This window comes from Haemaphysalis longicornis, unplaced genomic scaffold, assembly GCF_048455015.1.
Source record: "Haemaphysalis longicornis isolate Haplotype H1 unplaced genomic scaffold, Haemaphysalis longicornis Haplotype H1 scaffold_11, whole genome shotgun sequence".
NCBI lineage: Eukaryota > Metazoa > Arthropoda > Arachnida > Ixodida > Ixodidae > Haemaphysalis > Haemaphysalis longicornis.
Window position 1 is genome coordinate 112,059,397 of NW_027526214.1, and position 72,089 is coordinate 112,131,485.

The following is a 72,089-nucleotide window of genomic DNA, read 5'->3' on the forward strand; positions in this document are numbered from 1 at the left end:
TAATCGAGTGAGCGAACGCAGCAAAAAGAACGAAATTAAACGGAGAGGAACGTCTACCGAATGGACAAGTGGAGTACGACTTGGGCGGCTACGGCGTCATCTCTCTCATTGGCTTTTCCTAAAACGTGTCTCATGCGTCGCAACCAAGGAGCGCCCTCCCCCTGACCCTTTTCCCAGAAGCTGTTCCATTTTCCGCTAATCCAAACCCCGTGATCTTTGTGCTGTAGGTACAAACACGATATGCAACACCATGGTCGCTGCTCTCCTGTGCGGGGATAATCCGAGCCACGTGTCTTTTGCGCAAGTGGTGCACACACAATATGTAACAGGCTGGCCTTTGGCGCCGGCACACTACAATGTAGCAGCAGAGTAATGCATGCCACCGTGCGTTCGTTGATAAGGCGAACACTGCCTTCGACGCAGCCGACATGCGCCTTGGCCGAGATGTATACCGCTCACGCCGCCCCGTCGCCTCCTATATTATAGTAAATTCAGGAGGCGATGGCGGCACAAAAAAAAATATATTTGAGATTGTAGCAATCGTCAGTGCATTTTTACGTTGATCCCTGCTTGTTTTTCTTAATCGCAATCATCTGGTAACTGCGCAATCACCGTTAGCTGCCGACTGCGCAACTTGCCATTGGGGCGCCGGTGAAGGCGAGGAGAAAATCGCCATGAAAGATGTGTCAGCGGTGGTGAGGAGGGGCGCCTGAGCGGCGCCGAGTAAATCGATGACACTGGAATGAAAATTAGGGGGGAGGGGTGGGGGTTAGACATACGGCTTTTCAGTAAAAACAACCTGTCGGTACAATAAGTGCCTCTTTAGAATCAGTCTGTTCAACCAACACTCTCTATCATTTGAAATGTATCGCTGTTTGCAAAAAATTGCTGGCGAAGGCGTATATGCTACAGCAGTATATGATTTAACCCGCCGCGGTGGCTCAGTGGCTAAGGCGTTGCGCTGCTGAGCACGAGGTCGCGGGTTCGATTCCCGGCCGCGGCGGCGGCTTTTCTGATGGAGGCGAAAAGCAAAAACGCCCGTGTGTACGAGATTTCGGCGCACGGTAAAGATCCCCAGGTGGTCAAAATTAATCCGGAGCCCTCCACTACGGCGCGCCTCATCGCCTGCGTTGCGTCGGCGCTTTAAACCCCCACAATCAAATCAAAAAGTATATGATTTACGTCTTGTGCTTCATGTCGTCATTGTCTCCTCCTATAAAAAACAACGTACAGGGTCTGATCACACGATGGTTAAATATCTTCTTGTGAGTGATTGCGCTATAAGAGACCGCGAAAAGTACGCAGCTATCTTTTCCGCGGCAGTGCGAAACAAAAAACAGTGCAATGAACGCACAGTGTTTCGGGAGATTTGTTTTCTGCTCATAAAAATGAGAAGGGCCGTGTAGAATGACTTCTGCAGTAATTCATTACCGGATGGCGGTTGGTACCTCAGTGGTTATCTCTAAGTGGGGACTACAGGTCGCGTATGAACACAACGTGGCAATGATAACGGCATCAGGCGGAGTGCATCCGTGAGAGATTGAACGAGGACACAACATTCTATTTACAGCCAGTGCGCAATCAAGGACAAGAAACGACGCTATCTGAGTTTTGAAGATTTCGCTTTCTGCGCAATAATATTAAGCTGGTTATAGGGCATCGACCCACCTAGTAGTACATTACCTGCTGCTGGATGATGATTTTGTGGTTACCTCCCACAGAAAACAAAGCGTAAAAACACATAATGGAGATCATATTGCCCAGAGAGCGTGCGGTTGATGAAAACAATGTTCGCTGCCGCTGCACAATGAAGGACACTCCAAACAATGCCCTTTAACTTTACAAAATTCTGTTTGGGCAATAAATTACAGGCATGGGAACCGAGGAAGTCATGGAACTGGGCAAATGGCCCGGGAATGACACACAGCCGGCCCATCGCACCGGAGCCGGCAAATTGCGTATGAACCCGTGATAGCATGTATTTTTTGTCGCGTCGATTGCACCATCAAAAACTGCGAAAATGAAGGAAGGCTGCCTTTTTTGCTAGTCCAGAATTAGGGACAGTGGAAAAAATAATTGAGCGCTCCCCGCAAGATCCTTGAACACCGAAGTTTTCAAACATAGCAAACTTCGTGAATCTAATTCATTTTTGTGCAGCACGACATGGTGTTCTGAAGACATTTTAATGCGAGACGCACAGAATTCTATTCACTCACAAACTTTGTAGTATACTTGAAAGTAATTATTTAGCCGATTGTATCATTGTAGATTTTGCGAAAGCATTGGATGCAGTTTAACGCCAATTGCTAAACTTAAGAAATTTGGCTCGTGATACTACTACGAAAAATGAATTGAAACTTTTCTTACTAACCGCCTTCATATGTAAATGCCAACGAGACATGCACGTCATTTTAGCCTGCATTATCCGTCTCCCCTAAGGCCCAGTACTTGGACCAGTACATCTTCTCATCTATAATAATGATGCTCCTGCCTGCATTTCGGGCAACTACCACCTATTTGATCTTTCACCCGAAGCGAAAGAAATGACCTCACAGTTTGGTAGAAGACGCCGGTGAGGAACAATGGCGGCGATCGGACGTGTTCAGTGTGTAGTCTAATTTACATACAGATCTTTTCCCTTTACAAAACGCGTTGTATTCGCCCCAAACATCATGAGTAATGCGCTTGTGCTACATTATGACATTACCGTTTTTTATTCCTCGTGTTGTAAGTGGCAAGCAGCCCTAAACGTTGACAATGGTCAATTCATGCGAATCTATCTTGAAACCTAAACAGTAGCCATCAGCGATTTCATTCATCTTGCAAGTTTTTAATCCTACATACTACATCAGACCCATCATGCAAGATGCACATCCAAATCATCACAGGAAAGAAGCCTAAGCACTTGCTTGGATATTAAAAATGGAATTGCATCCCGGCTCATCTTCAATCAAACACCATCTTTACAAAAGCATCATACGGTTGCAAATTTGATAGGCGTCATATATATATAGGATCATTCTAGGGAAACGCCTAATCATACGCTTGAAATCGCTCATTATAAGCTGGCACGGCTTATTCAGTAAAACTGCCACAAAGCAGCGATTGTAACCAGCACAAGAGAATAAATTTCGGCCTCCCACTATTGTTTCGGCCTACCACTATTAGGACAAAAATATCGCCAGTATTTGCTTATTTAAACGTTTTTTCCACACCATTCAACAAGATTGTTTATGAACTTCGAACGTAATGAATTATCGCGTATGGATTTCTCGCGAGTCGGCGTAAACTGTAATTCTACTAAGAGTTTTTAAAACATTTTTTCACCCGCATACGGCCAATAACTGGAACCACCTTCCACTAGCGGTTGTTAAAATTGACGAAATCAATTCGTTCTAATGTGCAGTGTGTAACATTGGATAATTTGTGTCTTGTGCAGACATAATTTGGTAACCCTGATATGCATCTACATTTGTGTGATTACTCCCGAAATATATGGAGGTGTACAAATTTTTTAATTTGTCGAAATGAGTCAAGTTTTTCTTCTAGAGTGGTTGAGCCAGTTTTGTATCTTTTGCAAAGACTGGCATGTTTTCATCCGTGTTCATCCTACACTCACTCCCTTGTGTGCTTGTTTTGTTTTATGTCTTTATTTTTGTATATTGTGGGCAGGATACACGCACATCATACGGTACATTTCAATTTTCATCTTCTGTCGAGGTCAGCGGGGCAACTAACGTTGGGATGCCTGACGAGGCCGCGTAGGTGAAGTTGCACAATGGCAGCAGCCCCAGCTTACCAAAGCACATTTACATCGGAAGAATGCAAATTATGACACTCATAACACACTGCGACGGACGCGAGATAGTATAAACATATTTACAGGCCGAGTTTACACAATAAAGCACGAGATAACATAGTGTGTTAACGCGAAAGTATAGTAATAAAAACAATTGTTTAGCAAACTGAAAAATTAGGAACGAAACAAAGAATACCCGGACTAAAAGGAGTTATTGAGACGGGGAATGGTATTTATAGCAGGTATGTGACTTATACCCAATGAGAATACAATACACAATGACATCGTATTCAAAACCAAGTAGATGGCACAAAATATGTCATGCAAGGTGGTCAGGTTCGATAAATATTTTTCTCAGAAAAAAAAACGTTTCATTTCTTTTTTTAATAAGCCGATCGAACAAGAACTTTGCAAAACTTTGGTCATTCCAGTGTAGTTGTTTTAAAAGTGGGGAATTTGAAAGCATAACATTTGTTTACTATAGGATGATTCATGCCTGAGGTCATAACTACATTTTTTTGTTTCAATTTTTTGAGATACACGACCGCATCGGGTTTTTCATCCTGGAATATTTTGAAAGCTAAACGATGGAGATAAATATTTTTTCTTGCAAGGAGCCTATTTTTGTAAAAATACGGAAGAATATTTTCGTCCCACTGAAGATTTTCTATGAATCGAATACAATTTTTTGTAAGATACAAATACGGTCTAAGTTGCCTTTCGTAGAAGTGACCCATACGAAAATGCAGTAACAGAGATGATAATACCATAAAGAATAATAAAGTGTCACTGAAACCACATAGCAACTTGTCTTCTTAATCTGTTTAACATACCAAGAGTCCTAGATCAGCTTACACATAAATTATGATGTTTTGTGTCGATTGTAAACCTTGAATAAAAGTGACACCCACGAATTTAACTGATGTCACCCTTTGAATCTTCTTGGCAGATATTGAAATACAACATTGGGAAAAAGTCACTTGTTCCAGCATCCAAATACAATCTATACTGTTGTATCCGTAATTAGGGCGATATCGTTTACCGAAACCCAATAATGAAGTTCAAAATCCCGCCTTCGAGATTCTGGCTTTCCGAGCCAGAATCTCGAAATTAAATCTGATTGAAGAGCACATTCGTATCGTCAGCGTCTAAGACAATAATTGGAGTTTAAGGTACGAGGAAAATATAATTATTGTACACAGGGAACCATAGGGCGCCTAAAATTGAAGACCTTTGCGCACACATTTATTATTTACAACCTACATTTGATGTTATTTATTGTTGCAAATTGACCAAGATTTTGCGAATAACTATTTAGATCTAGCACAATACCCCGAATTCCTTGCAACTCCCGTACCAAGTTTGTTAAAAAGAATATCATGCTTAACAAGGTCAAATACATTTTGAAGCCTAAAAAACACCTAAGATATATGATTAAACTTCAATATTTGTAATTATTTTATGTTATATATAAGAGTAAAATTTCTACAATTTTTTTTCTGGAACCCCTGCTGCTCCCTTGCCATCATTTTATTAACTGTAAAACGAACTACTAAACCTGTTATTGACAACGTGTTCTATTATCTTAGACGACACAAAGTATATAAATCATGCGACAGTTCCCCAGTAAATTCAAAGCTCCGCCTTTATGAACAGCTTGTACTGGGGCAATTTTCATGCTTTGAGAAAATACCCGAAGAGAAGATAGCGTTTCAGATTTGGGTAAGGGGGGTGCTTCTTACAGTGGCCGTTTCGTTTACCGGGCCAACATTCATATCATCGCAGCCGCTCGCACATGTGTTTTTATCTTTTTAAATATTGATTCTACTTCGCACGTCGAATTCTGCGCTACAGAATGGAAGCAGGAACTTTATCTGTTATATATGTCGTAAAGAAGCTTCGTGGAAGGAGCGATTCACCAGACATAAAGAAGTAACCTAAATTTATCGGCCAAGGCATCCCCAAGTACTAACCACCGTCAACAATGATTTCGTTTGGAACGGACTCTGTTAAGAGATATGAGCGACTTTAGTGCGTCCAAGCTTGTCGTTTACCGTAAGTGGCTATTCATATAATACCTAGATCGGGCTTTCGTCATTTGGGTTCTTAGAATATTTTTTTGTATTCCATCAACCTGCCGATATCCTTAGATTTTATTAACTCGTGAAACAAACGGTCACTGAATTTATTTTTATGTTGGAGTTCTCTATTAACACATGGTTTACTAGCTTCCCGGAATTTCTTTGTTGTAATAGCGGAAAAACAAAATTGTATGCTTCGCTAAATATCTGTACAAACAAGCTGTTAGCCTCATTAGAATTTGCAGTATTTTACACGTTTTCCCTGGTTAGTGTTGAAAGCATTTGCCGAAACATACCACGAAGTATTTTGTTAATGACCCTGCAAAGCACCTTTTCTAACAGGCCCTGGAGTGTGTTCTCTCCAGATAAAAAACAAAACACTTCCATGTGGTCACTAATTACTGCAGATAAAGAGCAGCATACATACACCTGTCCAGACAACGCGCAATGCCAAGAGCGATTAAAGAATGACGTGTATTGGTGGCGTTTGTAAGACCAATGATACCGTTTGCAATACCAACTGAATACATCAATTCCAACAGTTTCGTGCTGGCAGCATCATCTAAAGGCCTGGTAATGCAAAATCCCCTACTAGTGATACTTGAAGGGTCAAGGGAATTACGTAGTCACATATTGTTCAAGGAAGTGAATGTATTTCTCCCTTCATGACTTTTCCCCCTCAATATACACAACTATAAATATATTAATACTCTTCTTGTACAAATAAATAAATAAAATAAAATTTATCACTTGAACTTGTTTCTCAGGTTTGCTTTTTTTCTCATAATGAATTAGCAGGCGAGTACACAGTCATTTCCGTAGTAGTGAAATATTCGCAAGTGGTTCATACCTTGGTTGTCTCGAGTTCCGAAATCTACAAGTTTTGTATAAACAAATGATGGCAAGGTTGGTTTCTCCAGGATGAATGTAGCCTTGCATGCCGCATAAAATACAGCAATATGAACAGAATGCTCTGCAGGGTGCTAGTGCACAACCATTGACAGTTTAAACAACGCTCGCTTTGTTGTTAAAGTTCGCTTTCCTTCTCACAAGAAGAAAATGAAGGCCCTATTATGTGATTGTGAAGAACTCGGGGTTCGGTGGTGGGAACCACGAGACGTGCACGCAAGATCAATGACGACAGAGGCCACAACACCAAGGTGAAGCGTAGATGCAATATATTGCAGAGAGCGGGAGCACGGGGATATTCTGAACGGGATGGAAAAAAAGAACAAAATTGAGAAATAAAAGAATGAAACTCAAAAGGAGAGGCAAGTGTGAATAAGTCCTTCCCTTTTGCAGTTTATATTTGTATTTGCTAGAAGTGTATCTGACGTTACCCGCCAGTTACCCGCTCATGACAGGCTGTAGACGTTCGAGTCACGCAACGGGGGTAGGTCCCCTTCTCCCCGTGTAGTCAGAGTGGCGCTGGCTACTACCCTCAAGCGTCAGATACACTTCTAGTAAATATAAATAGCACAGAAAGTGAAGGAGAACACAGTCGCCCAGATAGCCGATTTGGTAAGGCATTCGACATGTAATCGAAAGGCGTGGGTTGGGTCCCCACTCTGGGCGCGTGTTTTTCTTTCTTTCTTTCTTCTGTATATTTAAAAAAAATGTTTACATCATTACCGTAGTGAAAAAGAAAAGAGCCTAACCACACCCCTATGCCTCCTTTGGCGTTGTAGACTGCTGACCTATCTTTCTGTATTTTCTCAACGAGCCCCTCATTTCCTTACTATATTATTCTGCGAAAGCCTAGCGAGGGTCTCGGTTCTGGCAGCCTTGATGCCTAGGTAGCATAAGAGTGCTTCCTGCCAGTTACCCGCTCATGACAGGCTGTAGACGTTCGAGTCATGCCCCGGGGGTTGAAAAGAAGTTCTCCCTATCCCCGTGTAGTCCGAGTGGCGCTGGCTACCACCCTCAAACGTCCGATACACTTCTAGTAAATATAAATAGCCCAGAAAGGGAAGGAGAACACAGTCGCCCAGATAGCCGAATTGGTAAGGCATTCGACATGTAATCGAAAGGCGTGGGTTTGGTCCCCACTCTGGGCGCGTGTTTTTCTTTCTTTCTTTCTTCTGTTTATTTAAAAAATGTTTCCTTCATTAACCGTAGTGAAAAAGAAAAGAGCCTAACCACACCCCTATGCCTCCTTTGGCGTTGTACACTGCTGACCTATCTTTCTGTAATTCGTCAACGAGCCCCTCATTTCCTTACTATATTATTCTGCGAAAGCCTAGCGAGGGTCTCGGTTCTGGCTCCCTTGATGCCTAGATAGCATAAGAGGGCTTCCTGCCAGTTACCCGCTCATGACAGGCTGTAGACGTTCGAGTCACGCCCGGGGGTTGAAAAGAAGGTCCCCTTCTCCCCTTGTAGTCAGAGTGGCGCTGGCCACCACCCTCAAACGTCAGATACACTTCTAGTAAATATAAATAGCCCAGAAAGTGAAGGAGAACACCGTCGCCCACATAGCCGAATTGGTAAGGCATTCGACATGTAATCGAAAGGCGTGGGTTTGGTCCCCACTCTGGGCGCGTGTTTTTCTTTCTTTCTTTCTTCTGTTTATTTAAAAAATGTTTACTTCATTAACCGTAGTGAAAAAGAAAAGAGCCTAACCACACCCCTATGCCTCCTTTGGCGTTGTACACTGCTGACCTATCTTTCTGTAATTCGTCAACGAGCCCCTCATTTCCTTACTATATTATTCTGCGAAAGCCTAGCGAGGGTCTCGGTTCTGGCTCCCTTGATGCCTAGATAGCATAAGAGGGCTTCCTGCCAGTTACCCGCTCATGACAGGCTGTAGACGTTCGAGTCACGCCCGGGGGTTGAAAAGAAGGTCCCCTTCTCCCCGTGTAGTCAGAGTGGCGCTGGCCACCACCCTCAAACGTCAGATACACTTCTAGTAAATATAAATAGCCCAGAAAGTGAAGGAGAACACAGTCGCCCAGATAGCCGATTTGGTAAGGCATTCGACATGTAATCGAAAGGCGTGGGTTCGGTCCCCACTCTGAGCGCGTGTTTTTCTTTCTTTCTTTCTGTTGTATATTTAAAAAAATGTTAAGTTCAATAACCGTGGTGAAAAAGAAAAGAGCCTAACCACACCCCTATGCCTCCTTTGGCGTTGTAGACTGCTGACCTATCTTTCTGTATATATATATATATATATATATATATAAATTTATATATTATAAGAAGTAAAGTAGAAGAATTCAGGATCACACTGCAGAACCGATATTCGGCCCTTAACGAGGAAGCCGAGCTTACGACACAAGAAGCCAGCGACAACCTTACACGCATAATCACGGAGTGTGCAGTAGAAGTCGGGGGCACTATGACTAGACAGGTAACTGGTAAACTTTCACAGGAGACGAAAGATCTAATCAGGAAACGGCAAACCATGAGAATCTCCACCGCAGCTGACAGAATAGAACTAGCCGAGCTGTCGAAGTTAATCAATAAGCGTAAGACAGCTGACATACGGAAGCACAATATGGAGAGGATCGAATACGCTGTAAAGAACGGAGGTAGCCTGAAAGCAGTGAAGAGACGTCTTGGCGTGGCGAAAAATCAGATGTATGCACTCAACGATAAGCAAGGCTATGTCATCACAACAAGGGATAAAATAGTCACAGTGGCCGAAGAAGTTCTATAGGGATCTGTACCGTAGCAGGGACATACAGGATAATGCCGAACGAGACAGTAGTTCAGAGGAGATAGACATCCCACCAGTAACGACCGAAGACGTAGGAAAGGCTTTGAAAGAAATCAAAGGAGGCAAAGCACCTGGTGAGGATCAGATAACACTAGAACTCTTGAAGGGTGACGGAGAAATTGTACTTGAGAAACTGGCAAACCTGTATACGCAATAATTAATGACCGCAATGGTACCGGAATCTTGGAAGAACGCGAGCATCATCCTAATTCATAAGAAAGGCGACATGAAGGACTTGAAAAATTATAGGCCGATCAGCTTACTGTCAGTCGTCTACAAGGTATTTAATAAGGTAATCGCTAACCGAATATCTGCAACCTTAGATTTCAGTCAACCTAAAGAACAAGCAGGGTTCCGTAAAGGTTATTAAACAATGGACCATATTCACACGATCAATCAGGTGATAGAAAAGTGCGCTGAGTATACTGAACCCCTATATATAGCCTTCATAGATTCTGAGAAAGCATTTGATTCGGTCGAAACCCTAGCAGTCATTCAGGCCTTACGGAACCCGGGGGTAGATGAGCATTATCTACGAATACTAGAGGATATCTACAACGGGTCTACAGCTACCATCATTCTCCATAGGGAGAGAAGCAAAATACCTATAAGGAAGGGTGTCAGACAAGGAGACACAATCTTTCCAATGTTATTCGCAGCATGCTTACAAGAAATATTCAGAACGTTGGATTGGGAACAGGTAGGAGTAAGGGTTAATGGAGAATACCTCAGTAACCTCAGATTTGCTGATGACGTTGCCTTGTTAAGTTACTCGGGGGACGAATTGCAAAGCATGCTTTGCGCACTGGGCGAACAGAGTAGAACCTTGGGCCTGAAATATAATATGCAGAAAACTAAAGTTATGATCAATAACATCGGGACGGCACAGCAGTTTGAGATAGGTGGCGAGGCAGTGGAAGTGGTAAGCGAATATATCTACTTAGGCCAAGTTGTGACCCCAGATCCCAACCATGAGGCAGAGATAATTAGAAGGATCAGAATGGGGTGGGGTGCATATGGCAGACATTCTCAAATAATAAATAGCAGCCTACCATTGTCGCTGAAGAAGAAAGTGTATGACAGCTGCATCTTACCGGTACTCACCTACGGGGCAGAAACTTAGAGGCTCACTAAGAGGGTTCAACTTAAATTGAGAACGACTCAGCGGGCAATGGAGCGGAAAATGATAGGTGTAACAGTAAGGGACAAGAAGAGAGCGGAGTGGGTCAGGGAGTAAACTGGTGTTACAGACATATTAGTAGAAATTAAGAAGAAGAAATGGACGTGGGCATGGCATGTAATGCGAAGGCAAGATAACCGCTGGTCATTAAGGGTAACAGAGGGGATCCCTAGAGAAGGCAAGCGTTGCAGGGGCGGCAGAAAGTTAGATGGGCAGATGAGATCAAGAAGTTTGCGTGGATAAATTGGTCACAGTTGGCACAGGACCGAGATAATTGGAAAATAATGGGAGAGGCCTTTGCTTTGCAGTGGGTGTAGATAGGCTGGTGATGATGATGATGATGATATATTATAAGAGGGTTTTCAGGCTTTATTCTTCAGCCGCACCACCAGCAGCAGTAGCACCGAAGCACCAAGTCGCGCTGTCCAACCAGTCAAGACGGAGAGTCAACGAGACGAGACTTCTTCTTCGTCCCAGCGATGGAGATGTGACATCCACGAGTTGGTGCATCTTCCCTGTGTGGCTTCTGTGTCACATACCCACACATTGCGAATGACCAGTGCTGTCCACGCTCCTACATTATTTACACGAGTATGGTGTTGGCGACGGTCTTCCTTACAATTGCCCCCGGGAACGAAACAGCCATCCTGGCGACTCAGGGAGATAAAACCACGACGCGGTCAATGTAAGGCTTGAGGCACTGAACATGGACTATATCTTTCCCGCGCCAACGCTGATCAGCCGACGGAGTGAGAGGCTCAACTACATAATTTACTGGAGACATCCGCTTCACGATGCGGTAGAGACCCTGGTAGAGCGAAAGCAGTTTACTGTTCAGGCCTAGAGAAGACACTGGAACCTACCGCCAGACAAGCGACCCTGGTGAGTAGGTAGGAGCAGGAGTCGTTTCGTCGTGGTGCGACTTCTGACGCTGCTGATCTTCCGTAGTTAACGATCGGGCCAACTGACGACACTCTTCGGCGTGCTTGGCAACGTCGGAGATGGGCGTGCAATATGACTCATCGGGCCGATAGTGAAGTATGGTGTCCAGTGTGCCTGAAGGCTCACGGCCATACAAAAGCAAAAACGGCGAGAAGCCGGTCGTGGCCTGCGTTGTGGTGTTGTATGCGCAGGTAACGAATGGTGGTACTGCGTCCCAGTCGGAATGGTCCGCCGCGACATACATATCAAGCATGTCACTCAGAGTGCGGTTGAAACGTTCGCTGACTCCATTGGTCTGAGGGTGATACGCCGTGGTGGTGCGATGGATCGTGCGGCAGGATTTAAGAAGGGCCTCATAACTTCAGACAAACGAACCCTTTCTCGATCACTGAGGAGTTCACGGGGCACCCCATGCCATAAAATGAAGTGCCGAAGTAGGAAGGAGGCTACTTCGCGTGCAGTAGCATCAGGGAGGGCGGCAGTCTCGGCTTAGCGGATGAAGTTGTCGACAGCAACAACGACCCATCGGTTGCCATCTGCAGTGCAAGGAAGAGATCCATAAAGGTCGATTCCCACACGGTCGAATGGTCTTGCTGGACACGGTAAGGGCTGCAAAGGCCCAGTTCCTTGGTAGTGAGGATATTTCCGGCGTTGGCATCGAACACACGAACGGACGTATTGTCGAACGAAGTGGTACATGCCTCGCCAGTAGTACCGCAAGCGCAAACGCTGGTATGTTTTGGGGACACCAGCATGGGCGCAATGTGGCTCTTCGTGAAAGTAGGCACACATTTCAGAGCGTAGGTGGCGCAAAAATACTAACAGCCACTTGCGACCTTCGGGTTGGTAGTTGCGACTGAAAAGCAGTCCGTCGCGAAGGGCAAAGTGCGACGCTTGCTGGCGCAGTGTCCGAGATGCAGCGTTCGTTGATGAGCCAGACAGAAGGTCCAACATGAACGAAATTCAAGGGTCTTTCTTTTGCTCGGACGGCATAGAGTGTATGTCCAATGGCGACACGTAGCAGTCGGAGCTGGAGACCCGATCGCTGTCATGAGGCAGCGGGGAGCGCGAAAGGGCATCAGCATCATTGTGCCGCTGGCCTGAGTGATACGTGACGTGAATGTTGTTGAGGAAAGACGAAGACGAGCTTCTATAGGACATCATCACCATCATCCATTAGGGAGTGGAAGCCGGTGGGAATAAAGGCGTTCTGAGTGGTGCCATGGCCTCGGGCCCAGTTCGTCAACATTTAGTGCCGTGAAACCCGGGAGGAACGGCCCAGTTGACTGCATGACGGCGCAGCGCCTCTCTGAGGCTAGCGAGGCCTGGGAAACTCCTCGGTGGGATACTTCGTGATTCCGACATCTCGGAGGCCTTGCCCTTGGGCGGCGCCCACCATGGCCGGCTGCTCGACGCTCCACTCCACACACACTGAACCCGGAGACAACCCACGAGCAGACCTGACCTGATGCGGCGCAGTCTTCGAGGACGCTAGGCCTGGGGTCCCCTGGAAGCTACCCAATTCTGGGAGCATCGTCATCGAACGCTGTCTGCCGCTCGGGCTCGTGTCTAGGACACCCCGTCGCCTGCGTTCACACCATCTACCATGGAGGAGCTTCGCCGCCACCGTGACACGGGGAGGGAAGCCGTCACAAGGGGGGTAGCTGCCATTCAATTGCTACTTCAGGATCCCCTCTCATCGACCGGCCAGATCCGCTCGCACCTGCACGCCGTCGACAGCAGGTACGAGGAGTTGAAGTCCCTCGATAAGCGCACATATGAGGAGACCACTGATTTGGACGACCTTGAGGCCGATTTATTCGATAGCTACGAGTACGATGAAAAGGTCGTCACGGATCGTACACTGGTGTGCTTCGCCAGACCCGCCGCTGTTCCTCCGACAATTGCTGCTCGGAGCATCTTAGCGCCCAGCGATTACTCCGCCGTCATCAGGCACGGCAAGACCACGGCGCCCTCCGGTGACAGCGGGATGACCGCGGAGGCTGACAAGGTGGCGAACGTTCCCGCGGCGTGTCAGCCGTGCGTTTCTGACCGTCGGAATGTCCTCACAGCTGCCGACGAGTTTGATCCTCCAGAGAAACCAGCGGAGAGCACGACCGATTTTTTTGAGGCACAACTGTGTGCACCCAGCCGCCCGACCAGCGGTGACTGCGTCGTCGTCCAGGACGGCCACAGAACCGACCTCTCCAAGGGCCCCACGACAACGATGTACGGTGATGCCGACCCGTCCAGCGTGATGCTCCTCGGCGCTTCAGACATCGCTCCCGCTCGTCGAGGGTCCTTGCTGAGAGAGCACGTGGTTTTTAAGTGTCGCAAGTGCGCGCCGTTCCCACTTGTACGACGATGGCCGTGTTGATGCCGGCGCTGGCTTCTTCGGTGGCATCTCCGCTGGAGTCAACGCTTCCTGGCATCTCCGACTCTGATCGGCGCACCGGCCTTCCGAGTTGGATCGCACGAACCGTCAAGTGACCCTGGTTGCGGCGAGATCGTGAACGACAACCGGGGAGCTTCAACTGTCACGCTTCGCGGCCCCCTAGGAAGCTCTAGGAAGCCACACCATCCGCTGCCACGATCATCACTCCTGAGGCATGGGGTTGTAGTTCGTGATCACGATATGTGCACACGACGAGCGTCACGTGTGAGCAGCTACCATCCCTGCCGCGCGGCCCCCGCGCGCTAGCCACTCAGAAAGATCTTTCAGCGAGGACAACTAACAAAGCGCGTGGTGATCTGTGACAACATGGACAGGGCGCCCGTAGAGGTAGGTGCGGAACTTCGCAAGCGGCCAAATAACGGCCAGGCATTCTCTCTCGGTCACAGAATAATTTGTCTCGGCCTTTGTTAGCGTGCGACTTGCATAAGCAATGACATACTCGTCATATCCTGCCTTGCGCTGAACGAGAACTGCGCCCAAACCAACTCCACTCGCGTCCATGTGAATTTCGGTAGGGGCCTCAGGATCGAAATGGCGCAGGATTGGCGGAGATGTGAGGAGATGGCGCAGTTTAGTAAATGCGTCGTCGCAGGCCGTGGACCACTCACAGATGCCGCCTTCTTTGCTGAGGAGCTTTGTCAAAGGCGCGATGAGAGATGCAAAGTTGCGAACGAATCGGCGAAAGTATGACCACAGCCCGATGAAGCTGCGGAGGGCCTTCACAGTTGTCGGCTTGGGAAATTCCGCCACAGCACGTAACTTGTAAGGATCAGGCAGGACACCAGCTTTGGAGACAACGTGGCCAAGGATAGTAAGCTCTCGGGCAGCAAAACGGCACTTCTTCATGTTGAGCTGAAGGCCAGCGGTCGTCAAGCACGTCAAAGTTTGCTCAAGTCGAACCAGATCCGTCGAAAAATCGGGAGAGAAGATCACAGTATTATCGAGGTAACAAAGGCACGTCGGCCATTTGAGTCCATAGAGAATATTATCCATCATCCGCTCGAAGGTTGCAGGTGCAAAGCAGAGGCCAAACGGCATAACGTTAAACTCGTACAGGCCGACAGGAGTAATAAAGGACGTTTTTGCACGATTAGCCTCTGCCATGGGAACCTGCCAATAACCCGAGCGTAAATCAATGGAGGAAAAGAACTCTGCGCCTTGTAGACAATCGAGGGCGTCATGAATTTGCGGCAACAGATATACGTCCTTGCAAGTTATCTTGTCTAGCCGGTGGTAATCGACGCAAAACCGAAAAGAGCCGTCCTTCTTCTTGACAAACACTACCGGCGATGCCCATGGACTGGTGGAGGATCGAATCACACCGCGTTGGAGCATGTCCTCGACTTGTTCATCGATTACGCGGCGTTCAGTGGGGGAGACAGGGTAGGGACGTGGCCGTAAGGGTGAGTGACCACCGGTATCGATGGTGTGTTTGACTGTGGTGGTAAGTCCCAGACCCGTCTGGACAGAATCAAAAGACGTCCGAAATCGGTTTAGCAGTGCGAGAAGCTGGTCTCGTTGGGACGGTGAAAGGTCGGCATCAATGGCGCGACGGAAGACGTCTGCAGACGGAGGGGGATTTTGCTCCCGAAGGAGCACACAGTCCACTGATTTCAAGCGACGTTGAATCGTCGTGCACCGCCACAGAGACAACAGAATGACAGACCGACATCAGAATGAACAGAATGAAGGTGCACGGACACGACCCGTAGTTAGAGTGGAGCAGTGTAGTTTGGCTGTTACGGATGGGAAGCGGGTATATTTATATACGTATATATATATATAGTATGTACAAGAGTAACAAAACCGTTACATGACTCGACAAAGGCGACAGCACGTCTACACTCGGTGGCTCCGGAAAGTGCCGCGTTCGCTATGGTTCCGGGCGGGTTTTATACCCGCGGGGGGAGGGGTCTGTTGGAACCGCAAGCGGTTTGAAGCGCTCCAGTCAGGACTCCTGCTGGCTGAAGTTTGAATCCGACGAATGGCTGCCAAGTGGTTGCATCAGCCAAGCCGCCCAGATGGGGAAATGGAACGTGACAGATCCTCGCAATCTCCAGGCATGTCGCAGCACGTCTGCCGTGGGCCGTTGATTCGAGGCATAATACGGCTCAGCCGTTGACAAGGGAAATTTATAGGCGGCTCAGTGGTGCCTTCAAGTTGGGGCACGTCTACAGCGGCGGTTTGTGTTGGGCGCTCGGGCAAAACAGCCGTGAGGCGGACGACCGCGACGGCCGCTTATGCCTTCGTGAGCAAAATAGTTGACAGGCGCACTGCTTATATTTAAAAGAGTCTAGGGCAGGAGGTGTGGAATGGTTTCGCGATGCTTGCGATGTGCCAGCTGCATGTAGCTAGGTTGGCTGTCACACAAGTAGAAGCACTGTGCACACCCCTTACTTCTCAAAATCCCGGAACACCACGTAGCATCAAAATCTTCAACCGTTATAAGCGACATCCCATGTTTAGGTGGCAACAAGCGCAATATCTTAAGTTTTCTGCGGCAGTAGACAAATGGCATTATTCCACATGCCGATATGCATCATGCACAAATTACCGCCACCGAAACACACATCACAGGTACCGACAGGGGTAGAGCGGCGGTTAAAATGCTAAAAAAACTGACACCCAAGAAGGCGACACGTGCAACACGTACGCCATGAAAAAAAGAAAAAGCGGGAGGGTACAAAAACGCTAGTAGCCCACAGGACATTGTTGCGTTTGGACACACATATGCCCCATGCTTAAAAACCGTAATAAAATCTCCCACCTTATTTAAGATACCCTGATGTCGACTTTGAAGAGACCTAGATTCGCGACCACTTTTATAAATACTTTTAAAGCAAAGCTTTTTAACTATACCGCCCAAGGATTTCTTTCGCGACCATTGGTGTCAGCAGAAAACTCCCGCGAACAAATAAAACAATTTCCTCGCGCCGCCAGGAATCGAACCTGGAGCTAATAGAGTACCAAAGCGAGATCCCGTTGTCCTACCGATTTAGCTACCAACTCAAGCGGAGACGGGGAAAGCAGGTGGTGTACTCACCGAGCGCATATACGGGTTTACCCCCTGCATTCTCGCTGAATGCAACGTGATAGCGTCACGCGACCTCTCGTGCCGCTGTGCGCTCCGCCCAGAGCACGTCTAATGGTTCTGAGTGCACCTTTCGGGTGTGCTACAAATTACTAAAATAAAGGAAGCTCACACAAACGCATGTCATCTCACTTCTAGTACGCCAATGTCCTAAAGCCTGTGGCCTCCAGTGTTCATGCAAGAAATCACAGCTCCTTGTCGTCCGCCCTCACTCCAAACGACACATCAAGGAACACATTCAAATACTCCTTGATGGCCAGCACATAATGTAACTCCGCTTGATGTACTTCCAAACTCTTGGGAAAAAGAAATGAAGATTCTCTCTGCTTAAAAATATGAACCCCTATATCACCACCTCATTCCGTACAACTCGCCCGGGCGTACTCCACCCACCAAGGAGCTTCGGAGTGGACGCTCCGTTCCTCGCGTAACAATGCCTGGTGATGGAGCGACCGCGACGACGACCCCCCTCGTCATCGTGTCTCACCCCCGAGAGCCTGGAATATTCACCGGCGCGGACGATACTAATGTGGACGATTGGCTCAGCGTCTTCGAGCGTGTTAGCGCTCACAACAGGTGGGATCCCACCATCATGCTCGCTAATGTCATCTTTTATCTTAAAGGGGAGAGTCCTGCGCGCAAGTGGTTTGAGACGAACGAGACCGATTTGACCAGCTGGGAAGTCTTCAAAACGAAGCTGCGAGAAGTGTTCGGAAAGCCTCTTGGTCACCAGGTTGCTGCCAGCAAGGAACTGGCATCGCGCGCCCAGACGTCGACTGAATCGTACGTCGCATACATCCAGGACGTTTTGAACCTGTGCTCGAAGGCTGACAGCACAATGCCGGAGGCCGACAAGGTGGGACACATACTGAAAGGCATTGCGGATGATGCATTCCACCTTTTTATAGGCAAAGACTGTGCCACTGTAGATTCCATCCTTAAGAATGTCGGCGCTCGAGGAGGCCAAAGGACGCCGAATAGCCCACAACTTCGCACGACTTCCACACACAGCAGCGACCTCTTCGTGTGAAGATGGCAACATGCAAGCCCGTCTTCCCTGCCTACAAGATCCTATTCCATCGTCGTCGGATATAACCAAAGTCGTGCGCCTAGAACTGGAGGCTATGACCCCTACTACTGTGCTGCCATACATGCCCGATCGGAACGACCTCCACACCGTTGCCGTTGTCCAGGCCGTTGTCCGCGATCAAATACACAACATGGGTCTTCACCCACTGTGCTCGCGTAGCTCTCCGTTCTGACAAGGGTTCAGGTCGCCCGGTTCCCACAAGAAACGTCCTCCTACCCGCACCCCCATGCTGTAAACCTGCTGACTAGCGTACCCCGGACGATAAACCAATTTCTTTCGTTTCTATTGCTCCAGAGTTGGCCACATTGCCCGGTACTGTCGCAGCCGCCGGGTCCCATTGTTCCGCAACAGTTACTCCGACTATAGTACTCGACCACCGATGACCGGCAGAACTGCTTCTCTTCCCGTCCTGAGCTGAACCCGACCAACTTTAACCGTCCACTCACCTGATTCAACCGTTCGCCGTCGCCCCAACGCCGCTAGTCCCGCTCTCCACAGCCTCGCCGTCCATCCCCAAAGTCCGACGACGCTCGACCTCCTCCAGAAAACTAGGTAATGCAGCTCCCGGAGGTGATACTGCATTCACGACCACGCCCGAGAATCCTCTCTTCACCTCGGCTACCCGGACCAATTTACTGGACGTTGAAGTTGACGGCGTTCCTGTCAGTGCCCTCATCGATACAGGAGCGCATATATCTGTAATGAGTGCTCATCCTCGCCGCCATTTACGAAAAGTTATGACGCCACCAAGATCACATATTGTTCGAGTCGCTTATGGAGGGACACCTGTTGTTGTAGGAATGTGCTCTGCTCGTGTGAGTGTAGCTGGTCGTCAAACGACTGTTTCGTTCACTGTGCTTGGACGGTGCTCGCATGACCTCATCCTTGGTCTTGACTTTTTATCTGAGCACGCCGCCCTTATTGACTGTTGTACCGGTGTCCTTCTCCTCGAGATGCCGATTTTGCCAGCACACGATGACGCGCCCGACGAGAGGCTTTCCTCCAAAAAGCACATTCGCTTGGCACCGAGGGCAATAACTTCTGTTCCCCGGTCGTGCAGATCCCAAGTTCTCGACGGTTATTACGTAGTGTCACCAATTATTGATGTGCTGCTTGCGCACAGCGTGAGCCTACCTCATACCGTTGTTAGTGTTACCAACAACGAAGTCACGTTGCCCTTCCTGAATTTCAGCTTCTGCACACAGGTTCGTCTGCACGGTATCACACTAGCCACGCTGGCGCCGGTTTGGGATTACGAAGTTTCCGCAACAACCTTTGGCGAATCTCCAGTAGATGCTGAAACACCCAGCCCGACTCATTCGCCGGAGAATGCCGAACTTTCGAAAATGATTGCAGCTGATCTAACGCCAATGCAAGCTCAAGAACTGCGTTACGTTTTGGAGTCATACAGCGACATCTTCTATTTCGGTGATCGTCCTTTGGGCCAGACATCCATCGTCCGTCATCGTATTAACCCCGGCGACGCCAGCCCTGTGCAAAAACGGCCATATCGTGTGTCCCACGCTGAGCGGCTTGTTATCCAAAAAGAGGTGGACAAAATGCTTGATCGAGGCATCATTGAGCCATCCAAAAGTCCTTGGGCGTCACCAGTCGTCCTGGTTAAAAAGAAAGATGGAACCTGGCGATTCTGCGTGGACTACCGGCACCTTAACAAAATCACAAAAAAGGACGTCTATCCCCTTCGAAAAATCGACGATGCGCTCGATTGCGTTCATGGTGCCGCGTACTTTTCTTCCATTGATCTCCGCTCCGGCTACTGGCAGGCCACTGTCGATGACAAGGACCATGAAAAGACGGCTTTTATTACACCAGACGGACTCTACCAATTCAAAGTAATGCCATTCGGACTTTGTAATGCCCGAGCAACGTTCGAGCGAATTATGGGCTCTCTCCTCCACGCCTTTAAATGGTCGACTTGCCTTTGCTATCTTGATGACGTTATTGTCTTTCCTCCAACGCTTGCGACCCACCTCCAGCGACTGTCGGACATTCTGGCCGTTTTTCGCCGAGCCGGACTTCACCTTAACTATTCCAAATGCAAGTTTGGACGACGAAAAATCACCATACTCGGCCACCTGGTCGATGCTAAAGGAGTGCAACCTGACCCCGACAAGATTGAAGCTGAGCGAAAATTTCCCGTTCCATGCTCAGCAACAGATGTGCGCCGTTTTGTAGGTTTATGCTCCTATTTCCGCCGCTTCGTCCAAAATTTTGCCGAAATCACCAAACCCCTTACCGAATTTCTCAAGAACTATACTCCGTTTGCTTAGGGCCCTGAGCAAGCCGCAGCCTTTTCTCGCCTCGTCGACACTCCGACCAGCACACCAGTCTTGGGCCACTTCGACCCTTCTGTTCCCACGCAGGCGGGCACTGACGCCAGTGGCGATGGCATCGGTGCTGTGCTCGCCCAATTCCAGTGTGGTCACGAGAGGGTGATTGCGTTCGCGAGCCTGCTCTTGACCCCAGCAGAACAAAACTATTCCATCACGGAGCGCGAGTGCCTTGCGCTGGTGTGGGCTGTCGGAAAATTTCGACCGTACTTATATGGTCGCAATTTCACGGTAGTCACAGACCACCATGTGCTCTGCTGGCTATCGTCTTTAAAAGACCCCACTGGGCGGCTTGGTTGTTGGGCACTACGACTACAAGAGTACACCTTCAACGTCGTTCACATGTCTGGATATTTGCACAAAGACGCCGACTCTCTATCCCGTTACCCCGTCGGAACTCCGGACACCGCTGACGCCGCTGACGATGCCCACCTCTTGGCAATATCCGATTTCCTCCAGATTGGCGAACAGCAACGCCGTGACACTTCATTGAGCGCAATAATCGAACGCCTCCAATGTGACCCATCTGATCCATCGCTACGAGCTTTCCTCCTAAGTGAGGGAGTCCTCTACCATCGTAACTACCGCTCGGACGGGCCTGCGTCCTCCTTGTAGTACCTGAACACTTGCGCCTTTAACCCTTTATCAACCCTAGACCAGGTGAAAAAACGCTGGCATACCTTCCCAGGATGCTGTCGACAGATGGTTGTGCGCGCACCTCGTGAATGCTGTTTAGGTCCATTCCGAGGTTCGAAATCCTGTCGTGGCCTAGGAGTTCTCGCTTGTCTCCTGGTACCACGATGATTGGCAAAACTTTCCACTGTCTCTTGTAGTCGACCAACACTTCCGCTTGGCCTTTGACCTTTAGCGTTGCTCCGCGGTAAGTCTTGAGCTTCGTATCGCACTTCGCAAGCTGCGGCGGCTGCTTTAGCTGCCGGTAAACGCATCCGGGACGAGTGATACGGGTGCCCCTGTATCTTCTTGCATCTTCACAAGCTTGCCTGCTATCAGCACTCCAACTTCATACGGTTGTTTTTCCGTGCCCACCAGATACACACCGTGCAGCAGCAGTTCTGTGCTTCCGCTCGCTCCGTCGTTCACGTAATGGGCGGTGCCAGTCGTCGGCTGCTTGCATCTGCTAATGCGCGCCAAATGTCCCATGCGGTTGCAAATATTGCATTTGAATTTCCCATAACGGCAGCAATGGGCGTCATGCTCTTCACCGCATCGACAGCAGCTTTGCTTTGAACTGTTTCTCGGCTGGCTGACAAGCTCCGGTTTCTTTCCCGTCTTCTTTAAAGCGTGGACATCCGCATCCGTACTCGCAGTAGGTCGGAATCCCCTCGACTCTAGCTCCGCCAGTTCAACGCTCTTAGCAAAAACGCAGGCCGATTCGAACGTCAACTCCTTCCTCGTCAGTATACCCGTATGAATGGTTAATTCGGTAACCTTGCGACGAGCCGGCCCGTAAAGCGTCGTCGAGGAACGTACCGTAGTTGCACTTGGCTGCCATGTGTTTCACGTTACTGCAAATGCCGTGACGGACTCCCCTTCTCCTTGGTACCTCCTGTTGAATTTGAAGCGCTCCGCAATGACTTGACTTGAAGGCTCGTAGTGGTCACTCACCACTTTCACCAAGTCCTCGAACGTATTCTTTGTCGGTAGAAGAAGGTCCTTGAGTTTCTTGTACGCTTTCTTTCCTATGGCCGAAATGAAGGCTGTCCTCTTACGTTCTTCATCTTGTACGCCAGCTACTTTGCAATAGTGCCCAAACCGTCTACGTACGAAGCGAAATCTTCGTCTCCTTCTTTTATGAAAGTGTCAAATTCCCACATCTTCGCCATACCTTGCGTTTCTCCTTCCAGCTGTTGCTCACGGGATCTGCCCCCGCTGTTCGGTGTAGCCTGTTCCATATCTCGTCGCCATCTGTTTTAGGCGAGAGCAAGGCGAAGCTAGACTCAGTTGTTGGCGAAGGCTTAATGCGATAAGCAAGCGGCTAGCATGCCAATATAAGTACAGAGCCCATGACGTAGCTTGTGCCGTCATTACGGAACGTCATACGTTGGCTACTACAGCTACCTACTGAACGACTCATGATTCTCAATATCTATCAAAAAGATACAAAAAAATTACACCATCCCCCCGAAGGGAACTATGTGGTGATGGGGGTTCCTTGTAGGTTCTATACCAGAGCAGAACCGGCGCAGGCGGTGTCGTGGAGCAGACTGAACGCCGAGCAGCGCGCACACCTGCTTTTATACACCTGATGGAGATCAGAATGGAGGAGAGACGCGCATGCGCAGTGGGGGTTAGACGGCGCAAAAAGGGAGGGACGTAGCCCCAACCATGATATGGCTCTTGGAGCGACGGTGTCACTGGTGTCTTCTTGGGCCGTCAGGAGACGAGCAGCTTCCCCTTAAAGGCTCCTGGAGCGACAGTGTTGCCGGTGTTTTCCTGATCCGGCACGAGACGAGCCGAGCGGTGAGGAGGAGAGCGGCGTTATCACAGCCGGCGTGGAGATGGGGACGCCGAGGAGAGGTGTGGACGCCGGACGCCGACGGACGACGGAGAGTCGACAAAGAGATGCTTTGCATTTAAAAATCCGACAAAACGGCTCGCCTCTTTCTTAATAGGAAAACCAATTTCGGCGTGTACAGAAGGTTGCAATATAACCCAATAATAAACAAACCTGGAGTACGGTTTAAGACAACATTGAAACATTACATTTTGCTAGAAATCGAATTCCTCTTGTTAAGCCTAGATCAGTTTGGCAAACAAACTGGGGATCGTTTCGTGTACGTAAATCCCTGGAACATCTTTTGTGTACGTCTTTTTTGTGGAAAATATTACGCAATTCTAAGACGACCAAGCCATATTTTCTGGAATTCGCTGCACAAATGTTTTTGAAAGTCCATGGTTCAGAGTCCGTGCTGGAAATTTTCTAGAGGAATTGTTGTTTCCAATTTATTTCCAAAATATATTGTTGTTTCCAAAATATTTCGAAATTGTTGTTTCCAATTCCAAAATATATAACAATTTATATATTTTCATATTCCCGATGGCAATATTGTTTTCTCATTGCAAAGTTTAGAGTATAAAATGGATAGTTCACGTAAATACTGAACGTTTAATGGATCGTTAAAATACTGATTTTTCAGCTGAAACTTTCCCACAATTAATTTAGGGTGGTAAGGTGGTTTGCATGTTTAGCAAACGAGCCACACAATGCTATTTGCAAATAGTATATTATAATGTGGTATATAAAATAATGTGGTCCATAAAAAAGTTAGGGTACACGCGTATAGGTCGCATCTCACCTGGAAGTAACAATGTACTTTGCAATTTTTTTTTCAAATTAGAAATTGTCTGAATCATTACCCTCACTCTTACTTTAATTTGTGTTGACTTATGTGCTTACTTAATCATAAGGCTGACTGTCTTCAGCTCTGTTATTTCAGCTCAGTTATTTCAGCTCTGCTAATATTGCCTTTTGGGATGTACAACAAACAAGCTCGCGTTACTGGCACACAAAATTTGAAAAATAAACTTCAAACGTAAACACATTTCGGTTATATCTTTTTAGTCACGAACATATTTGTCAGTCTTAACAAGTAATTCATTTGGTTGGTGACACGCTGTAACTAGAATACAAGATTTTCGTATGAGGCGTATTTTTCTATATTGCTAAAATCCTGTTGCAAGTCTTATCATTACGGTTGTCGTAAAACACCCCTTCTAATGATTTGAAACAGCTGGATGTTCCTCCAACTTCATGAAGTATTAGAACGTGTAGTGCAAGGAAGAATGTCGAAAATTGATAGAAATTGTAATATTGTGTACCTATATTAATATTTTGTGCACATGATGCTGAAATGTTTATTTTTGATGGCGCAGGTAAAGAGACAGCTTCCGAAAAAAAAGGTTTGCTTATATTACTGACTCACCTTTAAAAATATTGTGTTAAAGTTTTTCAAAAGCATACACAATTCATATGCAAAGCAATAATAGTTGAACCCATCATTATGTCTGAGTACCCCACAAGCCAAAACCTCTTCAACAACGCCAGCAACGAGAAATTCTAGAGCCAAGTTGATGCTGGCAATGCCTTCAACAGAAACGTTCAACAAAGCTGCATGGAACACTAAATCTTGTTTAAGCAAATATAATCGTTAATTTATTGTATAATCACAGAACATTGCTAGTTTAACAGAAATATTTAAACATAGTGTTTCTGGCTCCGTATTTTTAGTAGGAAACAGGAAGGCTAAACTGCCCATGCAGTTAAATGTCAGCTGAGAAAGCAAACACTTTATTCCAATAAAGACACCAGAGATCGAGAAAGAAGTTTCACGTGAGAGTTTTGTCTTCTGCGTAAATAAAATTTTTGTTTTACATAGGGATTTCGAAATTTAAATGTTCCTATTATTCATCAAGCCATAAAGTCATTTTATATCAAACAACGTTCAAAAACGTTCTGAGAAAGATCCTCCATCATTTAAATTTTTAAAACTTTTCTTAGAAATGCACTAAACACCTCTATGATTAGTCATGAAAAGAACCAGGTTACATAGTTTTATATCCCAGAAAACACGTAAAACGTTTAAAAGGCAATTGTTTTCAAATTTAACTACTAAACCAATGAATACACTCAGAATTAAAGAAATATGTTTATTTTGGGCAAGACGAAAACAGCTTACTATGTCATGAACCTGTAAACAAAAGAAAGCCCCTTGGGTACAGTACCCAATTTTCACAACAGGTAAAGGAACACTTTTGCTTACTTTTTGTGTTCGTTTTTCTGATTATAAATTTATTTCTACCGCTGCAAGTGCTCACAATAGTAAACGGGCAGAATCGAGTCTAACGACAATTTATACCTTATGGACTACAGCCATGGCACCCTTAAGGAACTATGTAACTTAAGCTACAAGATTTGTTTATTTTAGTTTAACCCTTTTTTTATAAGGTTTCTATTGAAGATAAATGAGTGAATTCTTCGAGAAACACTACTATGCTGTGAACACAACTACAACCGAGAAAACCCCTGCAGTTGCAAGGAACAAAAAATACTGCAATGGGATAATTCTTCCCTGTGGGCGTTCAAGGGTGTCCTACTTTATAGGAAACTTCGCGAAGCCAGAGCCGCGCAGGGGCGAACCTTGTATGTTGTGCAAGTTATCTTGGACCGATTGTGGCTTTTTGCCCTTGAACAATATCTGAACGGCACGTAGGGCGCTGCCGCCTGTGAGAAAAGGGGCGTGGCTTATGAAAACACATCTTCATCATCCTAAGAATAAAGGCTTGCATCTTTTTATCTACTGCATTGTGCCAGACCTTCATCTTTCCTTGCTTCGGAAACAGGTTTCCTTGCTTCGCAAAAGGTTTACTTGCTCTACAAGACTTTTCACTCTATCACAAAACAATGCGTCAAAGAGTCAAAAATCAAGGGTGTACGTGTAATACGCGGTAGGCTTCAATAAAGCTCGTGGCTGTAAACAAAACTTCCTGATGATTTTTTTGTGCTGGAGGCAGTGTATGTACCAGCGGTTATAATTACATTAATGTTCTTCAAAACATGTCCCTGCTCGCATTCGCGTTTGACAAGCTGGCAATGTCTGCAATGCTATCAATTTCGGCATCTTTTGAATAAGAAAGCACAGCTGATGCCTCATCAACGTAATCTTGCACTATCTGGGCACTGGTCTGCATCGTCAGGAAGGGAATAAAAAGGTTGTAAACCTCTTCTGCCGTTAGATGCCGAGCCATACAAAACAAAAAAGAAGGTAGCGCAAAAATATTGGAATGCACTGAACGCCCGTAGGGAAATATGTTCCCATGTGGTAGATTTGATCCAATCCTTACTCATAGTACATAAAAGCAAAAAGTGGACTCAAAAACACGCTAGTACGCTAGCTAAGACATCAAATTATGATATCAATAGCATTTACTTACTTTGCCCGCAATGGATTACTTAGTAATCCATATCTCGCAGCCCTTATGGTGCTCAATGTGCGCAAGTCAAGACTGATTGCGGCATAGGATCACAAGACTTGCAGCGGCAGCTAGTGGAATGAAGATAAAAGAACGATTTTTTCCTGTCGGGGTAGGAAGGCATTACGCTAGATGGCGCCACAATACTGTGAGAAAATATGCAACCCAGCGGGCTAGAGAGAAATTTGAAGAAAGTGGGAATTAGCTTCCCTGCGGGCGTTTAAGGGTTAAATATCTTGAAGACCTCCATAATCACAAATTGGAAGGTTAAGGCTGGTAAGACTCGCATTGCATTTCTACAAACAGGCCGAAGACACAGCCACATGGCTAAAGGTGTTAAAGCAATATAGGCCATAAATAGGCCTGTGAGACAGTTCAACTATGGCAGAAAGTCGTTCAACGGTCCAAGAAGAAAACACAAAAAAACTACCGGTAATGTAAGGCGGAAGGAATCATGCTTAGTTATATGAATGACATTTCTGGGAAATCGTTTCATGGCAAGTACGCCGCACCTTTATTCGCCAAAATTAGAGCATGTGTAGCGGAAGCTGCTTGGCACCCCAGCGCAAGTGGCTCCCGCGAGGCGGGGCTTTACTTTCTCTCCGGTCTGCCACTGGCTCGTCAACGGTACCTTTGTGCGGTCATTTCCAAGTCCTATTCAAAGGTCGCCTTTTGGGCGAAAGCTTAACATGTCCGGCCGACTCTTGGCATTAGTCCTGGTGCCATTGCCGTCTGCTCGCTTAGGGGGCCTTTTTCCTTTCTATTTTGAAGGATGCGGGGGTTCCCTTTGTTTCTATTGTCGAGGGACGCTCTCGACGTTCGCATCTCTTGAAAATAAGCAGTCTTGTCTCGAAACTGCAACCCAGCTCCATTTCTGTCTCACCTCCTTCAGAAGCCGATATCCCGGGCTGCCACCAAATTAGTGACCCAAACAGCGCTTCAATGAACACGCCGCCATGACCTCGAGCTACATCACTGCTCCCTCCACACCTGCAGTTTTCGCCTCAGAACTGAAGCTACCAAATTGTTTGGCCTAAAATCCAAAAGTTTCGTTCAGACAAGTGGAAGCCCGGTTTCAGGTCCGGCACATCACCTCGCAGTCGGCGAGCTACCTTCAAGTCGTTGCAGCCATGCCCCCAGAAATCGCCGACGCTATCGACAATATTTTTGTTTCACCTCCGCACAAGTGCAACACGACACCCTCAAAAAGACGCTGCTGAACCGCCCCGAGGCGCCTGAAAAAATCAGACTTCAGCAGCTCTTATGTCGGGAAGAGCTCTGCGACCAATGACCTTCCCAACTGCTACACCGGATGCGGCAACTACTCGGTATGCACGTGCGTCAGGACAGCCAGCTCCCACTTATTTGTGAAATTTTTCTGCAACGGCTTCCCAGTCAATGCGCGTGCATCTCGCTGGTACAGGTGAGACTTCCATTGATCGACTGGCGCCACTATCCGATCGCATCACGGAATACTCTACTCCAAACTTCGCGCCCATAGCTGCTACAAGAATACACGAACAACCAGATTGACTGTCGTGCCTTGAGGAGAAAGAGAAACTACTTACCGAGGCCATGCAGCGACTTTTGCTCTCTGCGCTCTGCAACAGTGGCAGCAACGACGCAACAGATACCCTTCTAAACAGCCAAGCTCTTCGCAGATAAGCCAGTGCCGAGATAGACAGCACGGATTTTGCAGGTACCACCGACGTTTCGGCATAGGTGCTACCGCTGCACTCAACTTTGCTCGTTTCCGGAAAACTGTGCGGCCAGTCGTTACGGGTGCTTAACACATCCGCCCTCCACCCAGCCGCTTCTTCTTCGTAGTCGACCGCGTAAGCAACTCAACTCTGCTAGTCTACACGGGAGCCTAAATCTCTATTGTTCCGGCAATCCCCGAGGATTGCCGACGTAGATAGAACGTATTATCTCTGCAGTTAGTGAACAGCACTTCCATCGCTACGTATGGCTTCCGCTCGCCAACAATAGACGTCGGGCTCAGACGCCTGTTTCGCGGGGTCTTCGTGGTTGCGGACAATAATTTCGCCGTACTCCGACCAGACTTTCTCAGCCACTTCAACTTGGATATGAGCGTACGTGAGCTTTGCCTCAGGGATAGCAGCAGATCCCTCAAAGTACGTGGTTTGAATTCAACATCTGCACATCTGGCCTTTGCGACTTGGAGCCAGTATCTGTCTACCACCACATCGTGGCTGAATTTCCTTCTCTCACAAAGACCCGCAACACGAAACAGCGCGTGAAACACAACGTGACTCACCACGTCGTCCCAACCATACCGCTCCCGGCAATCACGGCTGTCCAGCAACAGGTTTCAAGCTGCACGCCGTGAGTTCAACCATATGATGCAGCTGGGAATTGTTCTCCCTCCGTCTAGCAACCATTCATCGCGCGCTGCGCATAGTGCCTAAAGACGAGGGGGAAGACTGGCCTCTCTGTTTACAAGAACGCGGGGGTTCCCCTTGTTTACCTCGTTGGAAGACTTACTAGGCGTTCGGATCTCTTGAACATAAACAGTATGTCTTGAAACTGCACACCAGCTCCACGACTACTTTGACCTCTTTCAGCAGTCGAAATCCCAGGCTGATACACAGGAACAAAAGTGCTGTAGTAAGCAACATTGCTATGTAGACGTTTTGACAAGCGTATTGGCATTCGGAGGTCTAGCGTTGGCCCGTTCTTACTATGTACCAGTGAAACTTCACAGTACAGTGGGTATCAACGAATTTTGTGTCACTGTTATGTTTAATCGAGGCGATGCCAAGGAATGTTTTGTACTACCAAGAAAGAAAAGGTGCTCTTCGATTTGGCTTGGCTCCACGCAACTAGATAAATAATATTGGGGTGGTGATCATACATTTTTTCAAACTTGCGTTCAAAACAGAAAAAAATTGCAACATCTCCCCGAAGGGAACTGTGGTGATGCAAAGCATGGGGCGTTCGTGTAGGTTCCACACCGGAGCAGAACCGGCGCAGGCGTGGTCTCGGAGCACACTGAATGCCGCACAGCGCGCGCACCTGCTTTTATACAGCTGCAGGAGAGGAGATTAGAGGAGAGACGCGCAGGCGCAGTGCGGGTGTGGACGCGCCACAACAAGGAAGGGACATAGCCCCGACCATGAGATGGCTCCTGGAGTGACAGTGTGGATATAGGCGCATGTTCGCACCCGTATTGCACCGTGACGTGCTGGGTGGCCGTCACGGTGTTGCATACGGGGATTGCTGTGCCTATTTCCGATGGTCTGTGTATGTTATGTATTCCAGTAGGCGCGGCTTCCCTCTAGTCTCTTGCAACGCTATGACGACCGGTGGCCGTTGTCGATCTTGTCCTGCGACGTGCAAGATGAGTTCTGTATGCTTACCCCTTATACTTCTGCACTTTCATTCCTAGAGCTCCTGACGCCCTTGGCTTTCGCGACTGCAACAAAGACCACAGGAAAGGGTGCCAAGTCAAAGGGGTCTATTCCGATGGTACCCCTTCCAAGTCTGATGACCACCTTGATGTGGACCATACCTTGCTGCTTCGCAGCGGAAGGAGCGGGGCCCTCATCGAAACCTCCAGAAAAGGTAAAAAAATCCTTCCAAGTGTGCAAGCCCCTAAAGACCTTACACAAATATTCATGTTTCAATAGCTCTAGCACATCATAATCGGAAGACATTTTGTTCCATGAAACTGCGGACGCCTTCTTAGTAATCTTGATGACGTGTGCGAGAGCCTGGATGCTAGTCAGCCAAGTGTAATGTGTGTTCAGCCTACACATCTGTATTTCAAACACTGAAATTTTTGAATAGTTACTTCGTAAACAAAAAGCACAGGGATGGCTGCACACACTCTTCTGGGGGTGTGACCATAATCGCCTGGAAATCCTTAGCATGCCATCGTGTAACTGTGAACACTAACCTTGAGGCTGTAGCAATTCGAACAATATTATTTAATAGTTTGATAACGGTATGCTCGATATACATTCCTCCTGACCTTCCACGTTCAAGCTCTGAATTCGAGGCGCTGGTCGATCAATTTCCCGAACCATAGATCCTAACAGGTGTCATTAACGCTGAAAATTAGCTTTGTGGCTCCACCAGAACTGATGCCTGAGGTCGTCTGATAGAGAAATTTCTTACATCTTCAGGAGCATGCGTCTTCAACGAAGAACAACGTAGTTACTGTAGCTTAGGACACAACACGTACATCTTGACTTGGCTATTAGTTCCGCAATTCTCTTTCGATGTCTTGAGTGGGGCGTGGGCACAGACCCTCATGGTAGTGACCCTTCCCTACCTCACTTACATATATAGGTAAATGCCAATGCAGTCCATCTTCCAAAAACAGATTTAATGAAGCAAGAGCTGACTGCAATACATTTAGAGAGACATCCAAACTACACCACACATTCATAGGACACCGACACGTTGAAGAAGCTACCCAACTCCTTACGGTGCCCATCCTCGACGCCACCGGAAAGTCCATTCACCACCCCCGTGGTGCCCCGCGCTATCAGAGGAGGCCATGGTGGAATAAGGACTGTAGGCGTGCGCGAAAGGCCCAGAACCGGACGTGGGGTACCCTTCGTCGGTATCCCTCGTCGGGTAACCTCATTTTGTTCAAACGGGACGAGGCGTTCACAAAACGTGTGCGCCGTGAGGCAAAACGAGAGAGTTGGCAGAGCTTCTTGACATCCACAAACTCATACACAGACACCCGAAAGTCTGGACACACATACGGAAGCTCAAAAAACAACAGACACACAGCCTGCCCCTAGTTAGCACAACAGAGGACACACTTGCCCAACACTTCGAACACGTGTCTAGTTAAGCACACTACACGCACACTTTCTTGAAGCACAAAACATCTCCTGAAAAGAAGTCCCTGCGTGATAACAAGTCACACACTCCTTACCATTCTTCTTTTTCAATTCATGAGCTGAAGGCTGCTATGCGCACATCTAAGCCTTCAGCTCCAGGTGCAGACAAAATCACATACACCATGATACAAAACCTATACATAGACACTGTTGAAACACTCCTACATCTATACAATAACATATCGCTTTCGGGGCACATTCCTCGCTGTTGGAGGGAGGCCATTGTAGTGGTTTTTCTGAAGGAAGGAAAGGGCCCTTCCTCTCCCGCTAACTATCGGCCCATCGCCCTTTCAAGCTGCCTGTACAAGCTCCACGAGAAGATGGTAAAAAGGAGCCTCGTGTGCTTTCTTGAGTACAATGGCCTTCTCGAGAGCTGCCAGGAAGGCTTCAGGGCAGGGCGGCCCACCAACGATCAACTCGTCGTGCTCCAGTCATATAAAAGATGCTCCCTTCCTCAAACAATATTGTATGCCGGTATTCTTTGATCTGGAAAACGCGTACGATATCGCGTGGTGGTAAGGCATCCTAAGCGACCTGAAGTCTTCGGCATGTCGGGTAACATGATGAACACACTTGACAGCTACTTGTCTCAAAGAACCTTTCTTGTGCGAGTTGAAACTGCACTCTGTATGGTTCATGTCCAGGAAAATGGTGTGCCGCAAGGTGGAGGTTTTGGTTGCACCCTTTTTATTGTGAAAATGAATTTCCTTAGGAACTCGCTGCCACCATCGATTACTTGTTCAATCTATGTAGGCGACGTGCAATCCGGTAATTTGTCCGTCTGTGAGCGCCAAGTCCAGCTGGGTGTTCACAAGCCAGCTTGTTTGGCGGATAACACTTAATGTTAAATTTAATCCAGTTAAGTGCGCTTGTGCTTTGTATTCCAATAGGCGTGGCATCCGGCCAGATTCAGTCATTCAACTGAATAGTGTCTCGATCCCTGTCAAAAAGGAACACAAGTTTTCAGATATAATCTTAGACGAAAGGTTCCCATTCATCCCACCAATAAAAGTAAAATATAAATCCCTAAAAACATTCAGTTTTGTGAAGGTTCTCTCGCCAATTTATTTTGGCCCTCACAAACTTCTTTTACGTTGTTTTACCAGCTTGATAGGTTCACGATTGAACTATGGTAGCGTTTTTTATGGGTAAGCAAGTAAAACATCCCTCAATATACTGAGCACAGTGCTCCATCTGGGGCTCGGCCTTGCGTGTTGCACCTTCCGCACTAGCCTGGTCGAAATCCTCTATGTAGAATGCAACAAATGCAACCTCCAACCTCAGCGAGCATACACAGATCTCCTATGTGCTTTTTAAATTTCATCCATGCCTTACCACCCTTTTAAATCAGTTTTTCATGATACATCTATGACTGAACTCCTTTTAAGTTCGCCATCGTTCTCGGCGCCCTTCTCTTACAGAGTTGGAGAGGAAGCGTCAGAGATGGCTGTTTCCTTTTTAGACACCATTCAAACTTCTGTAAGAGATTTTATGGCACCGTGGCATCTCCCCCGGTATCATGCGACACATTTTTTACACATATAGATCAATACCAAGCCCCCACATGTGCGATTCGGCAGCACTTCTTGTATTTGCAGCAGAAGTATCAATGTTCTGAATTTAACTGCTACTCTATAACTGCTACCTCTGTGTCCTGCGCGGCACATGGGTCCGGCCTTAATGTCACTAGAACTCTCAATAGTAATACTAGTATCTTTTCGGCGGAGGCTTACAGTGAAATTCTTGTTATTAATCATATACTTCAAAGCCACATCCTACAATCCATTAAATATACAAATTCCCTCAGTGTTGTGCGGGTATTGTCGCCAACAAAGTCTTCCAAAAACCATGTTGTCAATCTTATAGTCAAGGATATTATGTCTGTGTATGTCCACAAATTTGAACTGGTCCTTTGCTGGGTCCCTGGCCACTGTGGTATAGCCGGGAACGACGCAGCGGATCGAATGGCTACTGCTGCTACACTCCTGAATACAGTAGACATAAATATTTTACCCAACACCGACGTGAACCACACCCCAGACAACAACTTCGCACAGCATGGCAAACACACTGGAGTGAACCAACACACAAGTTACACGTAATAAAACCTCACTTTGGGCCATCCACCACCGACACACGCAACAGATACACTAAAGTCGCCTTGGCTAGATTACGGATTGGGCACACATGCAACGCGCTCGCACCTTCTCACTGGATCCCCAAGACCTCTGTGCAGCAGGTGCGGAGATGCCCTATCCGTGGTCCACATCCTCTTACAATGTGAGGCAATCGACGCAACGCGACAGGAATACTTCCCACAACTACGCACACGACATATTCACCTCAGCCGTCGTACTTCTTAGGAGACGATGCCATGTTTTCTGTTCAGCGCACCTTTAAGTTCCTATCAAAAGTTCACTTTTTACAATGCATCTCACACCACCCATAGTTATACCCCTGCTCTTATACACCAGACTGCTTAGTTATCTTTTAACCACTCTTGTTCTTCACCCTGGGCCTTTACACCAGCCGTGCCCATAGTCTTTAATTGATTTTATTCGTGTTCCCTTGTCATCAAATAACTTTGTGTTTGGCGCTCTTTGCCCATGTCGGCATTGCGCTATTAAACTCAAACCATCATCATCATCAGTTCTATTGGTAGATGAGCGATGCTTTTCTGCCATCTACGTGCTTCTGCGCCCGCCTATTGTATTATCGCCTAAGCGACATCGCCTTTTCGCGATCTTTTTTTACTCTTTCAGCCCTTCCCTTCATGAGGGATGCCTAACGGTTGCGGACCACCATGGCTCTCACCCTGGCTGCCAGGCCATCACGTGTTGCCTAAAGTGTGGTCATGCGGTCTTGTAGTCTCCCTCCGCTTGCAGAATTGCCGTCTGTGCAGGTGACTTTTGGATCTCTTCTGCCCTCGGCGTCGTATTTGTCTGCTTGTTGGTACCCTGTGCTGCTTCCTCGGCCTCCATCTCCTCTTCTTTCCGTGTTCCCACATTCTTTGCAGGCGGTGTTGGCTTGGGAACAGCGGCGGGAGGCGGCCTCTCCCGGCATTTTGAGTGGCCCTTCTGTTTCGTCACTCGCTATTGTTTCTTCATGTTTGTTTGATTCCTTCTGGTGTAATGTATTCTTCATTTGGTCCAGCCTACTCATAAGCTCCCGGATACATGTGTTCGGTCTTTCCATGGCGTTCCTTAACTAAAAGATTGTGGAGTTTTCGCTCTGCGTAGATTGGAAAGGGGTAGAAGAGTTCAATGTGCGATTAAGGTTGAGGGGGAGTTAACTGGTTCGGCCTTTGGCCGACCCATTGGGCAAGTCGACCTCTTTGTCGGCATTCCCTTGCTGGTCTCCGGGTTCGTCCCTCGATCTCGAACGTTCTCGATCCGCCACATTATCCGCACCGCCTACACGCCTCGAACCGCTCCGCGCCGTCGATGCCGCTCATCCAGCTGTTTTCCAAAGCTCGTTTTCCGCCGTCGCCGTAGGCCTTGACCAGGGGCGTCCTTCAAGACAACCAGCGCAGCTCTGTTCCCTGAATTATGGTCTTCGGCTGACGCTTCGACCTGGTCGCAGCCAGCAGTGGGAACTCCTCGTTGTTGACTTGCTGTTGTTGATGTCTTTCCTTTCAGTCCCACTGTCGCCTCTTAAAGACGTATGGGACCTTCAACTTGTTGCCGCGCTCTCGGTTTCCGTTGTTGTGCCGTCCACCGCCGAGCTTACACTTAGGATTGCAATGTTCTTGGTGATCTTCGCCCGGAATCGGCCCCCCACGGTGGCGCACACCCTCGTTTCCGGGTCGGGGAAGACATCGCTCCTGCGACCGGCCTTCCCGCACTTCTTGGACACGTCTATGTGCTTCGGTACAGGACGCATCGCCTCAGCATTGGCTCGTACTTAATGTTTGTTGGCCCTTTGGCACCTTTGAATAGTATGATGACCGGTGTTGGCGTGCCAATGCGGTGCGCCTATAGTGCAGTGGGGTTCGTCGGAGTCACAATGTTCTCGTTGGCGTCCTCCGAAGTGTCGGCGACGTCCACCCCCTTAATTACAACTTTTACTGTTCTTCAGTAGCGGCCCGGTATATCCACCCTTCGTGTGTTTTACACATGACGAAGAGTTTTTTATTCCTATGTATAGTCCCGCTCGTCGCTCGTCCGGGGTACTCGCGACGATCATGTTCTGATTCGCGTTAGAAGAGATCATATCCTCTCGCGTTTCGTTCTTGGTCACTCCCGCTGCTGCTGTTACGGCCATTGATGCTCGTGGCTCCCGTAAGAGTGATGCGGGCCGCCACGTGGCCGCACAATATTCTTGGCTTCTTTCCTAGGCATTGCTGCCGTGCGTGCTGCCCGCGTTATTGCCGCTATCACTCGCACAACATACTTTTGTCTTTCCCGGGCTCGGGATTGATGTTCTTGCGGAACAGACCCACCGGCTTTCGGATCGGTGCAGACACGCTTGATGCGTCTGCCGGGGGCACTCCACCCCGGCGTGTCGCCTGCCACGAAGCCCTCGCCGGATATTTCATCGCTTGTCTTCCCTTCATGGCTACCGAGTTGCAGATACATTGTCGTTGCGGCCGTACTGGCGTCCATTTTCGTTGCTAGATCCATAGCGCACCAGTGGAAGCTTACGCTGGGGCAGCAGCCGCCCGAGGCGGTCAGACCTAGCCAAGCCTAGGCCTGGCGTTTGGTGCACAGAAAGTGCGATAATTCCCAAACTCCGGCTTCCTCCGCATTCAATCCGGTGCCGATTCACAGAGGATAATGTTCGGAGACTTGTCGAACGCTTTAAAACCGCAAAATTTATGTTTTCACCACTGAAACAATCATTTCCTCGAAAGCCGACGTGAAATGCATCCTCTCGCATCGGCGACCGTAGCGTCTGCGGAGGAGTGTGGGAATTGTGGAGAACCGTCACCCCCGATCCGGAGCAGGCGGGCGCTTCGGGAGAGACGCGTTGCACTGAAACCCGTACGGCACTCCACTGGTTTGTCGGCAGCTCCCGATAGATGACACCATCCGTCCGTGTGTGGCATAGGCGCGCGTGCAGCGAGAATGTGAACGCGCAGGAGATTGAAAGAGTCTCGCCCGTGGCCCGTCGGGGCAGGATCAGCTGAACATCGCGGCGGTGGCGGATACCCTGCATCTTAGGTTAGAACTCTTAGTTCTCGCGCGCCGTGATGGCCTGCCTCCCGTTCGCAGTCACAACCCAGATGGCGTAATTCGTGAACGCTGCCGAGCCTTGTGCTCGCATGCTTGGAGAGTTCCCAAATAAAGGGCTGTGTTTGAGCACTACTCTCTACTGTGTTTTCCTAGCGGCAAACCTCGCTGGGCTGTCGCAGGCTCTGTAGCCCGCGTGCTTGACACTCCGGAAGCAAGCCCTGTGGCCTACGTCGGAGTACTGGGCAGATCACCTCCAAAAACCCCGCGATATTCTACACTTCGTAATGAAACCGCTTTTGCTTTGTTTATGTTCTACCACTGACATAGCCCGACGGTATGCATACTTTGCCTTTCCGTAACATCTTTCTCTTCTCACAGTTTTCCCCAAACCTATCGAAGAAATGTGTTCCAAATGTTTGTGGCAGCGACGTCATGCAACTTTACTTTGAAGGGAAATCCCATTGCCGCTACGTGAAGAAACCTTTGGTGATTGGTCTTGTTCTAAATCCGACTGTTTACTTATACGGTTTGTGCGCGCTTTGTTAGAGTATATATGCATAATATATATATATATATATATATATATATATATATATATATATATATATATATATATATATGTATCGAATGACAGCGTTCATGACCATTCATACTATCAAGACATCTTGCCAGTTTGGGTTTATAAAAATTGTTGTAATGAAAGCACTTTGTTGTTCAAAAAGGACATCATTCTCAACTCTTTCGAGCAGAAATCTCACATGCTTGAAATTTTTGTGGACTATTTAAAAGCATTCCATAGAATAAATCATAGAACCATTACTGAAAAACTAGAACACTATGGTTTTTGTGGACAATTTCCCCAGCTTTTGCACAGCCATTTGAATGACCCCAAGCAGAAGTAAAATTACATGGTCCAAATCAACGTTTCTTTCATTATGGGGGGTATACCACAAGGAAGTATTATTGGACAGTTATTTTTTAACATCTACGTCAATGATACCTCATATATTGATGAAGGCTGTCATTTTGTTATGTACGCTGATGATATCAGTCTTTATTTTTTTGAGAAAACAATAAGAGAACTAGAAACAAAGGCAAACAAGGTACTACCATTATTCAATTCATGGAGTTTAAGAAATTCTCTAAGCATAAACGTGTATAAAACCAAAGCAGTTCTTTTTAGCCTCCGAAATAAAACGTTGATCTGTCATTATCGTTATGTCTTGGTATACGTAACATTGAAGCAGTTCCAAAAGTAAAAAACGTAGGTATAATTTTTAATGAATGCATGTCATGGAGTCCACATGTACAAAGTGTGTGCCGAAGGCTTGCCCGTACTGTTGGTGTATTATCCCACTTGCGTAGTGTCCCACCCCAAAATGTAAAAATCTTGATTTGTAATTCACTTATTCTGTCTACGTTAAGCTATTGTATTTTGAATGTGGTACTACGACAACGACAAATATTAAAAAAATTCGCATTCTTCAAAAAAAAAGCTGTTAGAGCTCTTCTATATGTTCGTCACAATGCACATACGGCACCAATTTTTCACAACTTTCAACTACTCAGGGAACCATATTTATATGATTCAATATAACTTACGGGCCACAACAATGCATTAAAAAGAATGATTCATTGTTGACAGAAGTTGCTGCGCTAACAGTTCAGATAAGCACTTAAGGCACACGCTTTACAGACGTTTGGAAAATACCATATTTACCAAGATACCAGAGAAGAGAAATGCTTACATTTAATTTACCTGTTATACAAAATTCATTAATATTTTAACCATGTATTCTTATATTTCCAGTTTTCTTGGCAGTCTTTGGCTTTTGTATCGTGACATGACTTTGAAGTTGTTCTTGCTCTTTTACGCTGGTTTAATTTTGTGGGACATGTAGTTACCACACCTATTGTGCATGTCTTTTTATGTGACAATATAGTCGTGATGCTGTGCTTTGTTTCTGGTTTATAGAATTTTAGGACACATGTATTTCTCACAACGCTCCTGTAACTGCATACGGGGAACAGGCCTTTGTCAAGCCCTGAAAAAAGAAAAAAACGGCTTTTTGTCAGTGCTCCTCAAAATAGCATGGCAATGTTAAAATAAATATTGATATATATATATATATATATATATATATATATATATATAAATATATGTGTATATATATTTATATCTATATATATATTTCTATATATATATACGTATATATATGTATCCGGAACCGAAACCAACCGAAAACGGAACTGAACCGTAAATTTTTATGGACCTGAACCCGAATTCGAACTGTTATTTTTTGAGAACGCTGAACGCGAACCGGAACAGAACCGAAAAATTAAAAAAACGGTTACTGGTTCATGTCGAAACGGTTCCACCATCAGTTGTTGATATGGCACTGTCAGTACAATTCGGGCCTTTTTTTCTTTCACGTACCATCAACTTCGTATCCGCTCGCGCAATTTCCCCTCCAGACAATTAAACAGCACACTCTTTGTAACAACAGGGGAAGTGAATGAGTACCAATGTGGCAATGGTCTGATGCTGCTGGAAGCTCGAGCGTATTGCAAGCTGACCAAGCGAAATGTCAATGTCGGAAGCTTGCAGGAGATGTAAAACGCCTTTGCCTTTCCCTAGCTGCGACTCTATTAGAGCAATCAGGCTGCATGAGTGCTACACTGAGCAACAGCGAAAGCCCACATCCGATGTGTGCAAACTTTTGCATTTCATAATTTCTTTAAAAGAAATTCTTGTAAATTTCTTGTAACACCTGTAAATTCCTAATACTTGACAAGTGTGACCGCATGAGCATGAGTACAAGTGGCCTCGACCTTCCTTGCCCCACACAGTTTTTCTGGAGTATGTGGAAATGGAGAACTTCAATGTATGGAGATTTTGATCAAAGTTTAATATCACCACAGGGTTAAAATAAGTCTGCCGACGTGCAAGATAAGCTGCGCCTCGGAGCAGAGATATAGCACGGGGCATCAAGTGCGCCAGTTTTTAAAATGATTTTTTACACGGAGAACAAAAAAGACATCACAAATCACGCCGTTTTAAAAAATTAAGCAAGAATAAAGTAAAACCAATTAAGTAAAAAAATCACCGACACGTGGATATTGCTATATACTTTCCTTTCGCCTGCCTTTCACAACCAAACGTTTCACCATTGCGAATGAAGTGCGTTCTGTGGTTAGGTTTTGAAGACAGTACAGTAGACAAGTTCCATTTTTTATAGATACAAATAACAATAAATATGTCAGGAAAAACGGTTAAGCTGCGCACTTAATTCCTTGGAAAGACACTTCAGCCCTCGACCTTTTCTTGGAAGAAAAAACAGTAATAAAGCAGATGAAACGTGCATTGAGGCAGGCCGGTACCATACACTCTCCCCTTCGCCCAGCGATGATCTTTTATTCTTAATCAGCAGTTTTGTCTCTTCCAGACCTGCTTTTTTAGAAAGTGCGCTGACGACGACAAAGTGCGTCTCAGCGGATCGCTGCTCTGTCGGTCTTCTAAATTTGTGAGTTTTTTAGCGTGTATCTCGCCGGAACGACACTTCATTTTAGCAGAAATGATGGAAGCGGAGCCTGCGGACACTCTGCCACGTAACCAGCCATCGGATAGTGCAACGCCAAGAAAGCGTATCTGCCTCCGGAGTGAGGCAGGCTCCGAGGACACCAAGCTGTATTCTGCACCCAGCGATGACAGCACTGACGACGACTTCGAGTTTGTTATGGGGAAGAAGGCGAAAAGTACACTGCGGGCAGCGGCTTCGCGGCCGACTGGAGCGTCCTCAACATCGAGCGCACCGAAGGTAACCACCCCGGCAAGGCCCTCGGTGCATGTCGTCTTGTCCCCGAGCGTCAACCTCACATTGCTCAATCGGCAAGTGATTTCTCTTTCCTTGGAAGCAATTCTGCCGGGGCAAATAAAGGAGGTCAGAATAAACACAAGAAGGAATATTTTTGCCATGCACGTCGAGCATTCAGCTGCAGTAGAAACGTTACATCAACTGACGGTGCTGGGAGAAATTAAAGTTCGAGCCTACATATCTGCGAGGCAAGGGCGCTTCCGTGGGCATCCTCTATGATGTCGACGTCTCCATTCCAGATGCCGACTTCCCAATTCTAATTAAACCTGCAACGGAAATCACGACCATAAAGTAGGTCACCCGCCTGGGAAAATAACGATGCGTTAAGCTTGTTTTTCAAGGTGACTGCGTCCTGGAACACCTGAAAGTTGGCCACATTTGGCACGCAGTTCGACATTTCGTGCCGCAATCATTACAGTGCCACAAATGCCTGCAGATCGGCCATGTAACCCGCGTTTGTGGACGCGCCAATGTATGCTCGAAATATTCAAGGCCTCAGGATGCCAAAGCTTGCACCGTATATGTCCTTACATGTGCCAACAGTCAAGGTGCAGGCGGCGCCTACTCGAAGACCTGGCCTCGCCTAAAAGAGGAACTGAAAGTTCTGAAGGAGATGGTAAAGGACCACTCGTCACACAAAGGCGCATCAGCAAAAGTGTGAAGACACAGACGATGGCGGCGGCATCGGTCATCGAGCGCTGCCGTGACAAAGCACTGCCACAACCTCTCCTGGGAGGATTCTCCAGCGTAACAACAACTGCCTCCGCCACCGCCCCAGTCGCTACCCACCTTACATCGCCACCACCAGCGGAGCCAATAGCTGCTTGGCCAGAGCTTCAACTGGGAAGGCACACAAACCTGGCAAGATGTCCGCACCAGAGGAGGATTGGCCCAGTCTGCCATCTCTGTCACCTGCGGAGTCCCTACGGGAGGATGCTAAGCCTCATCAGACTTCGCATGCCACTTCAAAGAATGAAGATATGCAAGTCATTGCAGTGGTGAGGGCGCTCATCAACGCCACCCCCAAGCTGCTTCATACTCTGAAAACACCAACCCCCTCGCGTGCTATGGAAGTTCTGGAAGCCTTGGATACCCTACTAGCTAGCCTCCAGGTGACATTATGGCTCATGTGTCTTCATCATTTCGACAGGAAATACGTGGAGGTTTCTCTTTTCAGAGGAATGCCAGATGCCTGAAACCTTGAATTTCTGATTTTCTGCAGTGTGTGCTCATGAATCTCTTCCCGATTGTTCTGATATGTGCACATAACCTACCCACTCCAAAGAGACTCTCCGGCTATCAAAGCATCGAATCCTGAACCTGGGGTAAACGCATTTAAGTAGTGGAATTCGTCCGCCGAGAACTCACCTATACAGTGCACGCATAACGGCCATATGACACAAACCAATATGTGTGTCTAACTGTAAAGAAACATACGTACTCCCTCACGTTTGTTGCGGCGTACATTTCGCCATCAGCTAATATTGACGACCAGAGATTAGAGTATATATTCCGAACAATACCCGGCCCTTGGATCACCACCGGAGACTTCAATGCCGACCACCCACTCTGGGGAAGCTTCAAGATGAACCTCAGGGGCCGAAGAATCGCATCATTGGAATCTAAATATGGCATTTGCATACTAAATGATGGCAGCCCTACATTTCTTTGTGGCACAACATACGGGAGCTCTCTCGATCTTACCTTCGCTTCGACGCCTTGGGCTGGCCTTCTACGCTGGCTTACTGATATTGAAACTCACAGCAGCGACCATATCCGTACATACGTCAAGATTATGGGATGACACCACCATTTCTCACCCACTGTGACCACTTATATTGGCTGGCCGAAATTCGAATCCCTGACGGAGGACGCCTGCGGAGAAGGGCTTTACACAAGCCTAGAGGTTGCCATCAGTAATGCAACCCAGTCATCCAGGAGATATAACTCGTTACCTGCAAGAGTCATGGATTTTGACATTGAACTTTCACGCCCGCACGCAATTAGACGGCGTGCCAGGTTGTGGTACAGACGTACAAAATCGGTGCAGGAACTAAGAACTGCCAGACGCACTCAGAAAAAAATACAGAGGCGCATCGCACTGGTTCAGGCACACAGGTGGAAATCGTTTTGTGGGTCTCTCGACCCTTGGAAGCCTCTGCCCTCTACATGGAGAACAGTGCATGGACTGGAAACGCCTGTGCAACAGCGATGCCCGCTCGAGGCATTGGCACTGCATGAAAACCGTCGGGAGTTGCAAATCACAGAGGCTTTCTGCGTGAGGGTGGCCGCCACAACCGATTCCGTTCCATCTGCGAAGAACAGCCGAGCCCCTAATTCCCGTGGTGAACGTATGGATGTTCTCTCTTCAATTTAAGAATTAGAGGACAAATGTACTCTACCTTATGCCACCTTGGACCTGGAGCTCGACAAACGCTTCTGGATCTATATATACAGAGATGGACAGATGGTGTCATACAACCACAGTGCGAGACAAGCCGTCATCTATTGCCAAAGCCTGGCAAATCTCCCCGTGACCTAGCGTCGTACCGTCCTATGGCCCTGGCAAGCTGCCTTGGTAATATAATGGACATGATGATCCTCACGTGGCTGCACTGGGACCTCGATTACCACAATGCATATTCGGAGGCTATGGCGGTTTTGGACAACGGCTTTCTTCTATTGACAGTGTGATAGATTTTGTAACATTTGTACAACACGAAAAAAGCCGCAAAAGCCTCTCAGCAGCCCTTTTTTGGGAGGTCAAGGGGGTCTATGATAATGTGTTTCACGATCCTGTGATAGATGCCCTTCAGCGATTTGGACTCGGTGGCCGAACTAACAAATAGATACGCAGCTTCTTGCCCAGAAGATCATTGTAATGACAGACGACGGCCCAACATCCAAGTCCACCAATCAACGTGGTGTTCCTCAAGGTGTGGTGCTACGCCCAACCCTTTTCAACCTCGCTATAATGGGGGTCTTACACGCTTTAGCGAAGACTGTCTGTGTATCTATTTACGCGGATGAAATCTGTTTGTGGGCTTCGGGAGTCAATCGACCCCAGCTGCGAGAAGACTTCCAAAAGCGGCCGATGTGACGAGAGCATACCTCTGAAAGCAAAGACTGAGCATTTTTAGTGACAAGTGCGCGGTGGTTGCATTTACCCGCAAACACAAGTCCCGCTATGCAATCACCATCAATGTAAAGTCGATACCTTACTCCAGAAACCACCCATTTCTGGGCGTGGCCATCAACAGGGACATGTCATGAAGCGCAAATGTGTCTTTCTTAAAAAAGAAACTCACCGCTATCGCCACATTTTCATATTTCTCGCTGGAAAAACGTGGGGCACATCGGTCAGAGGAACACCGCAGCAGTACCAGGGGCTTTTTCTGAGGGTTTTGCGTTACAGCTTGCCAGCATTATGCAGTACATGCTCCACTAAACTTCCGGCGATCCAGGGAATCCAAGCGCAGGCTCTCCGCACCTGTCTCAATTTGCCGCAATGTGCGTCAACATTGGGAACAACATACATTGCCCAAGACCATCCTATGGCATTTTATTTCACCACTGAGACGCTGCGCCTAAACATTAGGCTCCTCGCGAGGCTACCATGTCACCAACTGGCGCAGCTTCCTCGAAGTCGTCCACGCTCTTCATTTGCAGTCATTGTCGCAGCGCACAGGGCCGAAGCACCTTCAAGTTACACGCCTGTGGTCACACCGTTCTCCCCGTTGTGGTGCCTGGACACCCCCGAGAATCGTCTGCATGTTCCGCTCATTGGAAAGAAGGCCGACTTACCATCACTGGATCTAAGACAGTTTTGTATGCAGTTACTGCACGAGCAACACAATGACCCGAGCAACGTATACAGAGATGGTTCTGTGACGTCCTCGAGCTCGGCAGGTGCGGTCAGAGGTCGGCGAACTCACTCATGAGTCCACTCATTCAGAGTAATTTGGACTCAAACTCACGAGTCAGATTGAGTTTAAGTAAGTTCGAGGCTAGTGTGGCATGGTGAGTTTGAGCTTGAGTGAGTTTGATCCGAGTTGGCCCGACTGAGTTTGAGTCGGACTGAGTTTCAGTACACCTTGGACCTTGTGAATTCTCAGTCCATTTTCACTTCTGAGTACATTTTGAGTTTGACTACGTTTTAAATACTGAGTACATTTTGAGTTTGAGTCCATTTTGAGTTCTGAGTACATTTTGAGTTTGACTTGATTTTTAGATCAGAGTAAATTTTCAGTTTGAGTCCATTTTGAGTTCTGAGTACATTTTCAGTTTGAGTCTATTTTGAGTTCTGAGAATATTTTGAGTTGGAGTCCATTTTGAGTTCAGAGTACAATTTCAATTCTGAGTACATTTTGAGTGTGAATTTATTTTAAGTGCAATGCACTTCTTAAGCGACCCTGACCTGCGTCCACCGGCGATGTCCGCATCACATACCCACGTGGGGGATTGGCCAGGAATCTCCACGTCTTCCTTGGCAACGGGGGGAGATGGGCACGCGCTGCCTGCCCGCTGACATGGCACATACCCACGTGGGGGATTGGCCAGGAATCGGGCGTGAGAAGGGCTAATGCACCCGCTTAAAGGAGTACTGACACGAAATTTCAAAGCTGAGATCCGCTCTAGCAATCAAGTACAACGACAACACAAATAGGTGTCTGTTAATAAATGCAACTTTCTTTCTTTGTAGTAGTGTGTGTGTGTGTGTGATCTCTCTTTCGCGAACATTACCGAACCGCGCAAATTCAACTCGTGCATTCGCACTTTCACATTCTTCCCCTCGGGGAATGCGGGGAATTTTTTGAGTTCTGAGTACATTGTGAGTTTGAGTCCATTTTGAGTTCAGAGTACATTTTGTGTTTGAGTACATTTTGAGTTTGAGTCCATTTTGAGTTCTGAGTACATATGAGTTTTGAGTTCATTTTGAGTTTGAGTACATAAGAGTAGCCTAGCAGGCAGCAGTGCTTGGCTGTGATGTCTTATGTGTCGCTGTGGGCTCGGAATTCAGCTTACCTGCGGGTACGGCACCATTCGCGATCCGCGTGATCGGTTGGGAGGAAGAGGGAGTCTGTTTTTTTATTTTCTTGTTGATTTTTTCTACCCTAAGCACTTGCTGTATACAAAGTTTTCGCGGCTTGGCGTGTGAGTGGTAATTATCGGGTGAGGTCATACAAAAGGGTTGTCCTAACTTTTCCTCCTGATAGATCCACTAAGAGGGTGTGAAAGGGTCATGGGAAAGCACACAGCGGTGCTTGCTGGCTGGTTGTTCGCCTGATACTGTTAACTGCTTGATATCTTAGGGGTCACAAAGGAACAGGTGAGAGCCGGGGGGAAAAGGGCGTAGGGGCTGTCCCTTGTGCTGTTTCGAATCAATTAGCTGAATTGACTGGGCAACGCCCCTTTAGAGAGAATAATGATCGTATTAGATTGGGTGGAAAGTCAATCTGATGACGCTAAGGCGTGTAAGGTATCATATGAAAGGTCTCGATTAATGGAATCACGCGGGGTAAATAAAAAATATGCTTCCTCATTGTAGTCATCAGGCAGTCATAATGAGTAATATATTGGATTAAAATTAAAAATGACGCTGCGATGGCATGTGGGGAAAGAAATTCAAGTGTAGATATGGGGAATCATTCGGGACAAAAATGAGTTATGGTTATATCGTGACGTAGTCATTGTTAATCATAGATTCGGTTAAAATTCAAGTTACTGATGCTAGGGCGTGTGGCGTATCAAAATAAAGTTCCAGATTAGGGTAATCACATGCTTCCTGAATATTATTATGACAACTCGGGGTGGACTATAAATAAATTTAAAATTCACAATGACGCCACTGGGTGTACGGGGCATCAAATTGAAGGTTCCGATGAGTAAAATCACGTTGGACAAAAATGCGGTATGGCTATATTATGAGATTGTCATGGTTAGTCATTGATCGGTTTAACATTCAAATTGGTTCTCCTAAGATGCGATGGGTATCAAATTAATGGTCTTGATGAGTGGAATCACGTGGAAGAAATAAAAAATGCTTATAACCATCACATTGTCAAGGCGAGTCTTATATTGTGTCAAATTTCAAACTGACCTCTTTTGGGCGTGTAGGGAATCAAATTTACGGTCTTGACGAGGGGAATCACATGGTACTAATAAAAAAGGCTTAGTTGTTCTAATCATGAGACAGTCATTATGAGTCATAAATTAGGTTAAATTTAGGGTGAGGCCGCGAAAGCATATGGGGTATCAAATTGAATATTTCAATTAGGGGAATCACGTAGGACATTTAAATAATGCATCCTGGTTACAGTCATGAGTCCTAGCTAGTTGGATTGGTATAAATTTCTTATAATCCTGCTAGGGTGTGGGAGGTCATAAATTAAAAGTCTCGTCGAGGGGGATCACGTCAGACAAACATAAATATGCTTTCTGGTTATAGTTATGAGGACACAGCAAAAGGTGTCTTTTGTTTGATTGCGTGGTCGGGTTTAACCAAAACTCCTTGCAAACCCGTAAGGCAAGTTGTGCTATATGCATGCGAAGCCTTGTCCAGAGATATGCATCAATGCGGTATATCGTAACAAAAATATTGGCGTCTGATTGCTGAATCATCGAGGCAGGATGGCATGGGATAAAAACAAAAGCCATACCAAGCTCTCCAACCTAAATCACCTGACTCAAAAACTCTGCTAATTACTGACATTGAGACATGACTTCCTCCATTTCCCCGTGTCCCAACAAACAAGCAAATCCTTGGACAAATATGGTGTCGTGGAAATTGTGGATGACAACACGTAACAGGAGGCATCAGAGCATATCAGAAAGGTGAATTTCACATTTGTTTATGAATAAGCCTTGCGGTCGCGTTTCGTGTCCGTAATTTTCTTCCCACAGTGTACCAACGTGCACTCGAATTCAGAATTGGCCAGTTACATGTGAGACATTAACTCCTTGCTTGAGTGTAGGAGATAGACAACAGAGCCACCAAGACATAAACAGACATTGCGACTGAAGGAAAGCACTTCAGAAAAATAAGCAAGCGCACTTTATGTGTGCGATCAAACTGATTTTATTTCAGTAGGAAATCAGCACAAGATATCAGAACTAGCACATGATAACAATGTAAACGAAAAGAACTAACTCGGGCTCTGCAGTTCTCCAATGACTAAATGCCAAACACAATGAAAGAACAATTGACTGATGCAACACGCACGCCCACACGCACGCGCACACACTCGCACTCGCGCACGCACACGCGTGCATGCTGGAAGTTAAGAGCTGGGTACGAAGGGGGTAACTGCTTGCAACAGTAGCGTCGTGCATTTCTGAGCTACGAGAGCTCATCCGACCAAGAGAATGCTAAGAAAAACTAATGCAAGTGGCTCAGCAAAAACCGAGGCACTTTTCTGTTTGTCCCACGTGATTTCCTTCCTCGACACCCTCAACTTGAGACCCAATTTCTTTAGCGCCACATCTCTCTGAATTTTAAACCAATCTGAGACGACCCTTGACTCCCATGTTACACGGTTCGCTGTTTTCAGTATATTTCTTGTTATTTCTTTTTCAGTTTTTTAACATTTATTTTAATATATTGTCTACATTTACCCTTTTAAATTGATTACAGATTGAGCTTCCGTGATATCTGCATTTTTGTGTAAAGGCAGGGCGTTACACAATCCAGGCGACAATGAAGGAGGGGGGTGCTCGGCAAATATTGCTACGCTTCAGAAAACCACAGGCATATCCACGAACGCCTTGAGCTTCAGAGATTCACGGGGACAGTTTGCGTTTTCAAAACGTGTTTTTCCAGGATGCAGAGAAAGAATGCACGGAACCGTAACTGCAAACAGCTTCGCCATAAATGAACGGAGCAGTGAGTGCACGCCCCCTCACACAATCTTGCTCGTTTCGACCCAGGGACCCAGCCCACCATCGTGTCTGGACCGCCTGTGTTATGAACATGAACACAGTGCCAGCATCAAGAGTTTGGTATCCATTTTATACGTACAATTGATTACAAACAGCGCAGGTCATCATAGGAAGCAGGTATAGCAGTAATAAATCTGCAACGAAAATTGTTTCTGACCTCACAGTAGCTACGGTGTCATGTCGTGCCGAATGCAAGAGTTTGAGCCGACGAATTTAAACCCGTAATATTTTTACCACGCGTGAATTTGAAAACACTGAAAGCTAATGAAATGAGACTGCATCTGAGCCCGAAAAAATTCCTATCACGAGAGAGTTGTGAGGCCATTTGAGTTCCGAATTCATTTTGAGTTTTATGCCCATTTTGAGTTCTCAGTTCATTTTAGTTTTCAGTCCATTATGAGTTTGAGTACATTTTGGTGTTTGAGTACATTCTGAGTTTTAAGTACATTTTGAGTTTCAGTACATTTTGAGTTTTGAGTCCATTTTGAGTTTGAGCACATTTTTGAGTTTGAATAAATTTTGAGTTTTGAGTACATTTTGAGTTTTGAGTGCATTTTGAGTTTGAGTACATTTCCAGTTTTGAGTACATTTTGTGTTTTGAGCCTATTTTTAGTTTGAGTACACTTTAGGTTTGAGTACATTGTGAGTTTTGAGTCCATTTTGAGTTTGAGTACATTTCGAGTTTTCAGTAAATTCTGAGTTTTGAGTACATGTTGAGCTTCAGTATATTTTCAGTTCTCAGTACATTTTGAGTTTTGAGTCCGAAAGAGTTCTCAGTTTTTCGCTTAATGTGAGTTTGAGTTTGAATGAGCGCAGGTGTGCTGCTCAGCATTGAGTTTGAGTTTGAATGAGTGGTGATTCGAAAAAAAAAAATTGTGAGTGAGTTTGCGCGATCCGCGCCAACTTTGTCGAATAATGGATGAGGAGGTTATACCATCAGAATCAACCAATTTTCGATTCTGTGTCGCCCATGAGAATAACTCGACGGCTAGTGAACTTTCAGCCATCCGTGAAGCTCTTCAATACAATATTGTCACGAAGACAAGGACGAAGCAGTTGTCTTGAATGAGAAATACGTTTATTGGAGCGAACTTGTGCTCCCCTAACAACTCAAAAGAATACAGAGGCGGCGAAGCAGCGGTCAACAAAGTGACTTGCACAGGCGAGTGTCGTCGAATCGAATGCCCCGGCGTCCGCACTGCAGGCTTTTTATCTTTCGGCGCGCGTGGTTCTCGAAACATCGATTCGCACCGAGAACGTAGTAGATCCAAGAAGATTATTCTGGGCTGTTCACGTTAGATCGGAATGCTCTCCCTATCACAAACGATAACACATGCGGTACAGAAAGAAAGAATGGAGCACGCGCTTCCCTTGGCGCAGAGATAACGCAGACCGGCGCAGCCGGGCGGTAAAAGCAAAACACAAATAAACAAACCCAATGTATGGTTCGCGGCATTACCCCCCCTCTAAGAGTGCATCGACCCGATGCTAACATAAGCGACAGTCCGAACAAATGAAAATAAAAGTTCGTCTCCGTCCGTAGAAAGGTTTTAGGCGAACCACGTGGACGACTTCAGGCCGCCTGCGTTGTCGTGATGTGCCGGAGTCACCATCAGGGATCACTTCGTAGGTAAGTTGGCCAACACGTCGTAGAATCTGATAGGGTCCGAAATAGCGTCGCAGGAGCTTCTCACTGAGTCCGCGTTGTCGAATGGGAGTCCAAACCCACACACGATCTCCTGGTTGGTACTCGGCGTCTCGGCGTCGGAGGTTATAGCGGCCCACATCCACCAGCTGCTTGTCCGTTATACAAACTCGAGCGAGCTGGCGGGCCTCCTCCGCACGTTGAAGATATCCGTCGACGTCGGCGTTGAGGTCGTCGTTTTCTACGTGCGGAAGCATGGCGTCGAGCATCGTAGTCGGCCTTCTACCCTAGACAAGCTCGAATGGCGTCAGCTGCGTCGTCTCCTGGATAGCCGTGTTGTACGCAAACGTGACATACGGGAGCACTTCGTCCCAAGTCTTATGTTCAACGTCAACGTACATTGACAGCATATCTGCGATTGTCTTGTTCAGACGTTCTGTTAGTCCGTTCGTTTGGGGGTGGTACGCCGTCGTTCTTCGGTGATCCGTGTTGCTATACCGTAATACTCCTTGCATCAGCTCCGCAGTAAATGCCGTTCCTCGGTCTGTGATTAGGACTTCCGGTGCTCCATGTCGCAGCACAACTTGGCTTATAAAGAACTTTGCCACTTCTTGTGCAGTCCCCCTCGGAATAGCGGCGGTCTCTGCGTAGCGCGTCATGTAGTCTGTCGCTACGACAATCCACTTGTTCTGGGATCGTGACGTAGGGAACAGGCCTGAAAGGTCCATTCCAATCGGTTGAAATGGTCTCGATGGGACGGCGATCGGTTGTAGAAGTCCGGCGGGTCTAGTAGGCGGCGTTTTTCGTCGCTGGCAGTCACGGCAGCTCCGGACGTAGTGGGTGACGTCAGAGGTAAGGCCGGACCAGTAGTACCTCGCCTTGATTTTTCCAATAGTGCGGGCTGTGCCGAGATGTCCGGAAGACGGGTCGTCATGGCACGCGTCCAAAATTTCTTCACGAAGGTCCGCGGGGATGACGAGGAGGTAATTCGCTCTTGTTCCGGGGCTGAAATTCTTCACGAGGACGGAGTTTCTCAGGCTGAATGCTGGTAAGCTGCGTTTGAAGGTCCTAGGAACGGCAACGTTGCTTCCCTGAGGTACTCGATTATGACGCGTAAGTCGGGGTCGGCACGCTGCTGGGAGGCTAGGTCGCTCTCCGTCACTATGCCGAAGAACGCGCTGTCTTCATCAGAGTCTTGTGGTGGTGGGTCGACGGGGGCGCGGGCCAGGCAGTCGGCGTCGGAGTGTTTCCTGCCTGATTTATAAACGACTGTAACGTCGAACTCCTGCAGGCGCAAGCTCCACCGCCCAAGACGGCCAGAGGGGTCCTTCAAATTGGCGAGCCAACACAGCGCATGGTGATCTGTTACAACCTTGAATGGCCTTCCATACACGTATGGGCGAAATTTTGAAATCGCCCATATAATAGCCAGGCACTCTTTCTCAGAGGCAGAATAGTTTTTCTCCTCCTTCGACAGACCACGGCTGGCATAGGCGATTACCCTTTCGCAGCCGCTTTCCTTTTGGACAAGGACGGCACCCAAGCCTATATCACTTACGTCCGTGTGCATTTCCGTTTCGGAATTTTCGTCGAAATTAGCGAGCACGGGCGGGCTTTGCAGGCGTTTTTGCAGCGCGCAGAATGCTTTTTCTTGGTCGTTTTCCCAGCTGAAAGGGGTGCTGTCTTTCGTCAAGCGCGTGAGTGGCTCTGCAATGCGTGCGAAGTTTGCGACGAAGCGCCGGTAGTATGCGCACAGCCCGAGAAATCTTCGCATGCCCTTCTGGTCTTTCGGCCTAGGAAAGTTCGCGATAGCTGAAGTTTTTGCCGGGTCAGGTAGGACTCCCGCGGCGTTGACGACGTGGCCCAAGAACTTGAGTTCCTCGTATGCGAAACGGCACTTTTCAGGCTTCAGCGTCAACCCCCACGTACTAATGGCCTCGAGTACAGACTCCAACCTTGCAAGATGTTCGTCGAAAGTCCGGGCGAATACCACTACGTCGTCGAGGAATACGAGGCAGGTGGGTCACTTAAGGCCAGCTAGCACAGTGTCCATGACTCTTTGAAATGTCGCTGGTGCTGTGCACAGCCCAAACGGCATCACCTTGAACTCGTATAGGCCGTCTGGGGTTATAAATGCAGTCTTCTCTCGGTCTCTCTCGTCCGCTTCAATTTGCCAGTAGCCGGTCTTCAGGTCCATCGATGAGAAGTACTTCGCGTGGCAGAGGTGGTCGCGGGCGTCATCGATTCGGGGGAGGGGGTACACGTCCTTTTTCGTGATTTTGTTCAGTCGCCGGTAGGCAACACAAAACCTTAATGTGCCGTCTTTTTTCTTTACGAGTACCACGGGCGCAGCCCAGGGGCTTTTCGATGGCTGTATAATGTCGTCGTTGAGCATGTCGTCGACTTGAGTCCGGATGGCTTCCCGTTCGTGTGAAGAGACGCGGTACGGTGACTGTCGGGTAGGTCGGGCTCCATCTTCGGTTATTATTCGGTGCTTCGCTAGAGGGGTCTGACGTAGTTTTGCGCTCGACGAAAAACATTCGCTATAGCGACGCAGCAAAGCCAATAATTTGTTCCGTTGTTCTTGCGGTAGCCGCGGATTCACGTCGAAGGGCTGCGGGAGCTTGAAGGTTTCTACGGGGGTGTGTTCAAAGTTGGCGACCGCGATCACGTCACTTGCTTCTTGCGTTTCTTTGAGGAATGCATTTGCCGCGCCCTTGTTTAAATGCTGGTACTCCTCGGTGAAATTAGTAACCAAAATGTGGTATTGGTGTTCCTTGAAGCGCGCAATGCCTCTTGCGACAGACACACCGCGGTCCAGAAGCAACCTATGGTCACTCTCAACGATAGCGTCAACATCAGGAGCAGCACCTTCACAGTAGACGGTGATCATCAAACTTGCGCGGGGTGGCAGGGTGACATGATCATCGGCTATCCTTACAGCTGCACGGTGTTCGGGGTACGGTTCCGGCGTCATGTAGTGATCGGAGGAAAAAGTTATCGACTTGGTCTGCAGATCAATTATTGCGCCGTTGTCCGTCAAAAAGTCCATTCCGAGAATTACGTCGCGGGAGCAGTTAGGCAAGATGACGAACGCGGCAGGGTACGTCGTGCCGTTTATGGTGACGCGCGAGGTGCACGTTCCACTTGGCGTCACAAGGTGGCCTCCTGTTGTGCGTATACGCGGACCGTCCCATCTGGTCATAACTTTCTTCAGTTTAGACGCAAATGGTCCGCTTATTACCGAATAGTCAGCTCCCATGTCTACGAGGGCGACTACGTCAAAGCATGTCGATGGACACCTTGACGTCAGATGCAGTCTTCCTCGAGTTCCGGGTTCGTCGGGGCGTCGTATCTCTGCTTTTACGTGTTGACGGTCGGGCACTGTGCATCGTCGTTGTCGTCGTCTTCTCAACGGACGTCTCGGTCAGGTCGGGTACGCGTCGCGCCGTGTAGCTGTCGTCGTGTTCAGGAGTCTCGTCAGGGCTGGGTCGGGTCGTGGGGATGAGGGCATGTCGTGAATCACTGTCTTCGGTGCGTCCTTGCGTCGTTGGAGGGTTTCCAGTATTTCGCCGTAGAGCAACTTCACCTCCAGAAGTTGCTGCTTTTAGTTTCCCCCGCGTGGGCTGGGGGACCTTCCACGTGCGAAATCAGCATTGCTATGGCGGTTAGGCGACTGCTATGGTTAGGGCGATGGCGATCGGTGTGAGCGGGCTGGTCCTCGGTTGGTGTTGGACAGCTATTCGTCGATCTCAGTAGGGCGCTGGCCGGGTCGGGGGCGTGGGGCGTCGACGGAGAAACCACGCAGTCCGAGTCTCCTTTACGGGCAGCGACGATAGATGTGATCGGCCTCCCCGCAATGGTAGCACAGCGGACGATGATCTGGCGTTCGCCAAACGTCAGTCTTCCTCGGCGTCTGGGTTTGGGCTGTGTACGGCGGTACGGTCGACGGCGGCGAGAGTGGGGACGGCGGTGAGAGTGGACGGCGGTACGGTGGAGCTTCTTGTAGACGGGTTGGAGCAGGGCGGGGTCGACGAACAGCCGCAGAATAGGTCATCGCCTGTGGCTCGCCGGGTGCCTCGGATGGCATAGAAGTGCCCAAAGCGTGTTGAACCTCTTCGCGGATGACGTCAGTCAGGGAAGCCACTTGAGGTTGCGGTGTCGTCGGAAAAAGCTTCTGAAGCTCCTCCCTGACCACTGCTCGGATGGTCTCACGCAGTGTGTCGGAGCTTGTAGCCCCGGCACCGATCGTCTCGGAAACCATCACGTTGACCGGGCGATCGTACTGCCTCGTTCGAGCTTCCAGCGTCTTCTCCATCGCGGCCGCCTCAGACGCAAATTCAGCCACCGTCTTGGGAGGATTGCGGACAAGGCAAGCAAAAAGCTCCTGCTTTACCCCTCGCATGAGAAACCTTAGTTTCTTTTCTTCTGTAATCTCCGGATCCGCACGTCGAAACAACCTCTTCATCTCCTCAACAAAGATCACTACCCCTTCGTTGGGGTGCTGCGTTCGAGTTTCGAGTAAAAGCGCTGCGCGTTCTTTTCTGACCACGGTAGTGAAGGTCTTAGTGAACTCGCTTTTGAACTGAGCCCAGTTTGTCAAGGAGCTCTCGTGGTTCTCGAACCAAGTGCGAGCCGAATCTTCCAAGTAAAAGAAAACGTGCCGGAACGTTTCTGCGTCGTCCCACCTGTTGAATTTCCGGACGCGTTCCAGTTTTTCCAACCATTCTTCTGGGTCTTCTGCGGGGGCTCCTCGGAATGATGGCGGTTCCCGTGGCTGCTGCAGAACGACAGGAGGATTGGCTTGGTTGAGCATGGTGCTGGTTGCGACGTCTTTCTTCTTCGTCTTCTCCGGTAGTAGACCGAACTCGGGTGGTATATCTTGCACGCGGAGGCTGGCTCTTGTTGGACGGGCTTGGCGGCTTCCAGAGGTTGTGGTGGGCATGAAGGGTGCGTACCCCGCACCTCCACCAGATGTCACGAAGACAAGGACGAAGCAGTTGTCTTGAATGAGAAATACGTTTATTGGAGCGAACTTCTGCTCCCCTAACAACTCAAAAGAATACAGAGGCGGCGAAGCAGCGGTCAACAAAGTGACTTGCACAGGCGAGTGTCGTCGAATCGAATGCCCCGGCGTCCGCACTGCAGGCTTTTTATCTTTCGGCGCGCGTGGTTCTCGAAACGTTGATTCGCATCGAGAACATAGTAGATCCAAGAAGATTATTCTGGCCTGTTCACGTTAGATCGGAATGCTCTCCCTATCACAACAGATAACACATGCGGCACAGAAAGAAAGAATGGAACACGCGCTTCCCTTGGCGCAGAGATAACGCAGACCGGCGCAGCCGGGCGGTAAAAGCAAAACACAAATAAACAAACCTAATGTATGGTTCGCGGCAATATCAAAGCTTCTCATAAAAATGGTTTATTTTTACTGACGCCACAGCTCCCTGCAAACCTTCCGAGCAGCCCTGCGCAACGGTTTTTTCCACCAACTGGTAAAAGAAGTTCGAGAATTATTTCACCAGGCGGTGATAAAGGGCCATACGTAATATTGTATTTCAGTGGCAGTCAGGTAACTGTAGAATCACCGGCAATGTTTCGGCTGATGCAGCTGCCCAGACAGGCCATGACAGGAAAGCACCATCTTGCTTCCGCTTGCAACGACTGATGCCGCTAGTCTGCTTCGTCAGTTTGCGCGGAGGAAATCCATTACTCTATGAAAACACCGTCTTTGTGCATCCGCGCTTTAATAACCAGGACCTTCTACTCCAACGCCGTCTTCCGTGTGGGCTCTCTTGATCACAGTGTACTTTACTTAGTAGGCTGTCGTTGGGAGTGGCTTTCACAAAAACCTTCTCCTTCCTCATCGGGATGGCCAGTAGTGCCTATTGCGATGCCTGCGAGGTTGAAGAGACAATCGAACATGTGCTTTGTCGTTGCCCGAAGTATTTATTAGAAAGACGTGTTTTGGTCGCCGAGCTCAATCGATTTGACAATAAACCATTCAAACAAGAGACTATTCTAGGACACCGACGCCTAGAATCGACTTCGCAGAAAGCACCAAAAGCCATTTTGCGTTTTATGAACGACACAGGCTGAGCCAAAAGACAATAGTGCCCGCAAAGGGACTAAAGTGTGTGCGCGGGCTTGCTCCTTTCCCCGCTTTTTGCCTGCCTTCCCTTTTAGATGCAACGCATCTCTTTAACTCGCCTTCTCCCGCGTCGTTGTGGCTGCGTAGTCCGCATCCCTACCCCATTCTCCTCGTCGCGGCAGCTGGGCGCTCCGCCGCTCTCCCCGCAGCGCCATCTGTGCGTCAGCGCGGGAAGCACGTAGCTAACGCTCGGCTACGCTCGCTCCCGTCGCCGTGCCAGCTGTGCGTTAGCGCGCAGCGTGCGCTCAGCTAAAAAATTTACACCATCTTCCCGCGAGGGGAACCATAGAGTAGATGCGACGCAACAGAGGCGAACATGATGCGTAAATAGGATACACAACAACAGCAATCCACACGCTCACATCGCTAATATACGGAACCGTAACGGCAACCCCCGATGCGTAGAATCTACCCCTTGGTTCCGCTCGCGGGAAGATGGTGTAAATGTTTATCCTCTGCACACCCCTTCCCCAGTGTCGAGTAGTCATCCGGGCTCTAAGCCTAGATAACCTCTCTGCCTTTCTGTTTGCTTTTATCTGTCTATGTACTTGTACTGACTGCCAAACTCGCTACATTACTTCAACTGCTACTCGCTCAGAGGGGAGTACTGGTGCGCACGAATTAAAGAGCGTCGACCCAAAAAAGTCCCACCTCATGCTCCTTGCGTCAAATTTCCCTTTAATTTTATAACAGCAATCTGTTATAAGATTCCGCAATGTACAACAACAACAAGCAAAAAAAAGCTGCGTTCAAGGTTGCACCATGACGGGTCAACGTATGCCGCGCGGGCTGCAAGTTCAGACAATGCGGGAAACTGGACAACCGCGGTTTCAAAAGAAAGGGAAGAGTATACGGTAAGGTATTCAGTGGCTGGGGAGACTGGTTGGGGCAGACGCGAAGATGGGTGTGCCCCCCGCGGATGAAGAGAATAGATACGGGGCACAAAAGAGCATTTCACAGAAGCTAGCAACTGAACAGGAAATAGGCAGGGTCACAAAAGGTTAAACATGAATGGATAACAAAGAGTTAAACATTCTGAAGTGGTGGTGGGAACGAGGCCTCCTTCCCCAGGACAAATGGCATTGTAGAGCCGCATTAGGCTAATAAAGCTGCTGTATTAGGAGAGTTTCTGCGAATTCTGATGGGAAACTTGAGGGTAGGAATAATGAACATAGTTATAAAAATTATGAAGCCACAACTTTTATTCGAGGGATACCCACGTTAGTTTTCCGTAACTTTTATTTATTCCAAGTGTGGCTGACCCAAACCTATAAATGAGATAAGAATCCCGAACCTCGCGGTCGTGGTGCGTTTTGACGGCGGATACTAAAATCGTTGCTTTAAGATGTTCAAATGCATGCCCGGGACTATTCACATGTCTTGACATGGGCAAATAAGGGCAGCTTTTTGCTTGAGAGCCGTGATTTTTTAACCGTATTCGGAAGGGCGTTTCAGTTTGGCCGATATATTGCTGCCTACAAACAGTGCAGTCTAGAAGATATACGACATTAGCGGAGTCACAGTTATAGTTATTTTTAATATTTACGTAGTAGTCTGAAGCCGTGCTGGTGGCGCGCTGTGTAGTGGTCATGTGGGCATACTTTACATCGGGGTTTATTGCAGGGCATGCAGCCAGTAGTTGCCGGTCGGTTGATACGAGAGTTAGTAAGAAAGTCATTTAAATTCTTATTACGCCTGTAGACAACGCGTGGTGGTTCGGGGAATATGCTTTTTAAGCGGTCACTTTGCATTAGGATATTGTGATGTTTTTTTAGCACGGTTGACACTCTTGGAGCGGAGGATGAGTGGGTTAAAACTAAGTTAGTTTGTGGGTTCCCGTTCGCGGCTTTTTTTTAGAGATTACGTTACGGTCTAATTGGTTGGCTCGCGCAATAGCGTTGTCGATAACTTTTTCCGGGTATTTTTTATTCAGGAGGCGGTCTTGAGTTCTAGACAGTTTGAGTCAAAGTCGTCTTGGTTTGAGCAAATTCTCCTAAATCGGTGGGATTGGCTGTAAGGTATTGCTGTCTTGCAGTGTCTGGCATGGGTACTTCGGAAGTGCAAATACTGCCGCGTGTCTGTCGGTTTTCTATACAGTTTAGTTTGAGGCCGACCTTGGAAGGTAGTAACGGTGACGTCCAGGAAGTTTACACTGTGTTCCGAATAGGAATGAGCCAGGGAAATACTAGGATGGGCTAGGTTAAATGGCTCAATGAAGGTGAGGAGCACACCTTTCTGTATACTCTTCCCTTTCTTTTGAAAACGTGGTTGTCCAGTTTCCCGCATTGTCTGAACTTTCAGCCCGCGCGGCATACGTTGACCCGTCATGATGCAACCTTGAACGCTGCTTTTTTTTTTGCTTATTGTTGTTGTTGTAACATAGGTGTAGCCCAACTGTATGCACACTCTCCATTTCCGAAACATTCTCAGCTCCTTCTCACAGTTTTCTGCAAACCTATATAAGAAATGTGTTCGAAATGTTTGCGACAGCAAAATCATGTAACTTTACTCTGATGAAGGCAAGTCCTGTTGCCGCTACGTAAGTAAACCTTGTTTTTAATTGTTCTTGTTGTGTATCCGACTCTTTACTTATACTATATATATATATATATATATATATATATATATATATATATATATATATATATATATATACATATATATGAGGAGGCGCTTGTCGTAGCGCGTGGAAGTAAGGAAGAAAAAGCGCGCGGGCGTGGCCGACGAGATTGACTTTGAGAAGAAGGAAGAAGAAGAAGGGGCGGAATGGGGTAGACAAGCTGAAGGCCGGAGGAAGGCGCGTCATGGCGCGTTCTCTGCTGGACGCGAACGCCCAGGAGACTAAGAGCCGAGCTACCTTTCCTTCCCTTGTGGACTGGCAACGAAGTCTCTGTGGTGTCCTCATAGCCGCCGACTTTCATGACCAGGGAGCGTGGAGGCAGCAGCGTCGCGTCATGGCATGGCGCCACTCATGACTTGGGATCTATCGGCTGCGACAGTGCCAACGACCATCGCCCCGAACCCTGCGCACCGAGCCAACTCATCGACAGGAACCCACCCGTGATGGCGAACAATTTTGAGGGACTTTCCTCATGGGACTTATGGTTCTTTGACACGGTTCCTATTAAATTAGCCTAACCTTCATGTGTGGAGTGTATCTTTAATTGTCCTGTTAATATACCATGTGTGTTGTTCGATGCTAACTTGCCTCGCTTGTCTTCCGCCAGATAAACTTTATCCTTGTTATCCAGAAGAACAATCAGAATATATAAGTATACACATATAAGTATATATTTATATATATATATATACTTATATATTCTGTATACAGCGCTGTACTTGTTTCATCCTCTGTTGTGCCGCTGTTTCGCGCTGGTAATATCAGAAATATGTACCAACTGGCCGGCCTACAATTCATATATTTTATCATCATCACCAACCTATATACGCCCAAGGCAGGGCAAAGGCCTCTCATATTATTCTCTAATTACCCCGGCTCTCTTTCAACTGTGACCAATTTATCCCTTCAAATTTTTATCTAATCTGCCCATCTATTTTTGTGTGCCCCTTGCAATGCTTGCCTTCTCTAGGGATCCACTCTGTTACCCTTACTGACCAACGGTTTTCTTCCCTTCCCATTACATGCCCTGCCCAAGTCCACTTCTTCTTAATTACTACTAGTGTGTCCTTAAGGCGCGGTTTCTCCCTGCCCACTCTACTTCATTCTAGTTGGACCAATCATTTTTTGCTCCATTGCCGGAGAGTCGTTTTTAATTTCTGTTGAACACTCTTAGTGAGCCTGCAAGTTTCTCCCCGTGGGTGAGTACCGGTAAGATGCAGCTGTCACACACATTCTGCTTCACAGAAAATGGTAAGCTGCTATTCCTTATCTGAGAATGTCTGCCGTATGCACTCCACCCCATTCTGATCTTTTTATTTATCTCTGCCTCACGGTTGGGATCTAGGGTGACTACTAGGCCTAAGTACATTTGATATTTTATCACTTCCACTACCTCGCCTCCTATCCCAAACTGCTGTACCGAGGGTATTGATTATTCCTTTAGTTTTCTGCATATTCATTTTCAGTCTAACGGTTCTACTCTGTTCGTCTAGTGCGGAAAGCATGCTTTTCAATTCGACCCCCCGAGTTACTTAGCACGGCAACGTCATCAGCAAATCTGAGGTTACTGAGGTATTCTTCATTAACCCTTACCCCCACCTGATCCCAATCCAACCTTCTCAATACTTCTTGTACACATGCTGTGAATAAAATTGGACACAGTGTGTCTCCTTGTCTCACGCCCTTCTTTATAGGTATTTTACTGCTCTCCTTATAAAGAATGATGGTATCGGTGTACCCATTGTAGATATTCTCTAGTATTTTTGCATAATGCTGATCTCACCCTGTTTCCGTAAAGCCTGAGTGACTGCTAGGGTTTCGACCGAGTCAAATGCTTGCTCATAATTTATGAAGGCTACACATAGAGGTTCAGTATATTCAGCGCACTTCTCGATCACCTGATTGATAGTACAAATATGGTCAATTGTTGAATACCCATTACGGAACCCTGCTTGTTCTTTAGGTTGACTGGAATCTAAGGTTGCAGAATTTCTGTTAGCGATTAACTTGGTAAGTATCCTATAGATGACTGACAGTATGCTGATAGGCCTGTAATTTTTCAAGTTCATGTCTTCTTTCTTATGGATTAGGATTATGTTCGCGTACTTCCAAGATTCCGGTACAGTTGCGGTCATTAGGCATTGCATATACAGGTGTGCCAGTTTTTCATCTACAATTTCTCCACCATCCTTCAAGAGTTCTGCTGTTATCTGAACTTCACCAGGTGTTTTGCCCCCTTTCATTTCTTTCAATGCCTTCCTTACTTCTTCGGTCGTTATTGGTAGGATGACCTCTGAACAACATTCTCGTTCGGCATTATCCTAGATGCCCCGGCTACTGTACAGATCCCTATAGAACTCTTCGGCCACTGTGACTATTTTATCCTTATTTGTGATGACATTGCATTAGTTATTTTTAAGTGCATACATCTGATGTTTCCCCATACCAAGATGCCTCTTCACGGCTTTCAGACTACTTCTGCTCTTTACAGCCTATTCGATCCTCTCCATTATATACTTCCGTGTGTCAGCTCTTTTACGCCTATTCATTAACTTGGAAAGCTCCGCTAGTTCTATTCTGTAATCTTTATATATATAAATATATATAAATGGCAACATCTGTTTGGAGCTCTCGCAAAGTGGGCTGCGTTGCACGTTGAAGAACTGGCAGCAGCAGTTTGCCGAGTTGCACGCCCAAGAACCGTCTGCTATGGGTTGCGCTAACTGGACACCGGAAGTACGAGCTTGTCTGTGTTCGCCGACGGAGGTGCGAGCGCAGGTGCATTACGAGCGGGAGATCACACAAGAGATCATGCCACGAACGGAGGCAGTGGTTCTCGGCAGTGGTTCTTGTTTCCCCCGTCCTGTTCTTGCACACGTTAGCCGAAAATAAAAGTCCGTTCTTTAACATTGTGCCCGAGAGAGAGAGGGAGAGAATGGTTTAATGATACTGACGATGTTTGTCCAGCAAAGAGCCTGACATGCTACGTCTGTTGAAAAATAGACGATTGAGAAACAAAAACAAGAAAATAAAAATAAAAGCAAGACGAGAAGATATAAAGAAGGAAAAATCAGAAAAAGAAAAAGTACAGTGACAATTGTAGCCTCAAGCACGTTCAGGAGTTCGGTAATAAAAGAAAATGTTGAAGTATACTCGAGGAAATGTTCGCTTCAAGTTGAACAGAGTTCTTAGATCACAGAGTAGTCTCACGGGTCCGCGGCACATTCAGCGTTACCACCGCAGCCATGATGAAGACATACACACGCGAAAGGTCCAATTTGACATTCCACAGAGGTTAAGAGTTTAAAGATGAGGAACGTGGTTCTATATCACACGAATCACCGATGCTCACTACTGTTAAAGGGCGTTGACGAGGCCTGAACTACGGAGGAAGCTGAGAAAGGCTTTCGTCACATGTGAGGCCATTTTAGCAGTTGACCAGGGGCCAAGCACATCATGCAGCGTAATACGTGATGTGGGTTGTTTGCCCAAATTAACTGTCAAGGAGAGTCTGGGTGTACCGTATCGTCTACACACACAGATCACATGGTGGACGTATTCTGGACAATGGTCGTCTTCGCACAAGGGTGAGTTGGTCTGCTGAAGCTCCAAACGGAAAAGCCGTGTGTAGGCGACGTTCAAGCGTATGCGGTGTATTACAGCTGCGTCGTGCTTGTTGAGACAAGGCGGTAACTGGAAAGTACATTCTGGGTCAAGGGAGTAGAGTGGTGCATAGCGGCGTAATGAAGCAGCCCATCTGAAAAGCTGTACCTGCCGCCCAACATAAGACGCCAGTGCGAGCGCATCTTTCCTGGAGAATGGTACGGCCTCCATAGAAACCTCGTGATTGTGAGCCTGGGAGAGAGAGAGAGAAAAGACTTTATTCAAAGCGTCCTGCATGGGAGGGACCAAATCAGGCCACGCAGGGCGCGGTGCTCCCCCGTCTTACACTACGTCTACAGTCCTATAGGCGTGTGTCGGGCCTAGATCCCGAGGCTACCGTGCCCCGGCCCCGCTCGGACTACTCGGGCTCCCTCTAGGGGTTCCCTTTCGCCTCTGCAGGGCCAGAGCTGCCTCGAGCTGCTGGACGGCCCATCTCTGGTCCTTCGGCTCCGCAGAGCCCACACACTGTCTCACACGCGGCGGGTACGCACCGTCCTCAACACTGTCACAGCCCCACATGATGTGGGCCAAGGTAGCCGTCGCCCGCGCACACATGCTGCACACCTCACTCTCGAAGTGTTCCAGGCACACGTGGCGCGCGAGCGCCGGGGTCAACACCGTCTCTGTTTGTAGTTGGCGCAGCCTCACCGCCTCCCACCTGGTTGTGGGGGCGGGAAGCCGCGTCGCTGTTCGCGGTGCCACTTGAGGATTCCGCCGTAGTCCGTCAGGGGATCCTCTTCTGCCGTTACTGTCGCCGCCTCTTCGGAAGCGGGGGCTGCCGCGTCCCGGCACGTGGCGAGACCACGGGCCGCGGCGTCCGCCTCCTCGTTGCGGTTCGGTACGTCTGGTGTCAGGTCTCGGCCCGCGTGGGCCGGGAACCACTTGAGCGTGACCGGCGTCGTCCCCCGGTCCTCTCTTAGGATCCTCGCTTCAGCCTCGAACACCGCTCCTCTGGCGAAGTTGCGGATGGCAGTCTTGCTGTCGCTCATGATCGTGTGCACACCCGGGGCGCTCACGGCCAGGGCGATTGCCACCTCCTCCGCCTTGCTCGCTCCCCGGACGCACACGCTGCACGCGGTCTTTAGCTCCCCCGTGGCGGCGGTCACCGCCACCGCCGCGAAGGTGTTCGGATGGCTCCTGCTCCTGGCGGCGTCCACGTACACCGCCCCGTCCTCGTCGCGATACTTGCGTAGCAGCGCCTTTGCCCGCGCCGCTCGCCTCTCCGCGTTGTTGGTGGGGTCCACGTTCTTGGGTAGCGGATACACCATCAGGCGTCTGGTCGTCTCGTCCCGCAGCGGCGTTGACTCGGGGTCCGGCGCTTCTGGTGCGCCCATGCCCACTCGGTCCAGGATGCGGCGCCCGACCGCGGAGTGGCCCAGGCGCCCCAGTTGGGCTGTTCTCTGGGCCTCGCTGATCTCCGAGAGTGTGTTGTGCACCCCCAGAGACAGCAAGGCCGACGTCCTGGTCCCGTTCAGCAGGCCCAGGGCTCCCGAGTACGCCTTGCGGATGGCCGCGTCGATCCGCTGCCGCTCCGCTTCCGTCCAGCAGTGGAACGCTCCCGCGTACGCTGCGTGACTGACCATGAAGGCCTGCAGCATACGCAGGAGGCTCGCCTCTCGCATTCCCCTCGAACGGGACGCCACACGCTTTATCAGGCGCGTCGCAATCCCCATCTTCGTCGTTATGTGTCGGGCAGCCGTGCCGTTGGTGCGGTGGGCGTCCACGTACATCCCCAGGATCCGCAGACCCTGGACGTGCGGGACGGGTGTCCCGTCCCCGGCTCGAACTACGATGTTGCGTTCGGCCTCCTCGGCGGCCCGCTTCCTCCAGCGCCCCGGCGGGGGCAGTATCAGTAGCTGGGACTTCTGCGGCGAACACCGGAGGCCCGTGCCCTCGAGCGCGGCCTCGACGGCGTCCACCGCTGCCTGCAGTCCGGTCTCGATTTCGTTGTCGCTGCCGCCCGTCGCCCAAATGGTGACGTCGTCCGCGTACAGGCAGTACTTGATCTTCCGTCCCAGCGCTTCGAGGCGGTTCGCCACCTCGATCATGACCAGGTTGAAGAGGAGCGGAGATATGACCGAGCCTTGCGGGGTGCCCACGCTGCCCAGTTCTCCCTCTTCCAGTCGGTCTCCGCCCACCTCCAGCCTGGCCGTGCGATGGGTCAGGAAGGAGCGAATGTAGTCATAGGTTCGCTCTCCCATGTTCAGCTTCGTCACCTGGGCCAGGATCGCCGAGTTCTTCACCTTGTCGAAGGCACTCTGCAGGTCCAGGCCCAGGACGGCTCGGTTGTCCTTCTTCGGTATCCCTCCGGAGGGCTCCAGAACTTCTCTTTGCAGCAGCAACATCGCGTCTTGGGTCCCCAGGCGCGACCGGAAGCCCAGCATGGCGTCCCTGTAGTGGTTGCCATCCTCCAAGTAACCTGGGAAGCTGTAGCGTCTGCTGTTGAACTGCCTGATACACCTAGTCGATTTAATGACTAGAAGCTGTCTTTCAAGATGTAAACCAGGTCCGACGGCAGTGTGAGCATCGCTTATGCAGCCTGCGGCAGGCGTGCAGCCAGCAGGCCTAGCCCGCCTCACAATCAATCACCAACTGTTGGAGATGACCACCAGCCCGCAGTGGCTACCGCTTCACTGCTACCACCTCTTCCAGTTCAGCCTGGTGCCTACGCACCTATCAGCCGAACTTCTGAATCCAGTGGGCTACCATTACCTCCCTGTCACGTAAGCACACCTGTGACTTCTGCATCTTCGAATCAAACGTCACCTTCTGCAAAACCGCAGCAACCAGAAGCATCATGTGCCGCTTTTCCATTGGTACATAGCGATATGATCTCGGACTCTGAAGAATCTGACAAATTTTGTCCACTCCCGAATAAGCGCCGTCGCGTCTCCTCAAAGTGTCAGAAAATCGCCGAAATTCACGTAACTCCCCATCTTTCCAAGGGTGGTCTCGTTGTGATGATAAAACCCACAAACCCCTCAAAGCTTATCACCTGTTTCAATCCTCGAGCTGTGAAAAGCGCTTTGGAGTCCGTGGCTTATGATGTAATACTCCAAGTACGACCAAACTACAAATTGAACCTACTAGCTGTTCATACACGCAATATTGTTTTCACAGAGCGTCTGTTAAAGATTACTACTCTTGCAAATATACCAGTTCACGCTTATCAGCCCCACCCCAGAAACGACGGTATGGGTGGGATTTCGGGTGTGGTGACAGATTTATCAAACTCGGACATCGCTGACGATTTGCGTCAGAGGGTTACTATTTGTTGCATTCGATGATTAGGAAAAAATCACAAAGCGTGCATATTGTTTTCGCTTCTGAAACTACTCCGGAGCATGTTATTATAGGCTACACACGGTACCGTGTCTTTGAATACAGTGAAACGCCCAGACCATGCACTAAATGTCAACGTTTCGGCCAGGTGGCTGCGGCATGCACATTTACCATGCTCTGCGCCCGATGTGCGGAAAATCATAATCGCTCCACCTGTGGCGTAATGATCATCGGTGTGCCAACTGCATTAAGCAGCACGAGGCTACGGCTCGTAGCTGTCCAGTTCGCTGTAAGGAAAATGTTATCACAAGGGCAAAAACGGCCAGTAAAACTGATTACAAGTCAGCCAAGGCGATTGTGCGACACCACTGGAGCACAATAGCAAAACATACTCCAAATTGGAATATGGGAACGCCCGAGGGATACACTTCTGTTACCTTTACCTGTCCGTCAGTGCGCGAAGTCGGAGAAAATTCATACGGGAGTTCCAGCACCACAGCCTCCTTTTGAAGCCGCCTATATAGCTGCAGCGCCTCACACAACTGCGCATATATCACCAGTTGTACTCCCGGTTCCAACCCCAGCCGGCCATCTACCCTCGCCAACAGCAAAGTTACCTACTGTTCATACTCCCGGAGAGACTACTGAAGCCGGACTTTCAAAATCGCCAGCTTATACAAATCCTAAAAGTCCCTCAGAATCCTCCAATCAACAAGCTGTCGGGAAACTAAGCTTCCTAATTTTCTTCGTTGCGGAGGCCATGCGTACATTCCTGCCTTCGTTTTCTTCGACGAACGCTGCCGCACTAATGACACTCATCGACTCTGGAATTCGCTTCCTCACTCAACTACTTTAGAGGTTACAACTCCAGCAAGTATTCGTAAAATGCAACAAATTCGCAATAAAGCCACTATTTTTCAGTGGAGCGTGGGTGGCATGCATTCACGTCTACCTGATTTCCGCAGATTTGTAGACAGGCGTCCCTTCCCTGCTTTGGCAATTTCGGAATCACGCTTATCTCAAGGCGTACGAATTTCAGGATACACAGTGTTCCCTTCCACAACTAATTTGCCATCAACCAAAGTACTTCTAGTTCTGAGCAGGGACCTTATCAAGATACACCATAATGTGACGCCAAGTGCGGCGAACCAATTCGCAGATGCCACTGTGCAAATCGAAGGCCTGTCTTTCACCGTCATTGCCGCCTATATACCACCCGGAATGGCGTTAGATAGCGACCGTTTGAAGGTTATCCTTCGTGATACGACGCCTCCGCATATATCCACTGGTGATTTCAATGCGCATCACCCGCAATGAGGCAGCCGTAAAACAACAATCAAAGGACAGCACTTATTAGGTGTTGCTTACCAGCACAGTATGGCTGTACTTAATACCGGGGAACCATCTTTTTTCCGCAAAGGAGTTTCAAGTGCTCTTGACATCACTGTAGTTTCCTCTGTACTGCTTTCCAGAATAAGCTTATCTGTGGACATTGAATCCAATGGCAGCGACCACCTGCCTACTTACATAACACTCCATGGTGTTCCAGGAGGTCACCTAAAACATCTGGTCCGATTCTTTAACTGGGACGTTTTCGCCACAGCAATCCAAGAGGGCCTGGGTTCAGTGCTCCGCTACGATGACTTCGTAAACACGATTGCTAGGGCGCGCAAAACGAGCACGAAGACTTTCATATTACCCAAATCATACAATGTCCCTGACGCAGAGTTTGAAAGGCTTCGTGTCATACACCGGTGAGCAGAAAGAGCGCGCAAAACTTTGGCACCTGAGGATATTCGAGCATCGAGACGCCTGCAGAAGCGCATTCAGCGCCACATGTGCAAATTAGCTAAGCGTGAGTGGACATCCTTCGGCTCAACGCTGGACTTCAGGAAGCCGCTTACCAGAATATGGATCCTGGTCAAAGTCTTCGCTCACCACAGACGAGTCCCCGCCCATTTAATTCGATTTCACTGCGCAAAAGGCTCACAATCTTAGATGTGTAGAGATGTTCTGTAGAAAAGTTGCGGCTGCATCAACGTCGCCTACAATACTTACACTACAGGATATTGGACGCCCATCCAATAAAAAGCCCCTTATTGGTGACCCATTCACCCCGTTGGAACTCGTCAAGGCTTTATCATCAGTTAACAAGTCTTCTTCACCTGGCTCCGACGGCATAACCTACACTGCACTCGCTCATCAAGGGGATGCCGGGAAGAGATTTCTTCTGGACATTTTCAACCAATCCTGGATGACTGGTCGCCTTCAGCCCACCTGAAAGACTGGTTCCGAAAGGGCAGGAGCAGTATTGATACTGCTACCGCCCTTGCAAATTGTGTCCAGCGCGAAAAAGCACAGCATAATACCGTCATAGCGGTGTTTTTGGACGTCAAGGCTGCATGTGACTCGGTAACGCATGAGGCTATCCACTTTCAAATGAATTTGTTAGGTATTGCAGGCCGTATGTATGACTGGCTGTCGAATTATCCCAGTGACAGAACTTTCTTCATGACCACCCCTGACGGTGACACACAGAAGCACAGCGTAACTCGTGGCGTTCCGCAAGGTGGAGTATTTAGTGCAGCACTTTTTTATATCTCCCTCATCGGAATCAAAAAGTGTTTGCCACGACCTGTGGCGTTTTCCCTGTACCCAGATGATATTTGCATATGGTGCTCCGGGCGCAACCGGTGTGTGCTCCGTGCAAGGCTTCAGCTGGGAACAGATTCCATATCAGCGTTCCTTGCGGCGAGCGGTCTCGAAATCTCCGCTACAAAATCAGCGGCAATCGCTTTCACGAAACGAGACGTTACACGGTATGAGCTCACTGTAATGGGAATCCCAATACCGTACGTCGCAAATCACAAATTTCTAGGCATTACATATTGACATGGACACCACACATTCGAAGTTTGAAGGAAAACTTCACAGCATTTTTCAACATCTTCCGAATGCTTTTTCGCAACTCTGGCGGCTGCACAGTATACTCGCTTCTTCGTCTATACGACGCACTCTACGAAGGTCTACTACGCTATAGCCTGCCTGCCTTGTTTCCCCTTTCAGCAGGAAATCTAAAGGCTTTAGAAAGCATGCAGTGCCGCATATTGCGTGTGTGCATTGGCGTCCCAAAAACGACATCCAGAGTGGGGACTATCATTGATTGTCGACGTTTGATGCCGATGGCACTACGTAAACAGAAACTGCTTCGTGCGGGTTTATGGTTTGTGACAAGACGACAAAACCGCCCATTGGCTGAGACCTATGCTCCAGATCTTGAAGACCTCTTGCAGCAACAATACCAGGCCCCATCTCTGCCTTCGTACAAGCTCGTTGCTCCCACCCATGAAAATTCACACAACCGTACCAGGATTCAGGCGAAGAGCAGATTTTCCCGCTCCAGATTTAAGTTTTTTACTCTGCAACTGCTACACAGCAAATACGCCTGCCATACCCGCATATATACTGATGGCTCAGTCACCGAAGGTTCCTTAACGATTGCTGTTTATATTCCGATGTCGCAAACAACGATCTCCAAAAAACGCAGCCACGGGACATCATCTACAGCGACTCAGCTCGCCGCGAAACGTGCTTCTCTTCAATACATCACCACCCAGCCAGTCAGTCAATGGGCAATTTTTACAGATTCCCGCGCTGCCCTTCAGTGCCCTCAGTCTTTTCCTAATCAACAGCTACACTGGCATATTCGCGTATTATGCTACCAAGCCCTCAGTCCTCACAACCTCATGGAACTCCAGTGGATTGCGGCTCATTGTGTCCTGTCCTACCTTAGATTATATATATATATATATCTATATATATATATATATACAGAAACAGATGGCGGCAGTCTTCAACACCAAAGAAGGCATAGGGGAATGGTTAGGCTATTTTTTACCGTTAGTGATGTTACATTTTTGTTTATTCATTTACACGAGAAAGAAAGAAAGAAAAACAGGCGCCCAGAGTGGGAACCCAACCCACGCTTTTCGATTAGACCTCGAATGCCTGACCAATTCGGCTATCTGGGCGACTGTGTTCTCCTTCGCATTCATGGGTATTTATATTTACTACATATGTATGTGACGCTTGAGGGTGGTAGCCAGCGCCACTCAGGCTATTCGGGAAGAAGAGACCTTCTTTTCAACCCCCGGGGCTTGACTCGAACATCTAGAGCCTGCCATGAGCGGGTAACTGGCGGAAAACCCTCTTATGCTACCTTGGCTACCCTCAAGCGTCAGATACAGATGTAGTAAATATAAATACCCCAGAAAGTGAAGGAGAACACAGTCGCCCAGATAGCCCAATTGGTAAGGCATTCGAGATCTAATGGAAAGGCGTGGGTTCGGTCCCCACTCTGGGCGCGTGTTTTTCTTTCTTTCATTCTCACGTAAATAATAAAAATATAATAATGTAACATCTCTAACAGCAAAAAAATAGACTAACCATTCCCCTATGTCTATGCCTTCTTTGGTGTTATAGACTGCCGGCATTTATTTCTGTATTTTCTTACGAGCCCCTCATTTCTAAACTATGTACATATAAATATATATATATATATATATATATATATATATATATATATATATATATATATATATATATATATATATATATATATATATATATATATATATATATATATATATATATATATATATATATATATATATATATATATATATGTATATATATATATATATATTGTGAGCGTTTATTGGTGCCTTGACTCATGAAGAAGACTCATGGAATGAATTAATTGCCATTCGCTAGTGGGACCAATCTCTCACCTGTACATACCCATTATCATCATCATTTGTGGATTATCATCATCGTCTGGGCTTGTTCTGCCGAGTCACTGTGTTCCCTGCGGGCTGAGTAAAGAGACGTGCCTTGGAATTACCGTTCCCTTGTTCCAGCCTGCTTTCCTCTTACAAGTGGTGGAGGTTGCGTTCGACCCCGACCTCTACCTCAACCTGCCGCACCCCTGGAGCTTCGTTCTGGACGCCTTGTGCTACCCCGCACCTCTACCACTTGTAAGAGGAAAGCAGGCTGGAACAAGGGAACGGTAATTCCAAAGCACGTCTCTTTACTCAGCCCGCAGGGAACTCAGTGACTCGGCAGAACAAGCCCAGACGATGATGATAATCAACAAATGATGATGATAATGAGTATGTACAGGTGAGAGATTGGTCCCACTAGCGAATGGCAATTAATTCATTCCATGAGTCTTCTTCATGAGTCAAGGCACCAATAAACGCTCACAATATATATATATAAATATATATATATATAGCGAATGAGAGAATGGGAAATGACGGGCTCATGAAATAAGACAGAAAGTAAGGTTTGTCAGTCAAGAAAACTCCAGAAAGCAAAGGGGAGGTTGTGCTGGGTCATACACAGAGACAAGAATTTTTTTAGTCGAAAAGAAAGTAGAGAAAAAATGCCCGCCGGGTGGGATCCGAACCCACGACCTCCACAATACCGGTCTGGTGCGATAACCACTACGGTACCGGCGGGGCTATTTCCCCAGCACTTTCTCGGGTATTTATGTCAAGGTATTTTTGTTTCCTGCACTTGGGGGTGGTAGCCAGCGCCACTCGGACTACTCGGGGTGAAGGAGACCTTTTTAACCCCCGGGTCTTGACTCGAGTGTCTACGGCATGTCGAGAGTGGTCGACCAGCGTTGAACCCTCTTAAGCTCCCTTTGGCAGCAAGACTGCCAGAACAGAGGCCCTCGCTAAGCATGTAGCGAATCAGAAAATGGGAACCGAGGGGCTCCGTGAAATAGGACAGAAAATGGGTGTTGGCAGTCAAGAAGACCTCGGAAAGCAAAGGGTAGGTTGTGGTGGGTCACAGAAAGATATGAAGAATTTTATCAGTCGAAAAGAAAGTGGTGAAAAAATGCCCGCCGGGTGGAATCCGAACCCACGACCTCAAGAATACTGGTCTGGTGCGATAACCACTACGCTACCAGCGGGGCTGTTTCTCCAGCACTTTCTTGGGTACTTATGTTAAGGTATTTTTGTTTCCTGCACTTGGGTGTGGTAGCCAGCGCCACTCGGACTACTCGGAGTGAAGGGGACCTTCTTTTAAACCCCCAGGCCGTGGCTCGAGTGTCTACGACATGTCGAGAGTGGTCGACCAGCGTTGAACCCTC

At 48.0% G+C, this 72,089-nt stretch overlaps 1 non-coding gene across 1 annotated transcript; it reads right to left on the bottom strand.

Moving 5' to 3' along the window:
- Positions 1-71,836: 71,836 nt before the first annotated feature.
- Trnat-agu (transfer RNA threonine (anticodon AGU)) lies at positions 71,837-71,909 on the bottom strand. Its single transcript has one exon. It is a non-coding gene; the product is annotated as a tRNA-Thr (tRNA).
- Positions 71,910-72,089: the final 180 nt, after the last annotated feature.